A 72,089-nucleotide genomic window follows, 5' to 3' on the forward strand; every position below is an offset into this window, starting at 1 on the left:
GCAAGTTGTATTACTCCACACACCTCTGTTTAGCAGCAGTAAGTAGAAACTCAGTTGTTAGTAGATTGGCGGATCACTTGGTGGGGGTAGTAATCCCTTAAAGATACTAAATAATGATAATTTGGTCACTCAATCCACAACTGTTTATGGGACCCTGCTGTGCGCAATTAGCTGACACATTTCGCCCACAAAATATGCAGTCAATTCACTTTCCAGTAGATTCTGTGAAGCGCTTTGGGATGTCTCAACACCGTGATAAGGCACTACATCAATTCCAAGGATTATTGTTATCATTATTTATCAGATTCCACTACATCCACTGCACTAAGAAGGTGTCTTTTCTAAACAATGAAGCTGAATAACCAACCTCGTGTCAATGACATTAAATGGGCCACAGGGTCTTTCTTAATCTGTACTGCTCTTGTGATCGCTCTCTTGCTCCCAACACTAATCTTCAGCTTTCCTTTCTAGTGCATGATTTCCCAGTACATGCAACTTCCACTGCAGCCTATTCACAATTATCCTGCTGTGTGTCGAAATACAACCAGAAAACCAAGAAAGAGATATACACTCAGACAGCACTGTTATCAGGGCTCTCCACCAATGCTGAAGTTAGTCCCACTCCTAGCACAGTACCTTTTGCTAGGAACCCTGAGAATCACCAAAATAAAATGCCAGACTTTGAGTCTACGTCAAGTACATTGAGGTAGCTCTTTTAAGCCGACTAAATATTCAATATGCAAGTTATTTAACGCTTTTAAAGAAAAGCAGCAGATCAGCTTAAAACCAAGTACATTCAAGTCTCTGTACTTAATCGGCCTTGAATTATAAAAGTCAAATGAACTGCAGCAATGCTTAATAATTCAAATATATTGGTTGAAGCTCAATTCTACGTATTTCAAGAGATCAAATCCTACAGTAGAATGACTGCACCACTGCTACATTTGTTAAGCAATGTTAACTTAGAAAATAAACCTGGAGAATGCTCACTCCCAAATCAAAATTAAATCTCCACCTAGCAGCCTATTCAATTAGCAATAAGTCTCTCTCCTTGGTAGAAATTCAAAGGTTTGTTTTTATGTACAATATACTTGTGAATGTAATAATAAATCACAACCCTGTAACAGGTGAATTGCAATCCTACACACGCCTTCTGTGGATAATTAACATTGCTGGAAGATACGTTACATCTGAAATTCCATCCAGTCTCAGTGCCTTAATATCTAAGATTGTACATAAATGTAGAAAATTCTTCAATTCAGATCAATTTGGAACCCGGATTTCCACCCTACCCATTAGGGCTTTGACTCGCAGGGTTAATGGGAGTTGAGTGGAAAAAATCCCTGCTCCAAGTGACTGGTCTGCCCCTCCAACTCCTGCCAATGAGCCAGGCTGGCTGGGCTTGTCATCAGCAGTGCCCTGGAGTACTCTGGACATGACTACCTCAGGAAATGGATTGCCGAGACCGTCACAGAGGGTGGGCTTGATTCTGGCATTCCGTTGTCAAACGTGTCTCGTTGGAGTCAGTTCAGCTCCAAGAAGATCCAAGTACTGTGAATCTGGAATTATATTCTTTTCAGGTTCTTTTGATATATAAAATTGAATGTATCACCTGGACAACAGAGAGAAGTTTGCACTAGTGCCTGGGATTCACAGCAAAATAAATCGCAACAAGCCACTGGCTGTACGTTTTGTCATCATTAAACTTTAAAAAGGTGACGCTAACTGTTTGTACAAGCCAGGGCCAAAAGATACTCTGGCAACCCAGCATGTGAAGGTCTGCCTTTAAGGCAAAGGTTCAGTGTGAGTGAGCCACTTTAGAACAGCATTGTTTGGCTTTTAAATATGTATTGCATTTGTGCTCCTAAATAATTACTGAAACCCCCCCAAGACTGGGTTATGGAGCAATATTAAGCAAAAGAAAATACTTCACTGAATACAAATTTAGTCCAGCATCGCAACCCTCATCTGTACAAAATCAATTGTTTCTGTCAAGGCTGTCAATTTACCGAGGGCGGGTGAGCGAGCATAAACTTGTTACAACTGAGAAGTGATTCTTATGGGTAGCAGCCAGCCAATAACCAATTCCGCACGGACAACAAATGACTCAATTTCTCTCAAATCAAATAGGAGCAGAGATGTACGATTTGCTTTGTTCAGCAAGACGTCTATTTGAAACCAGTCAGTTTGTGTTAGGACCAAATTCTGCCCCGCAAAACCTGATTTACTCTGGGAATGTTATCTCTTGGATTGCTGCGAAGATTTCAGATCAAAATAAATGCTGAAGAAAGAAAAAAAACAGCCTGTGACAATTCATGGTATAATAAGCACATTATTTTCATTTTTGTTTTGCAGAACAAATCCAAGAAAGGTTTTGATCTCGAACAGATTTATCCGTAAAGTGGAGGATATTGAAGTGCCTTGTGAGATTAAGACTCATGTTTTTTTCCTTATTCAAGAGTTTTCCATTGTTTGACTGTTTATGAACAGCAAAAAATTGTGTTGCTATATTTATCACATAGATTGTAGTCAGATACAACCTTTGAATCTTAGCTTCCTCCTGATATTAATCATTTCAGAGCTATCTCAGAGCAGTTCTGCTCTGCTCTTTTGCACCCCTCACATCTCCAAAACCTTTGCGGACTTGAAAAAGATCCTCTGGCAATCAAAGGTATTCTTAAAATAGCATATTTTTGTTGGGATAAACCACAAAGCGCCATGTATAAACAGTTGACATTAGAAAGCTGCACTGTGGTCCAGAAACAAAGGAAATGATCAAATTGTGGTTACAGCAATAGAAACTCAGAGGTTGACAGCATAAGTCTCCTTGCCAGGAGTTCATCTCTTTTCATGTCACATCATTTTATCACATGATTTCAAGTCACCTTATCTTTCGCAGCAAAACACAGACGCTGTAAATGTCAGCATCGATTTCAGTGCCAGCATTTGCAGTGCCTGTATTTCGCTGAGGAACGTGGGACTTGCTTTCAATCAATATAGTTTTTTAAAAGCTTTTCGACGACTACTGAGTCACGGCTTTCAAAGCGTTATCTGACTGCATGACCAGACATAAAACTGCACTAATTATTGGAGCTGCAACAGTCCGTATTACATTTTCTAAGTAAATAATTCCTGGTTCGAGGGACTTCAAATGTGGTGAAGACTATTCTGAAAGAGAGGAATACAGTCAACACACAACTCTTGAGAGAATGCTGTGTGGCCCTAGGTTTGATGAATTTTAAGCTCACCCAGGTAGGGAAGGTCAAATTGAACATATTCTACTTCTGGGGCAAGTGTTAATAAGATCTACCAGTCATTGCAAGTAACAAGCTGTTTTATACACAGCTCCTTTTCTTCAGACTGAACAACTTGGCGTAGTTTCACCTTCAGCAGCAAATCCCCACTGCAACAGTTCTACACCAACTTTTTCGAAACCAGATATTCTTATCTTTCCGCCTGTCTAAGTGAGTCTATTATAGTAATTTTCGTGTCACAAGGACATCTCAAAGTGCTTCACAGGATATTCTGAAAGATGTAGTGATTGTGTATATTTTCAATGTGAACACAGCAGTCAATATTCCACAGCAATAGCTCCCAAACAGGCATAGAGAGAATGGGCAATTTTATTTGGTGGTGGTCAGGACACTGGGAGAAACTTCCTTCTCTTTCATAAGATCTTTAACATCCATTAGAGAGGTAGATGGGACCTCAATTCAAATGTCTCATCCAAAGGACAGAATCTTTAGAATAAATAATTAATAATCTTTCTATTTTTTATATTGCGCCTTATCATGTCTTTGAGCTGTCTCAAAGCGCTTCACAGAATATACTGTAAAGTGAATTGACTGTATATTTTGTGGGCGAAACGTGGCAGCCAATTGCGTACAGCAGTGTCCCACAAACAGTCATGGATTGAGTGACCAATTTTATTAATTTCTTTTGAAGGAATTATTACCCCTGGAAAAGCGATCCGCTAATCGACTAACCACTGAGTTCCTACATACTGCTGGGTAAACAGAGGCGTGTGGAGTAAGGAGACTTGCTTCATGTTTTGCCCTTCTGTGAATCGAACCCAGATCTCTCCCTCACGAGGCGAGAGCTCCAACCAATGAGCTATTGGACTGCTTTTTTAATGGCAGCCGAAACCATGTGAGTTCAAAGTCGCGACATGGGGCTTGAACTCACAATCTTATGACTCAGAGGCTACAGAGAGTGCTACCAGCTGAGCCAGACTGACAGCTTGTTCCTGCAGGATCCCACATCCCATTTCAATTATCTGGAATATCCACAATTCTCCTAAAAACATCTAAGCCTCTAAATTATAGAGCTCAACTCGAATGATTTCAAAATAGTTAAAAACCTTATATTGCAATAAGTAACATCAGCAATGTGACGGTATACGAAGGAATGAATTAAAGCCTGAAATCAATGCTCTGTGAATGTACAGCATGGCGTATCCAGCACAGACATCACCTATAAATTAATCAATATTGACGCCACGGTGAATTAATCAATTGTTTAGAACTCTGCATTTTACTGATAATACGCAGTGCACTTACACCACTGATCCACCACACCAACGGTTTGTTAATCACATTGCTATTTATAATGTACAAAATCCAGTGGTTTTGCTTAGTTGATTCAATTTGCCTACAAATACAGTTACACCAAATATCCTTATGGACCGTCTAATTGAGACTACTATAAAAAATCTTTGCATTTGATATAGCACCTTTCACGTCACGGTGAAATCTCAAAGTGCTTCACAGGATATTCTGAAAGGTGTATTGACTGTGCTTTTTAATGTGAACACGCCAGTCAATTTGCCCACAGTACTTTTACCTGTGAAGCACTCCCATAGGTTTTATCGTCGTAGGCGCTGTATCAAATATCAAATGCAAGGACAATAATAAAAGATTAGATAAGCATTCTAAAGCTTTTCCTTCAATTTACCTTTGGGAAGGGCAAGGGAAAAAACACTGCAGAATATTTTCTTCTGGGATTGAAGTGTGTGGCACCGTACAATCATAGAAATTCGCAGCACTGAAGAAGCCTAGATAGCCCATCGTGCGGATGCTATCTCTTCTAAAGATCATATCCCTGTAATTTACTCATGTCGAAACCAACAGCCTTGGTCAGGTTGTGTGTTGTGATTATGGAATTAGCTCCAGAACTGCCGGAAGATTCCGAGCTTTCTTAAAAACTGCAAATACATTGTTGGGGTTACAGTAAGATTAGAGTTCAGAATTGATCGCGGTTTTTGCATCAATGAATTGCTGCAGTTATGATAAGCCTAGTAAATAAGAATGCATGCAATTACCTCCCAACGCTCAGCACTGGAGTCTACGGCAGCTAAACTTTGCAAAAGAAAGGGTCACATATGACGTTTTATTGACCTAAAATGTATTTTTCTATAATTGGTTCAGCAGTTAAAAATTCAAAGAGCATACATTTTATTTATCAAAGTGGCAGAACACTAACTAACACTCGTGGCTACAAATTTTTTGTTAGATCCTGTGGGAGCAATAAACATTGGCCAAAATTGATTCAACAACGGCATAATTCAACAATGACACTACTGTATAATAGTAAGATATCTTGTCTAATGCTCGCTTAAGAGATCTCCTAAGTTGGGAGAGTGAAATGCATCTTCTATCAGGTTTATGAGAATGAGTCTCGAGAATGTTGATGGTGATGTTTGAGTGTAATGTTGAGTGAAAAAGATATCTGATCACAACAGTGAAGAGATGGCATTATCTTGAAATCTGTAATGGGCACTCACTCTAAAATGTCAGCATTTATGTCAAGCGCTGTGTTGTTTCTTATTACTCTACTTTTGTTTGCCAAGAAAATTATTCTTCCTCTCTGCTCATCTCCCCAGTCATTTCCTCCAGCTTCTTGAAAGACATACAAAACGGAAAGCAAGGAAGTGCGAGAGATGAGCAGTGAGATGCCACGTTGCACAAGTCACGAAAGGCAAGACCTAGAGCCGTGAAAGAGTGGGCAAATCTGCAGAACAACATGAATGTCTCCAATTGGCAATAATGCTCTCCTGTTACATTGTAAACCATTCACATCCAAGCAACATTAGCAAAGAGCAGCACCTCACAGTTTTGGAACATCTCAATGGGTTTCTTAACTGCTTCTGGTTGCAGGTATTATGCCATTGTAACATTACAGGAGCATTGTCACATTATCACAGTATCAACAAGACTCGGCTGAATTCAGCTGAAAATTGAAGAGCCCGTTTAACCGCTCACACATGACTGAACTATATAACAATGGACGAAGGGCAGCAGTAGAGCAAGCAGACGGCTTGTTTGATTGCAAAATAAGATGGCAAGAGCTTGTCCCTTCATAGGATCTTGCCTATCCTCTGCTCCCCATAACTACACTCCTACATATGTTTTATCACTATTCAATCACGCTCTCATTTTAATGGGATTCGGCAGAATGAGATGAACAAGGTTTCATTTTCTTGCAGAAAGAAGCAAGGCTAGACTGCTTGTACTGGGTTAGGAGTGCCATCTCATGCATGAGGTTGTGCTTAATTTGTCTCCACTATCAGCCCATTACCACTATGTCAATTAGAGTCACAATTCAAACAAACTGTAGTTGAAAAGTGGAGTCAAATAGCCACTTTTATGAATGGTTTACGATTTGATACCCTTGTGATGCAACACCAAATACCCGCGAAATGGAACGCAAAGGCAAGTTTTGCGCTAAATGAAAGATTTTGAAAAAGAATCTGATAGTTCTCAGGAGAACCTGCGCAGGAAGGATGTTCACGGTGAGTCAAAGTGAGGATTAGTTCTACCACAGCACCCAATTTAATGACATCTACAATTCACCATGACACCAAATGCAAAAACAGTGACCTCTTCTTCAGAATTCTGATGCTCTACCAATTCTATAAAAGATAAGCTTGCTTCTTTAGTGCTGGGTAAGTAGATTGAGAACAGTTAAAACCATTTTGCGTTTGCTAAATGTAAATCATTACTAGAATCATAGAATTATGCAGCACAGAAAGAGGCCATTCAGCCCACGTATCTGTGTCGGCTCTTTGAAAAGAGCTACCCAAAAAAAATAATATTCCCATGTGACATTGTAATCCCCATTGCGGTATGTGAGTGCTACTAACATAAAGTTACAGTGCACAAATGTGGAACAGAGGCTGTTCTGTATGCACTGTTTAAAACAGTCAGTAATAAGCAGAGGTCAATGCAAGTACAATAGGCTGTGCAAACTCACCTATTCACAAGGTCTTTAACTTCTTATCTGAGGTTAAATGGGTTTACATCAATTGGTTGATTCATTTCTGTATATGCTACCTGGAATACAGAATGGTCCCCAGTGAATACAGCCTGGAATTTCATCCGTTGACAGGAGGCTATTTAGCTGGAGGCTACTAATGTTCCTGAATGAGAGCCACATGAGTCACACTAAAGCATTAGCTCTCAGAAGGTTAAGCAAGTTACCCCTCTTAGACACATCAAACACGTTGGGATATTGCAAAGAATTATCAACGGTAATTATGTCAGACCCAAAGGAAATCGAGAGGTGTGATAAGCCAACCAAAACGAGAAGACATAAACTTAAATGAGGTCCATTGACATTTTTACAACCAATTTACTGATTGACTACATAAACTCTAATTAGTTTCTTGCTAAGAATATTAAAGAAAGCTATCACAGAATTGACCATAGGAATTGACTTCCTTGTAACCTTTCCCCATTTTGTTTTAATAACAAAGAGGGACTGAACAGGGCACTGCAGTGATCGAACACTCGTTAAAATAATGACTCGTTACTGATAAAGTGGTCGTCAATACGTCCAGCACTGGAAAAAGCTGCACTTACGGTGCCATCTCCAAAAGGATATCTTGGCCCGTGACCTTTCTGAACCAGTAAAACAAGCACAATTCAGACAAACAGTTCAATAATGTTCCATCACAGGTACTGGTTATTCAAGAAGTGAGTCCAGTAAATGGAGAAATTTTTTTTTGGTCAGCCGGGTGTCTGACACATGAGGAAACCCGTCACCAAGCTTAAGAGTATTGAAATCAAGCTGAGATTTCTCAGCAACTGCAATGATGCTAATTTGTGAGCATTTTTGTGTGTGTGTGTGTGTGTGTGTGTGTGTGCATGTGTGTTAGTTGTTGCTTATTCTCTCACAACAGCCCATTCAAAGAAGCAAAGGCAAGAGGGGAATTCTAGTCTTCATCTCTTTAACATGGGACCCTGTCCAGACATGCCTGGTGGATTATATTGCTATAAGTCTGAAGCCAATGCAAATCCAGGGCCAAGTAGATATTTACAAAACTGGGTTCATAACTAGCAACATTTGCACAAAGGGACAAAACTGTATCTTGATTGATGTGGGCTCCAAACATGATACTTCGCTAAGCTGTTCCCTCATGCAAACATGCTATTTATGCATGCTCAAATAATTTGTGTACATTTTGAAACTTTAATTATGCAACCAACATCTTGAAACTCTGCGTGACATTACTTACAAGAGTAATTTGCACATAGTTATAGAACGCTCTGCAGTTCATCTCAGCCTAAAGACGAAGAAAAGCCAATTTCAAATTACTCACAACGTTAATAAAAAAAACATATCGCACCATATGTTGTTGAATGTTTCAAGGAGAAATCTGGTGGCTGTCCTATTATGAGCACACATCAAATCTGCTGCACTTAACAGCAAGTGCCCACCATCCATTTACAAGCAGGAATTTCCAATACTTCTTAATGCATTGCACCACTGGGGGAAAAAAAGCATCAGTATGGGTACATGCAGTTGATTTCCAAGACTCAACCAACTGACCACAAAACCTTCCCCACAAAAATGGATGAAGGTAAAGTTATCTGGTTGCCGAGCTAGAATGCCCTGGAACGATAACTGAAGAGCACAATGACCTGAACTTGGTGACAATGATAGCATCTGTCTCAATTCCCCATGTAAAGTCAGTCAGCCATTCACTGTGTACAAAATGTCTGCTGCATTTGCCTACAAAACAGGCAATGAATCCTGTGAAGCCCTTTGAGATATCGTCCCAACATGAAAGCCGCTATATCAAATGCAAGGATTACTATTTATCTATGGTGCTCTTTAATGTTTATATATTAATACTATTTCTGATTGAACAACAGTATGAACGCTTTCCCTGTTGAACTGAGAAAAGTGAAAAGGGGAGAAGTATACTTAACAAAGGAATTATGTAAAAAGATTTCACATCAATCTTCCTTGCCATGTAGGCCACTTTCCAATTGGCACTTCGATTTCCATACAACGTATGCAAAGACTGAAATTAATCCCATTACCTCTTTCTGGCAGCACGACTTGTCATTACAAACAATGGACACATTATTCCGATTTCAGATCAATACTTCCCGGACCAGCTAAGAATCTCAACTTTATTTTGGAAAAGAGAAGTTGGGCAAAAGTCTAGCGGAACTCTTTTCTCATAACTTCACACTTGAAGCACAGGGAGGAGAGAAATAAATTATCATTGAACTGAGCACCAGCCATCTATCAAATCTTTAGCTATGTTCATGATAAAGTGCTTCCAAAAATGGCTTAAAGAAAGTGATTGCTTCATCCATTCACAAACCACACCAGTCCCCTCCCCAATGGATGATTTTGCTTCAGAACATAGTGGGAATATAAATCTTGTTTGTTTTCTGTCTCCCTCCCCCACCATATTTTCTGCTCCTCTCCTTGTCTCTCCTCATCTTGCCTCTTCTGAAAGTATTTGACTTCCGTTTTTCCTTCTTCTCTGGGGTGATCTTCCATAGGGGCCAGACACTCTTCGACTGCTCGCTCACAGATCACTTGACAGTGAGAGCCAGATGGTGAATTGACCGCAGGTGGCATTGCACCAGAGCTCAATTTTGTCCAAACACATGGACCTCCTGCATGGAACCCCTGGATAATAATCAACAGCAGGAAACCTGGCCGATATTATCCTACCAATCGCTGAGACAAATGCAACAATCCAACTTCTAACCTGGCTGAGATCAGCAAACTCAGCATAGATGTGAAGATTGAACCTTGGACCTCCTATGTGGCTCAGAGACTCACTGAATAAACTCATTGAGATTTTGGCAACCAACAATTGTTTTCTAAAGAATCTCCTTACTTAAATTTATAGAATATATTTCACGTCCTATTAATGCCCACAAAGCATACAGTCAATTCACTTTACAGTATATTCCGTGGAGCACTTTGAGACGTCTAGAAGACGTGATAAGACGCTATATCAAATGCAAGGATTATAATGTGGTGTCTTGTATCCTAGTGGTTAGACCACTTGCTTCATGGAAAGATTACATTAGTTATTTATCCTTTTGTTGCTTGTGAGAAGTTGGTGACACAAATTAATCTTTCCCTACATAACAGTCACTGTACTTCAAAAGTGACTTGTGTGAAGCACTTATAATAATAATAATCTTTGCATTTGATATAGCCTTTTCACATCAGGACCACATCTCAAAGCGGCTCACAGGATTTTGCAGTAAAGTGCAGTGGCTGTGTATTTGTAGGCAAACACATCAGACAAATTGCGTACATGAATCTTTCACAAACAGCCATGAAGTGAATGACCAATTTTTGAAATGACATCTCAGAACAATATTGTTTTATACATAAAAGCGCACTGGTTCTCTATTATCTACAAATAAACCATCCCTGAATAAGTATCAATCAAGATAAAACCACTTAGTTCGAAAACTAAGAACTTTCTTTTAAAATTGAGTTGCTGCAGCTGCCTTATCTAGTACAGTACTGAAGCCTGCTGACATTAGTCATAAGCAGGAACATAGTATTATTGGCCCATTTGCTGTTAAGTGACTTGATTGATGTAAAAATAGAATCATATAAAGTTTACAGCGCAGAATGAGGCCATCAGCAGACAGAGTGAGTCTCTTAATGCTTGATCCCCCAATAGAGTTACATGCTGTAATCCCATTCCCCCGGTCATGGTACAGATTCTACAATGTCTGTTATTCTGTATGTGGGTTGCCATGGTTAACCAGAAGAGAAGAGCACTGGAGCAGTGCGGTCTGCATTTTTCTACTTTGAAGACAAAAAAAAATGAAGACACGACCCCTTGAAATCTCCTACTTTCAAAAAGGTTCCGGCCTCCTTTGTGTTTTTTTTTAAAAAAAGGAAAAAAGACTGAATCTGCTAAAATTGTTCAATCCTCTTTATTAGGTGCGCGTTTCGATAAATCCCGTCAACATCACTCTGTCATGAAAGGAAAGCACTGGCACAGGATAATATCGTGCCAGGGAGAGAAAAATTAGAATGCACAGCAATGAATCTCGCCTCACGTTGCGATGCTCAACTTGCTTCATGAATCATGCACATCTACCCGCCACTGCTCCTGATGGAGTTAGCTGCACTCCCAACAAATGAATAAAAGACGAGCCTGATTTTGAAACAAAGGAACTATAAAAATATATAATTAATGCAATCAGCCTTTCTTTCCTGTCTTAAGACCACCCATTGCTCATCCCATTGAGTTTCTTTCCAGCTTCCTGCGCTATAAAGTAACCTCAATAAGAACACTCACTTCTGCCACTCTTTGGTGTCTCTCATGCTCGATCTCAGATAGATGTCCAGTTAAATTCACCTACCATAGAATTATAGAAGAGTACAGGATAGTACAGGAGAGATGGGTCTTGAAGGAAAGGGAGGGGGTGAGGCGGAGGGACTGTTAGTCCTACCTCACAAAACGCCAGCAGTACATCTGCACAAATGGCTTCTCCTCCCGCTCTCACCCGGTTACCTGCGGATACCCCAAGGATCCATCCTTGGCCCCCTACTCTTTCTGATCTACATGCTCTCTTTTGGGGATGTCATCCACAGACATGGGGTACATTTCCACATGTATGCGGACGACAACCAACTCTATTTTTCCACCTCTCTTTGCGACTCCCAGTCCCCTGATGTTCTCTCAGCTGCCTGTCAGACCTCAGGGGCTGGATGAGCGCAAACTTCCTTCAGCTGAACGTTGACAAGACGGAAGCCATACTCTTTGGCTCTCGTCAAAGTCTAAAATCTCACGGCTCTCACCTCCTCCACTAACCCGACCTCCCTTAAAACTCTCCGAACCCGTACGCAACCTAGGCATCAGGTTCGACCCCCAATTATGCTTCCTCCCCCACATCCGGTCCCTCACCAGCACCGCTTTCTTCCACCTATGACGCATCGCCCGTCTCCGCCAATATCTCTCTCCGAAAGCCATTGAAACCCTGGTCCATGCCTTTGTCACCTCTTGGCTGGACTATTCTAACGCCCTCCTCGCCGGTCTCCCATCCACTACCATCCATAAAATCCATATCATTCAAAACTCTGCTGCCCGCATTCTCACCCGCACCAAACTCCGCTCCCCGATCACCCCAGTCCTTTGCAGACTGCACTGGCTGCCTATCCCAGAGAGGATCGACTTCAAGATCCTCACCCTTATCTTCAAGTCCCTGCACTCCTCTGCACCCCCCTACCTCTCTGACCTCCTTTCTCCTTAAAACAGTACCCGTTGCCTTCGTTGCTCCGGGTCTGGCCTCCTCCTTGTCCCCCGAGTCCTCCACTCCACCCTCGGTGGCCGTGCCTTCAGCCACTATGCTCTGAGGCTCTGGAACTGCCTTCCTCACTCCCTTTGTCTCGCTCCCTCCCTTCCTATTTTCAGATCTCTGCTGAAGACCTTTGTTTTCGACCACACCTTTGGTCATCTTCCTCCCCCTCCCCCTGCCTCGGGCCCGGGATCCGTTACTGTAAAGCACTCTGAGACGCCGTCCAGCCTGGAGGGCGTTATATAAATCCAAGTTGTTGTTGTTGTTAGAGTTAAAGTTAACTTCTTCATATTGTTCCTTTCAAATGATCAGTTTATTTGGTGCATTTTTATCACACCATCAAGTGGTTAACTCTAGGGCCAATACATCGTGGAAGTATAGAATCATAGAATCATAGAATATTACAGCACAGGAAGCCATTCGGCCCATCGTGCTTGTAACAGCTCTTTGGAAGAGTCACCCAATCAATCCCACTCCCCCACTCTTTCCCTATATCCTTGCAATTTGTTTCCTTTTCAAGTACCTATCCAATTCCCTCTTGAAAGTCGTTATTGAATCTGTTTCCACCCGCCTTTCAGGCAATGTATTCCAGACCGTAACAACCTTAAACAAGTATTTTTGCCTTTAAAAGAAAAACAATTTCCTCTCACTCAAATTGCATGGGAAAACGGTTCACTTTCAGTGAAACACTTTGAACTTCTTTTCAGTCACAACTTTTTTTAAAAAAAGTGGTTCAAATGGATTCAGACTTTGAACACCACTCAATGGTCAATTCGGGAAGGTGCAGTTTCAGACAAATGCAAATAAATAATAATAAATTGGTCACTCAATCCACAACTATTGCTGTGCGCAATTGGCTGCCGCCTTTCACCCACAAAATATACAGTCAATTCACTTTACAGTATATTCTGTGAAGCATTTTGAGACGTCTCGAAGACGTGATAAGGCGCTATTTCAAATGCAAGGATTGTTATCATGATTATTATTATATTATTATAAATCGGTCCTGAAGGCATACCTCTTTATACAACATCTGGCTCCACATTTCTGACTGCCTCCTCTTCTAGTTGATCATTTAGTCTAATCCACAAACATTCTATTCATCAAAGGTGCTTCGGAGGAAGGGGAAAAAATGTAGATACATGTTGTAGATTGTGGGATATGAGATATAGAATTCATAAATTAATCAGATTTGAATTTCACCTGATGTACGTTTCAGGTTTTAAATAATATAAAATGCATTACAACAGTTAAATGGAAGCAGTTTGTTCCAGTCAGTAAAGACGGATAAAGAGGATAATTCATGAACAAGTGCATTAGCATGGTATGTCTAACTTTTTACCCTCTGGCACTGCATTAAATTAGTGATGACAAATAATTAGGTTGAATGTGATGTTGTGTCAGTGTTCACTGGGAGAAGAATGGGGATTCTGGCAATAATGGTAGAGAAATTCTATTGCATTTTCTGCCACTAACACTTTCCTTGGTGGTTTTAGCCCTTTGCTGACCCAAAGAACACTTCCCATTAGGAGAATCACAACTAACCAGCTACCTGCAATACAAATTCTATTCTTTTTATCGTGTTTGCTGCCGAGATCATACAGTTCAGCACTGATAGACAACTACTTTGCACTTTTAACCTTTCTGCGTTGAGGAAGGCACAGAGTTCCAGAGAAGGATTTAATCATTTCCAAAGGAGATGATTTCTCCCACAATTCATATTTCGTGTCAGTAAATATCTATTAGGCTGCAGAAGGTAACTAAACTCTTTCCATCCTCCTCGGCCTCCACCCCCAGCTCGCGTGCCCAGCAGCAGTGTTTGCGATGTCCTCCTGATGTGAAACACCTCATACAAATGTAGATTATATTGCTTCCACTGGTATAATAGTGCTAATGGTAGCCTGATCAGAGCCAAGGGGAGTATTTGCTACAGCCGTAGAAAATGTTAGGCTACATAGACGAAATTGGCCGTTTTCAGTCCTGTACACACCATTTGCTAATATCTAATGCATTCATCCAAGTTGCAAACCAAGTAACAACAACAATAATGATCCTTGCATTTGATATAGTACCTTATTATATTGTAAAGTGGATTGACTTTTCAATAAATTGAAAGTAGACAGTAATACAGTGACATACATTTTATAAGATCTTCTTTTTAGAGATGTTACAGAATAAATATTTACATCTCTAAATTGCAAGTTAACTGTTACGGCTCGGGTGTAGTTGAAGGTTCAATAGTCAGGTTGGTGGGTTTTGAAACAAACAATAACTGAACCAATGATTTCACCACCGCCCAAGACATATACAGCAAAATGCAAAATACTGCAGATGCTGGAAATCTGAAACAGAAGTCACTGGGATCTCTCAGCAGGTCAGGCAGCATCTATGGAGAAAGAAAGGCGAGTCAACGTTTTGGGTCCACAACCCTTCGTCAGAACTGGGGCACATTGGGCGGGAGATGCTTTTAAGGGCTAACAGAGAGGAGGGAGGCAGGGCCAGCAAGACAAAGGAGAAAATGGGGTAGAGGACATGGGATGATGGGTTAAAGAGATGTTAATAATGCAAAACAAAGGTGGGGAGGGGGGGAAATTGCAACAAGATAGGCAGACCAGAGAGAGAAAAGGTGTGTCTGGGACCCAGGCGATGTGGTAATGGTCACAGAAGAGGGGGAATGAGTAGGAGAACTGTTATGGTCTGAAAAACATATACAGCAGTGGGTTTGTGCCAATTAAGCGACATCTGTTCAAATCTAAAAACAAATGGGATGCTGGTGAAAAGGTTAATTGAATTGTCAAATGACTGCGGAGGTGGGCAATGCCTGAGGCAAGTTGATTAAAACGAACATTTAATATAAAATTTTGCATTGCAACTGCAGTGCTTTCAGAGGCAAATGGCTCATTCGTGCTCTGGTGAGAGTGAGACATATTGTGAGGAATCTGTGGCATTATCAGAAGAGGGATAGGAAAGTCACGGAAAAAAGAGCAGTTCATGTATAAATCGTTACTTCATTTACCGAATGAGATGGGTTTCCCTAGGAGTGACCCTCAGAAAGCTAATGGGTCAATTTCACTCACATTAGTCAGTGATTGGCATATTTTAAGTCACCAGTGAATCTGTTTCATAAAGGAAATAGAAATCACACAGAGAGCCCTCTGATGAAACTTGAACCAATTCGTTTATAAATTTTTACAGCTGTGGATGATGTATTAACGCAGCTCAGATATGGCAATTATCTGACAAAATGATAAAGCTACAGTCTATACAGGTATAAACGTGAACAATTTTTCTATGTCATCACTTAAAGACAACTACTAAATCACTCTATTCAGGAATCAGTAGCATTTTCAAACTCTACAACCTGGACTATCTATTTGCTCTAAAAGGCAAAGTAAGGTATTAAGTTAGATTTCAATTTTATAAATGTTCAAGCAATCATATAACCTTGAATAATAGCAATAAATAATCCTTAAATTTGATGTGGCGTCTTATCACATGGAGAACATATCAAAGCACTTCACACGATTTTACTGTAAAGAGTAATGACTGTATTTGTAGGCAGGCAAAAGCCAGCAGAAAATTTGTTCACAGCAATGTTCCACATTTTTAATCCGTCAGGATTGGTAGCCAGGACACCTGAGAAACTCACTTTTCTTTTCAAATTGGGTCTTGAGATCTTTAACTCTTAATTGCACCTCCGGCAATGGAATGCTCCCCAAGCCCACACTGGAGTGTCGGTCTAGACTGTGAGCTCAAAGTCCTGAAGTAGGTTTAAGTCCCACAATTTTCTGACTCAGAGGCCGGACTGCATTCACCTACAAAATCTTTGTCATTATTTAGTCGCCAGCGTTATCAGCAATTTGATCATATCGTGATGCAAATTATAAGTTTACTAATACGTCGTGATTTACATATACTGAAATATTTTAACATTTGAGCTGTGCTGGTTTTATTCTGTTGATGATGGTGAGGCAGATCATAGCAGTCACAATATTATTAGCATTCTTTCATCCAACCACATAATATTTATTCAATCCCCCCACCAAAATATTGGGTCGTTCACTTCATTGCTGTTTGTGGGACATTGCTATATGCAAATTGGCTACTGGGTTCACCTACAAAAATACACACTCAAGTCCTGTGAAAGTCCTATATCAAGAGTAAGGACTTTGATTTACAGATGATTTTTTGCTAGCCTCGTGTTGACTTGGAATATCAGTGATGTATCCCAGGCACAACCAGAGCCTTAGCAGACTTCACACATACACGTGATGGTGTTTTGATCCACTACCGTGTCATACGTACTCTTGGCTTTCAAAATGCAATTTGCTCAAAAGGGATATAAAAATCTTTGATTTATCACCATGTGCCAGAAGGCAAATAGCTTCCTTTCCAATCGCTACCATGTTTTTTTTGTTTGCAGATCAGTTATTCTCAAATGATCAAATAATGACACCACCACCCAACTAAAGTATGTTCAATTGACATGCCCAAGCCACCTTTTACTTTCCCCCTTAACACCTTTTTTCTCCTATAGGTAGTGACTTACTTTTGTCGAGCTATTTGCAATGCTCAGTCAGTTGTGAAAAGAGAAAATGCAATTTCTTACTTTAATATTGGCCTTCACCAAAAATATGGTGGAAAGAAAGCAAGATACAGAAATAAAGAGTTTGCTGTTATGTTCACTCCTCCCTTTGCCCCCATCAGATACTTTCTAGGCTCTTGTCAAAGTAATTTCTTCGGAGGTCATATGATGGCCCTAGGTTGTTGAAACAAATTTTTCTTGACTCAAAGCAAGCAACACAAAGGACAAATGTGTTAACAGACTGGAACAGACACCAAAAGGACGTACACTTAGTGAAATACTCTGCGGGGGGCGGGGTAGGAATAAATGTTTATCACTCAAGTTAGGGCAGATCGTAACATAACTGAACTGTAGCCTTGAAATTATTCCAGAGGAGCACTAAATTTTTTCGCACGGTGTACCTCGACTGTGCGTTCTCAATTTATGGTCATTTCAATAGGAATTCACTTAAAATAATGAAGCTGTTTTAAATTCTTATTGCAATAAATTTGACAAACATTTTTACAACATTTCTGTGAATTCTACAATAGGAAATTGATGGCTCTATGTCTAAATGCGGTTTAGATTAATAAAAAGGATACAAATTGAATTCACGCTTTGATGATTTAAATAGTTACCCCAAAAAAACCTTCAAATTATAAATGGCACATTAATTATGATGTTTGGCATGCTCAAGATGTACAATAAATAATAATAATAATCCTTGCATTTTATACAGCACCTTAATACAGGGCTGAAATGTCTCACAGGGCTTAAAATGTAGGAATAGAGACCCCACACGTCAAAGTGGCACCCAAATCCAGTTACAAAGTACCTGGGAGAGAAATAGGAAGCAGCGAGTTTAAATGGTCAAACTTTGATGCTACAGCTCATTGAAGTGCAACATGCTGCACAGTGCAGAGCGATGAGAGAAAGGTTTGATGCTTTGCTCCATTACATTTGTGTTCTCAAATACAGCACAGTGGGGCAGTGCCAGGCAGAGGTACCCAGCCAGAAAACTGAGCAAAATGTCTTTTACTCAACACTCTGAACAATTGAACTTTGATTCAATTCAGTTCTGATGAAAGCTCACACCTGAAAGCTTAACTGGCCATTCTCTTTCAGTTGCTAATAGACCTGCTGTGAATTTCCAGCACCTTTTCTTTTCATCTCGACCTATGGCTGAAATTTGTGAGCCAAGGGCACAGGTTTTTCCCATCACTGATCACCTTATAAAGATGTAATTCCTTATTTTTGATTAGCCAGCATTGGCCAGACTTAATGAGAGTGAGTCTGGAAATTAATGTGTCTTACATTAGAATACATTAGAATATACAGCACAGAAACAGACTATTCGGCCCAACTCGTCTATGCCGGTGTTTATGCTCCACATGAGCCTCCTCCTGCCCTTCCTCAACTAAGCCTTCTAGCATAACTTTCTATACCTTTCTCCCTCATGTACCTATCTAGCTTTCCCTTAAATACATCTGTGCTATTTGCCTCAACAACTCCTTGTGGTAGTATGTTCCACATTCCCACTACTCTCTGTGTGAAAAAAAATCTTCTAACTTCCCTATTTGATCTATTTGTGACTATTTTATATCGATGGCCCCTGGTTTTGGTCTCCCCCACAAGAGGAAACATCTTCCCTATGTCTAACCTATCAAAACCTTTCATCATTTTAAAGATCTCTATCAGGTCACCCCTTACCCTCCTCTTTTCAAGAGAAGAGTCCAAGCATGTTCAGTCTTTCCTGATAGGTATAACCTCTCAGTTCTGGGATCATCTTTGTGCATCTCCTTTACACCCTCTCCAGGGCCTCTACATCCCTTCTGTAATGTGGACATCAGAGCTGCACACAGTATTCTAAGTGTAGTCTAACCAAGGTTCTATAGAAGTAAACCATAACTTCCCTGGTTTTCATTTCTACCCCTCTAGAAGTGAACCCCAATACCTGGTTTGCTTTTTTTATGGCCTTATTTAACCTGTGTTGCTATTTTAGTGAATTGTGTTTATGTACCTCCAGATCCTTTTGCTCCTCTACCCTATTTAGGTTTTTATTTTCCAGGATCTCCTGATAGCCTGTGTTAATCTAATCAAGTGGTAATTATCTGTATTCATGGCTCGTGTGAAGAAATCATTTATCACAGCTGCCTTTTCCCAGTCCCTTCCAATAATTCTACAAAACTGATCTCTTAAAGAGAGATTCTGGCGTCCTGGCCAACAATCCCTCCCTTTCTCCATAGATGCTGCCTGACCTGCTGAACGTTCCAATCCCTCAGATAAAATGGATTATGCATTTCGTGGCTGTTTGTGGGACACTGCTATGCACAAATGGGCTGCAATGTTCACCAACAAGTACCCTGTCACTACAACTCAAAGTAACATCCTTGAATTTGGTCACTCAATCCACGACTGTTTGTGGGACACTGCTGTACGTAATTGGCTGCCACGTTTCGCCTCACAAAATATGTAGTCAATTCACTTTACAGTATGTTCTGTGAAGCGCTTTGAGACGTCTCAATAAGGATTCACTGTAAAGTCTAGTGACAGTTTATTTGTAGGCAATCGTGGCAGTCAATTTGCACCCAGCAGTATTCCGCAGACAGGAAGTGAATGACCATTTTTGTCTGGCGGATTGTTGGTCAAGACAGATGTGTTGTGAATGAAGATGCTGTTAAATGAATCAACAAAATCACCTCACTTGACTGATGCAGGATCTCCTGATAGCCCGTGTTAATCAAATCAAGTGGTAATTATCACTTCCAGGTATTTCAATTTACCAGAAGCCACAGCAAAAGTGCTTACTGGGTTAAACCAATCCATTTTCAGAGTGTACCACAGATAAGTGTTTATCTGGTTACAAAATATAAAATTGACTAAGGTATTAGTGCCTGTGGCTGTGCTGACACACTGTGGTGCCTTGAGAAATGTTTTGTTCACTTCAATTCCTCATTGAAAAAAATTAAAGGCAAATGTATTACATCTCTAGAATGATCTCGCCTTGAAACACCACACTTTACAAAGGGCCTGTGCATCCAAAACACAGCACAAAATGCATGAACTACAGCTACTACAACCCTAATTTCCTCCCTCTATCCTTCCGTTTTACCCCCTCCCCCATCTATCTTTCAATACCATCTAAATATCTACCTATTGGACTCCGCCTTTAGTCATCCCCCCCTTTTCGTCTCCCTTACTTATGGTTTAACCCCATCATTGTGAAGGACTTCAAGACATTATTCAATGTATAGGATGTTGTACAACTGCAAGTTATCATTGTTTGTTGAAATGATCCTTCAGGAAACAAAAGCAGCAAATTGGAAGAGAGAAACAAATACTGTATTAAAATACCCACTCAAATTGGTTTCGATCTGTATGAACAATACATCATTAGGTTTCAAAATGCTGAACATAAGAACTTAACCTCTGATAAATGTTCATATATTACAAAACTAACAGCTTTCTGGGCAGCTGCTTGTACTGACTGATGAAACCCATATTTTATTCTGCTCTCAAATCTCCAGTTTATTCTCAGAGTTATTCATCTTCCTTATGTGTGTAGTGACAGCCAGCCCCAGTGCCTAATGTGAATGCACGTGTGTGTGTGTGTATATATATATATAAATTAATTGCCATGCTTCCGAAACAAATATTATGGAGAGCTTTTCTGTTACATTACAGATCATCGCTAAAACTATGAGACAGATGCATGACCCAAATCTTTTACAGATAATTATCCAGTTAATGAGGTAATGTATGCTTAATATAGCGATACATACATACATTGCTGTGTTTGTTGTACTTTTGGTGTGAATGTTCACTGTTTAATATAATAATAATCCTTGTTTTTGATATAGCGCTTTTCACGTCTTCTAATCGTCTCAAAGCGCTTCACAGAATATACTGTTAATTGAATTGACTGTATATTTGTGGGTGATATGCGGCAACCAATTGCGCACAGCAGTGTCCCTCAAACAGTCATGGTTTGAGTGACAAAATTATTGTTTTTTTTAAAGGATTATTGTCCTCGGAAAAACAATCTGCCAATCGACTAACAACAGGGTTCCTACTTACTGATAGGTAAACAGCGGTGTGTGGAGCAAGGAAACTTGCCCAACAAATTTGTCCCCAAGTTTACAACTTGGTTTCAACTAAACAAGGTTCCAATAACCCAGGCACCTAACAGACTTAATTAAGTCACTTTGTAGTAATTCATTATAAAGGAACTGGAAAATATTAAGCTCAAAATATCTCACAGTTATAATGATGATCAACCTAACTGTTACGAGCGTAGCTTTGAAGCAGAAAGGAACCAAAGGGAGGAGAATTGGAGGGATGGATTTTCTGAGATCAATCAATGCAATAGAAAGCTAGCGGCTAAAGCTACAACAGGATGGATGGATTGTAAGTAGACATGATGGCCCTGAGAACAGGAATCATTCCGATAACTACCAATGCTTCAGTGTACCTGAAGGCATGAAAGTGAAGATGCATGTCACCACGTTGAACACCAGGTTATAGGATTCCTCAAAGTGCTCCAAGATGTGAAGTTAGGTATTGAAAGAATGCATCACACACTCTAGTACCTCAGCCATTGAATCCTAATAGACCGAGGAAATGACATTACAAATGGTCATTTCCAAAAGAAAATAGCTTGCTCCATAAGGCCATGGAAAGGTAAACTACGTCTTGCAAAGAGACTGATACTCTTCTACTCAGACCCTGTCCTTGGAACTGATAGAGCACTCCATCATAGCAAACAGTAAGATATGGTAGAGTACATGCCGTATGCAGCCAAGGTTAGGGTTCAATATATATTGGGATGACAGCATAAGGGCTCATAGCTTGATAGATCTGCAAGGTCCTGGAGATCTGTTAAATTATGTACTTGTGGTAAGAGTCTCAAAGTAACTGGATCCCTTTCGCACTTTAAGGCAGCACTGACGAATAGTTCATCCAGATTTGCCAAAGACAAAGCACATGTGCCACTTACAAAACTAAATAGTAATAAAAATCCTTATATTCGAAATAATGCTTTCCACATTGGGAGGACATCTCAAAGCACTTCACAGGATAAACCATAAAGTGTAGCGACTGTGTGTTTTGCTGACGAACAAGAGCAATCCATTTACAGCTCCTGATTTTATCAGGCACCAAATCCTGTAACTTTTTAACAACAATACTATCTGTTCAAGGGTTTAAAATTAACACTTTTTCCCAGATTCACTCTGAATTCATTGACTGCATCTCTGTGCAGGGAGCAATAGATGGAACAATTTTAATTCAGATCCATTCTTAAAACTGCTTTAAATAATATTACTATTGCAATAATAGTAATTACTTTTTGAGTCACATCAAAAAACCCAGGATATCTTTGTTGTGAACAATGTATTAAAACTACCACTCATTATACCAATGTACAGTTACATCCAGCCATATGTATTTTTTTGGTCAGCCAGGAATCTGACACATGCGAAAAGAGTATCCAAACCAAGCTGTTAATTCCATGAATCCCACCAACACATGGAAATTCCAAAGGTAGATTGTTGGAATGGAATGGGCATGCTCTCCCTGAATGGATACATCCTGCTTACTTAATTCGGGAAAACATTAGGCACAGGTTGGCAAGAGCCTGGGACCCCAGAGTGTGCATTGGGGTACTGCTGGAGTCTTACCAGCTAATGTGTACAAGGCCTATTGCACAGATAACTATCCAGTTCTATCATCATATCTCCAAATATAGCTACAGTGAACAACCTGTCAATATACTGTGGTTACGATATGAAATAGCAGAGTATTGCTGTCTTATTAATAGATACCACCAACGCACTCAATAAATATTGTAACACATCTTATTTTAAGATGTGTTAAACACACACAGGGTAAGAAAGTCATTGCTGCATGTAAAACAATCCTGTGTTGGAATACTTGAATCCAATATCTAACTTCAATTATTCATATTTTATTGAACACATGAGATTTGATGATATACCAATGTAAGATTTTCAATGGGATTGAGGAGCGATCTCGGATCAAGATGTGCGGATACGCCAAGGCAGCAGAATAAGAAGTTCACCATTGTCAAGGGAAATTTAGTGACAGACACCAGGAAGCATTTATTTTCCTTAAGCATGTATGCTCCAATGAACAATTGGAGCAAGTTCCCAGGAAGGTTGGTTGAGGCAAAGATACTGGACGATTTTCTTAAAGTATGAGAAACCTTTTTTTTCCAGTCAGTCAGATGACTGACACATATAGAAACCCAACACCATGCTTAAGAACATCTAAACAGACAGATAAGGCATTATATCAAATACAAGAATTATAATTTTTTTTGTCATTTGTTTGATCCAGCCACAAGAGCAATTTGTTTTTTTTATTGAACATGATAGTTTGAGAAGTCTAAAATGGTTTATATTTATATAATTATTTACATTTGTCAATCAGGAAGAGTGCATCAAATAGCTGGTTATTAGTATTTTGAGAATCACAAATCCTCAAAATCGCAGCCAACATGCACGTTCTACGATACAGCGTTGCCTCAACACTGTATAGAAGTGTCAGCCTGGACTGAATTCAATATCTGTCTTGGGGCTCAAATCCCCCAGTTTGGTAATGGGATGGGATTTCAGCCATTATAGATTAACTGGTAGTTCCCTCTGTGAAAGATTGCCAATTGATCACTCACCTGAACGCAGGTTTATGACAGCCCATGTCAACAGAATGGGATGAAGCCTCTCTCATTTTGCAAACAACTGTTAAAAATCATTGCATCTGCGAGCGAATTGCAGCACATTAACCAAAAGGTCACTGAGATGATCCTAATTAATGCATCTCAAGTTTACAGTAACACTCTGGTATCACATGCACAGAGACGCAACCTGCTGCATTTTTCTGCACTTGCTATTCAGTTCACACTGACTTCACACAGTATTATAGTGCGCCAGGCATTTAATCCTATCTAGTAATCTATCATTTCAACTGAGTAAGAAAGTGTTGTGTCACGTTAATGAATTGCTGCCGTATCCATGTTTGCATTTCTGAAGACATAAAGGAAGTACTATCAATGGGCATGTGGTTTGATTAATTTCCTTAGAAGGAAAATCCTGTCCTGATGATTAAACACTTAGAAATCCTTTTACAAAAATCGAATCCTCCCGGCTTCACAATGTTTCTTTGCAGAAAATAGTGTAGACACAACATCAGTAACAGACTTCCAATTTTAGCTTTGTGAAATTATTATCCTCCTCTCCTTAAAAACGGAATTGTCGGGATTAAATTTGCCAACATGAGTGAAGTGAAACCTATTTATTATTCCAGCCAGATTTGTTCTCAGGCTTCGACTGTATTGTTGTCACAGACCACACACTGATAATTCTTTTTTTTCCTTATACAACAAACAATATAGGCATCATCTTTGCAGCAGATAACAATATGTGTGGCATATTTTGGAAATATATCACCCGTTTGCCGGGAATGTGGATATCAATAAAACTGTGATTCAGCAAAATTTGAAGTCAAACAGCAACCACAGTACACCAGTGATTTTTACATAAGTATCAATCATAAGGAAGATCTCAATCATCCCATGAGAACTTTGAATGCTTACCTGAACAGGCAGATGGGAACGTTGGTTATCATCTCATTCAACGATGCAGCCTTGACTGAATTTAATATCGGGCTTGGGACTTGAATCCACAACTGCTGACTTAGAGGTGAGAGTCTTGGGGCACTCCTCAGTGATACCGGTGCTGAGGTACAAACCGTGATGAACAATTGGTTCAAGAACGCTAAGAAAGTGCTTCAAGAAAGTAGATTTGTCAGTGTAACACAAGATTATATTAAACATCATGCTTTAGGGAGAATTTCCACCTGGGTTGAGACTTGCATAAACTCTCTTTATGTAGTATTTCATGGAGTCCTGTAGCTCAGTGGTTAGAAGCACTCACCTCGAAAGTGAGAGACCTGGGTTCGATTCCGAGCAGGACGAGATGTTGGGCAACTTTCCTTGCTCCACACGTCTTTGTTTGTCTAGCAGTAAGTCGGAACTCAGTTGTTAGTCGATTGGCGGATTGCTTTTCCGGAGATAATAATCCTTCGAAAAAAAACAATAATAATTTGGTCACTCAATCCACGACTGTTTGTGGGACACTGCTGTGCGCAATTGGCTGCCATGTTTCGCCGTGTTAATTATTTCAGAGTAAAGGCTGAGTACAACAATTTGCAGAATTTGGTAAATTGTTGCACTCAGACTTGACTTTGAAATCAGGTTTCTGTTGTTTCTTAACAGAACTCGCAGAAAACCAGATTCACAATTAATTATAAGAATAATAATCTTTGCATTTGGTACAGCGCCTTTCACATTGTCGCGACGTCTCAAAGCGCTTCACAGGCTAGACTGTAAAGTGCATTGACTGTGTTGTGAGTGGACCAAAATTAACCATTTGCCAAATTCTGGTCACTCTAGTGCTGCCAAATGGCCTTTTCAGCCCCATAAATTTCTATGATTACATGAAAAGGGTAAATCTTGAACCAGGAGGAATTTCTCCCCCACTCATTGCTTGCATCACAACTATTTTTTGGTCAGCCAGGTGTCATGCACATGTAGAAATCCATCACCATGCGTCGGAGTATGCAAAACAAAACTGAGAATGCCACGTATCCCAACTACGATTCCCAACAACGGCATTCACACAGCAAAGCTACCTCATTCTCCAAATTTGCATCCTCATTCTTCCGTTTAAAGGCAGCATAACATCACATCAACTTTTTTAAAAATAAAAACGTAGTATTTAATTCTCTGAACAACTGTGCCTTAAAAATGCCTAATGTTTATTATTGAAACAACAAAAAACATTGTCACGCATCAAAGCAGCCCAGTGATGCACCCTTCTAAAAGACAAAATAATTACATGAATATTTCTCAAGACTATCCCACTGCAGAAACTTACATGAACTCAGACGTTTAATTCAACTCAAGTCAGCTCTATTTAACACAATGAAATATTCGGCAACAGAGGATCATCCTTTTTTGTTCTCATTTATTAAAGACCACATTTATCTTTTTTAAAAAAATACGCTCCAGATAAATCTTTCCTAAATTTCCTCCAGCATCAGAAATGGGTACGTGTGTTGCGCTACATGTGGAACCTATCTATTATTTGTTGGGGGAGAAGAAAAGCAAAAATGTGATTCAAAAGCTGGTAATAGAAAAGAAAACGAGATAATGGTTTTCATAATAGCAACAGCCAGTCAAAAAAGCTTCAAATACTATAGCTGTCACTTTGTATCTAGTGCGATTAGATTGCTTTCCAGGGTTCATCTTATAAATTCCCACAGCAACTCCAGATAATAAAATAGCTCAAATACAAGTCTAGCATGTACTTAAAATGTCTTTCATATATCTTAACTAGTCATTAATGTTTGAATTCGTTTGGAATGCATTAACCTTCAAGGTATATTAGATAAATCATGGAGATCGCTCACGGAGTTTTGTCTCTTATTGTTCTCAGTCAATGTCTGTGTGTCAGGTCTCCGGTGTTGAATAATGCAAGCGAGTACAAAGCGATTTCACACATCATCAGAACATGGTGTAATTTTTATTGCAGGACTCTTGATCCTGAATGATTTTTACAGGGGTTGTTATTTTTCATTCTGTACAGCCCATTGCATGCGCGTCTGTGTGTATGTGAATTTTCAAAGTCATTATTTCTAAAGAAATAAAACGATTAAGTTTGTAGCTCTTGTCTCAACCTCTGGCTTTTCATTGGAATTGTTCGAAAGTCGGATCTCTGCCTGGTGTGCGAGGTTCGGCTCTTGCACCGGTGCGTGTGCTGGTTTGCGTGTTACGTTTAACACGTGTTGAAAGTGTGTTATCGACTGGATCAATGGATGTGTGCGTCATAGTCCAGGCTAATGCTCCAGTGTCATGCTGGGGGAGCGCAGCATTGAGAGAGCAGCCGTCCTTGGGCCGAGAAATTAAACCGAGGTCCCACCTTCCTGTTTAGAGGGATTTAAAAGATCGTGCAACACTATTTGAAAAGAGAAGGGAGGTCCTCCAGGTGTCCTGGCCAACAATTCTCCCCAGGTAAGATTGATCTTCACTTCAGTTTGCTGGACATTTCCTATGTTTAAATTGGGTGCCACGTTTGCCTACAAATACAGTCACTACACATCACAGTAAATCCTGCAAAGCGCTTTGAGACATCCTCCTGACTAAAAAAAACCACAATATGAGGTGCAAGCATTGCTCGATTTTAAATACATTGGTAATTCTATCTCAACATTACACTGATCAGTCTCACATTATTAGGAAACTTATTAAGAAGTGATTAGTTTACGCCAAGGTTGGTGTGTTGAAGGCAAAGTGTTAGCTGTTAGCTCCCACATGGGTGTGCTGGATATGCAAGACCATGTGTTATAAGCAACACTTCCAATGTTGGCAAATTTACAAAGCAAAGAAACAGATGCACCAATAGATGCCAACATCAACTGCACTGGGTTCCTGACATAGCCGCGGCAAGGAAAAATCTTTGGCACATGGTTGAAAATAATGTAAAATAATAACCCTCACAGTCAATTCACTTTACAATATATTCTAAGAAACGCTTTGAGACATCTTGAAGTCTTGATAAGGCGCTGTATCAAATACCAGGATTATTATTTTTATTATTATTTCACACAATACCTTGCTCATCAGGAGAACATCTCAAAGCTTCATAGTTTGTAAAGTGACAGTAATTTCCAGATCAAATTAGATTTGTTTTTAAACATTGCATTTATTTTGCCTTTCCGCAAATACGCAAAAGATTAAATTGAAAACAAACCAATGCAACTATGGAATCAGAGAAATTGACAGCGCAGAAGGAAGCCATTTGGTCCATCGAGTCTGGACTGTCTCTCAAAGCAAGGAGTTCATTCAATCCCTGCCCTGCCTTATCCCCATCCTTGACGACAAAACAAGTTATATTATTCACCCAACTCCCGGTGCACAAGATTTCTAAGCAAACAGACCAACACCTCCGAAAAGATATGAACAGCTGTCTCTTAGGAATAAAGTGCATATTTGTTTGATCATCTCAATATTAACCCAGAAGCTTTTTTTTAATGTAAATAACATTTTTAATTATTTTTCAAAATAAAATTGGTCATTCACTCCACAGCTGGTTGTGAAACATTGCTGTATACAAATTGGCTGCCAAGGTTTGGCCTACAAAATCCACAATTGCTCTATCTTATGGAATATCCTGCAAAGTGCTTTGAGACATCCTCCCGATTCATGGGGTAAATTAAAAGAACATCCATCACATTGATTTGATGAACTATTCATAGCCCTTTTTGATAGGAACCAGTAAAATGTGTTTTAATTGCATCATTGAATATTGCAAACATTATAATTGTAATGAACTCTCTCGAAGTCCTGTCAGAAGCATTGGGCAGCAGAGCAAGAAAATGGCTTTGCTGTTTCAAGCAGCGTGAAAACCTTCATACAGCTTCTCATTGCTATTACAGGTGAAATAAGACTATTTCTTTGTTGTTATCACAGATACAGAACTCTTCCTAACACACATTCTGACACTTTCTGCAGCTCAAAACCCTTGAGAACCAATGGCTTTTCCTTTACAGCCCAGATCCAGTTCCTTTCCATGACCTCTCCACATTCGTTACTATGTTATTTGGATTTTAAATTCCAAAGTAGAAAGTTCTGTTACCCAACTATAATTTCTGTCTTTCTCAGGTACCAACAACCACAAGCTTTTCAACACATGAATGCCAGTGTTCGAAAATAAAAGTGCACCGCAAATAGTAATGACATTGTAAAAGGAGTAATGTGATTTGAGAAGTGAATAATATGTTTAATGAGATTCCAAGGTTCAAAAGGTTGATACAGTCCTGTCCACAATGTCTCGCAGAACGTGTACAAGCTCGAAAATTCCTGTTGAGTCAAGTGCCATATCCTGAGAGCTGATTTGACCTTGTAAACATAGTGAGTAGAGTAAAACGCTTGAATTTTTTTTACAAAAATAAGTCTGTTTATTAACAAAACTAATTGTAAGATAGCATTGCACATCTTAGCTGATCATGTTGCTAAAGTATCCTATATCAATATTAATATTTAAAATATCCCTTCAAAAAAATTGAATATATAAAAATAATAATAATTTAGTCACTCAATCCACGATGTTTGTGGGACACTGCTGTGCGTGATTTGCTGCCGCATTTCACCCACAATATATACAGTCAATCCATTTTACAGTCTATTTTGTGAAGCACTTTGAGACATCTCAAAGACATGATAAGACACTATATTGAATGCAAGGATTATTATATTATTGTAATGCAGACTTAATGTTACATTGTACTCTCTGTACTACAATTAGTTAGCAAGTTGACTTACTTTTGTTTTATATTCACCTTGTCAGCACTTATATGTATTATCTTAAGTCTCCCGTTACTAACGGAGAAAATGAGCAGAATTGTCAAGCTGTTGCCTCTATTCATCTTTATTAACCTGCAGACACCAGACCTGCTGAAAGGAATCAGGAGTTGTTAATTAATGGGACGTTAAAGCAAAGCAAATACCATTTACATGTTAAGCATAATCTGCTCAAATCAGTGTGAGAATTATTCGAATCTTCGTGTTGTCGCTTCTTTAAATTGAATGTATTCCGATTCACATTGGCATCAGAATATCACAATTGAGTCAATGCCCTGTGATGGGCTCAGTAGCCCAGGGTCCTTCTGACATGAAAGGTTCTATATAAGTGTAAATTGCATTGTATTGTACCAGCTTATCGACAGAACTTGGAGGGCAGACTGTGCTCCTGCTGTGTAAGGCATCCAAATGTAATAACCAAATGTAAGGATCATCATTTTTCTTCCCACTAAGCTTCTGTTAACCCTGCAAGTCAAAGCCCTAAGGTGGACAATGAGCAGGAAGCTTGCCAGACAGTGCTCCCAATGGCAAGCTCTGCATTTTTAACTGATTAAGCTCCAGCAGTTACCCCAATGAACACTCTGGGGTCCCCAAGACTTGGCTCATGCCAACCTGTGCCTAATGCTCTGAAGTTAGGTGAGCGAGCAGCATGCATTCCTCCAGGAAGGGTGTGCGTATTCCGTTCCAGAAAATTTTCTTGTGTAGGTGGCATACGCGTGCTGGTCTGTTTTGGGTATTCTTAAGCCCAGTGACAGGACAGACACCCGGCTGAGCAAAAAATAAAAGAATGATTCACATTAAAGTGTCATCAGCCAGCAATGGAGAATGCACCAAAGTGCATTTCGTTGTAAATTCAAGGACAAAACTAGATTTCTAATGCACACACACTGACCTTCCCCATTTCTGTGGGTGTAATTTCGCTCGCAATGTTGTGCCTGAGTGATGCATCGACACCCGTCATAACAGGCCCCTCCGAGGATGAAAGTCAGTGAAGCACTCAAATGATTGAAGGGAAAAGTCAAGTTCCATATTTTGAAAGAAATTACTTTGGTAATAGTCAATAGCAAATGGGCAAAACTGAGCTGTGGACTTATGCCGACTGTCGTTTGCATGGCCACACTCCACCAACTGTCATTGACAAAGATTGACTGGGAATCCTACTCTTCAGCTAAATACTTGGACACTAAGGGAGTTCTGCTTTGCTTCGTTCTATGTGCGCCCGGCAGTAAATTTGCTGATATTTCCTCCAGTCACAAAATGACACCCCCTTTCGCTCTCTCACACTCTCAACAACAACATTACATTTGTATAGCGTCCTTCACATCAGGAGGACCTCCCAAGGTGCTGGACATTCAGTGTTTCGGACCCGAGCTGGGAGTTGGGATCGGGGAGGGTGGAGGCAGGAGAGGAGGGTGATCGAAACATGTTCTAAGAGGAAGGTCTTGAGTTGGGTCTTGAAGGAAGCAAGGGAGGGGGTGAGGCAGAGGCCTGTGGAATGGAGTTCAAGAGGGAGGAGCAGAGTGGCTGAAGGTCCGCCTGCCAATGGCGGCGGACGTAAAGCAGCCCGGCACCCGCTGAGTGGAGGGAGCGGGCAGGATGGTAGGTGGTTAGGAGGTCGCAGAGGTAAGGGGGAGCGAGGCCATGGAGGACTTTGAAGGTGAGGACTGGGATCTTGAACTGTATCCTCTGCATGATGGGAAGCCAGTGGAGTTGGGTGAGGATGGAGGTGACAGGGTCACAGAGCCTGGTGGGGGAGAGGACGCGGGCTGTTCTGGATGATCTGCAGCCTGTGGAGCGAGGAGTTGGGGAGGTCACTTTGACCACTCTCACACACACACACACACACACAGTTTGGCTTTCATATTGCAGTACACCATTATGCTGGGTCCTAATGTAATGCAAGTGCATGGATACAACAGAAACTGGTGTAAAATGTGTTAATATTGGGTAATATTGCTCCAGGTTTTTAAAATTGATTGAGGCTTTTATTTATTTTTGCAGGCTAAAAGGTGGGATTTTTACCAAGGGACGCAAATAGCCGGTAACCAGCGATGCCCCACTAGGGCCTGTTAGATCTGCCCTCTGACATGATCCACCTCCTGTGCCTGGACAGGAGTTACAGGCAAGAATCAACACGAATGACTCCTTTTGGCTGCGAAAATATAAAACGAGCAACTTAGTCTCCTTACTCTAAGAACAATGTCAAATAATAAATAAATTTTAAAACAATAATAATAATTTGGTCACTCGATCCACGACTTGCTTGTGGGACGCTGCTGTGCACAATTTGCTGCCGCGTTTCGCCCACAAAATATCCCGTCAATTCACTTTACAGCATATTCTGTGAAGCGCTTTGAGACGTCTCGAAGATGTGACAAGGCGTTGTATCAAGCGCAAGGATTATTATTGTTATTAATGTGATGGAGTTACTTCCCTCTTTCAGATTGGACAAATTCTTTCATTTCTCCGAGAGAGAGAGAATTTCTCACTCAAATGCGCTATGGCATTAAACATGCCCCACGATGATTCACCCTCTGCCTGGGTTGCGTCAATCTACACGTACATCAGTGCGATGTGCCGCAACTTGAAATGACATCTGGGCGAGCTTTTTCCTGGTGTAAATTGGGCAGAGTCAGAATGACTAACAGAAGCAATGAGATCGGATTTTAAACAAGCAGCCCAGGTTTTCCTCGGAGACTGTGCATGAAGCGTTCCTGACAGATAGGGTTTAAAAGGCTTTCACTCAGGGAAACAGGCTAAGAGGATTGTTTTCAAGGTGCATTGTTATGCTGCTTGCAACCAGGTATCAATAGACCTACTTTGTTTGAATTCCTGGAGATTTCATGTGGGTGGGCCAGCTCACAGGATGTGATGGTACTCCTAAAGTAAATGTGTCCTTGAGCCAACCCTCTCTGTGGTTTTAATGCACAAGGTTAAGATTCGAGGATCAGAAACTCCCTTTTCTTTTTTGAAAGTAGCATGGGATGTTTTAGCGTCCATCTGAATAGGGACCTAAGTTTAATGTCCTTGGTGTCCACAGTTGCTCTGGATTCAGTCAAAGAGTGCCATAGGCACCTCCCCAACCCCCTCCCTCCTGACCTTTGATCCAATCCTGCAAGGAAGTCCTTAAGAAGCGATATTGAAACCCTTTGCCTGTTGCCGGTGAACAGCTTTTACACAATTACTGCAATTTACATCAAGCAAAGGCTGAGACACTGTACAAAGGCAGCAAGGTTATCTTTTTTCATAGATCTGCTTCCCCTACCTACTTTCCTTGAATACCGCACCGTATCCATGGAGACCACATTCTCCCCACTGGTTCAGTAACTTGCAATTCTGTACCATTTGCAACATCTTGCATTACCGAGGAACAAGACAAATTCCAGAGATCACGCTGCTGAAAAGAGATGAAATATGGTAAATTTGGCCGATCCCTGCCTTGACAGGCAATAATTGTCAGCAAACTGTGATCTTATAAATTAGACTTTTAATAATGGCAGGAGATAATAACTACCATTACTTGCTACAGAATCAGCACAGGAACCATCTACTTATGACCTTGTAATGCTTCTGACAAGTGAGATTGTGCTCAGATGGAAACCAGCTCTCCTCTCAATTTCCAAATTGCTTTCAACAGCAGAGACGCTTTCTTTATCAGGCTTCAGGAAGAAGTTGAAATTATACTTATATTTAGTATAGTGCTTTTCATATCAGGAGGAGTCCCAAAGTTCTTCACACGATTTACTGTAAAGTATATCAACTATTCTGTAGGCGTACTTGGCAGCTAATTTGCCCACAGCAGCATCCCATGAACAGCACGAAGTGAGTGACCAATTTTATCTGGGGGATTGTTGGCCAGTAAACCAGGAGAAATTCTTTTCTTTTTTCGAAAAGTGCCTTGGGACCTTTAATATCCACCTGAACAAGTAGATAGGACCCCAGTTAAAGTCTCATTCAAAGGATGTCACCTCCAACAGTGAGCCACACCCATGATTGTATTGGAGTGGCAGCCTTGACTATATGTGTTCAAAGTTCTGATATTGGGCTTGGAACTCACAACCTTCTGACTCAGTCGTTGCGAGAGCGCTACCAGCTGAGCCAGGTTAAATTGGAAATACTAACAGAACAAAATGCCAGCAGCTTTGAAATCACATCAATTCATGTCGTTTAAGCTGAACAGCCTCCGCGTGTTCCTATATTCTTACATGTATCGGTTTGATTCATTATGATGTATAGAAGCTGCAAATTCATATCCCTAACTTCTTGGCATCAACAAATATGATGAACTATTTCAATTCCTCTTTAATTCTGCGGAAATCGCAAATAACATGTGCACATCTGGTCAGTTTCCTAATCCCTGGTTGACGAGCTTAATTTGTATTCCTATTTATAAGATGACCTGAGCAACATCAACATACTGACATGTTCACTTGGAATATAAAAATTCCTGACCAACAATTCGCCTGATGGCTGTTTGTGGGACATCAGTGTGCGCATATTGGCTGCCTCGTTCTCCTACAAAGTGGACAGTCGTTGCACTTTACGGCCTGTGAAGCTCTTTGAAATGTCCATATGATAATGCGCTGTACCAAATGCAAGGATTAATATATTTCATCATGGCTTTTTGATGTGTGAATGCTACAACTGCAACCACTAATCCCTACAAAGACTCAGTCTTTCCCTGCGTCAATAAAAAGTTATTCTAATTTCTAACCGAATATTTATTCTATTTCCTTTCACCTGGCTCTCTGATCATCCTTTAATTAGCTTAGTAATACTCTTGAATATTTTATTAACTTTATCTTCATGTTCTTGACCTCATTGCAAATCCTTCTTTTTAAAAAAATGAAAAAGTTAGCCTTTATCAAAATTAAAACTTACACTTTGAGATTGAGGGTGCATCAGGGGCAATTCTGATAAAATGATGGAGATAATTGACTTGTCATTTTCATTCCTGTTTCATTCCCGCGTACAGTTTGCATTTAGACGTTGAGAAAATAAGACACATATACAGCCGCAAATCTGAAAATCATTGCAGTTAAATTGTCTGAAACTGAAGAATAAAATAAATAATCCTTGTGTTTGATACAGCGCCTTTCACATCAAGAGGATGTCTCAAAGCGCTTCACGGGATTCCCTTTAAAGTGTAGGGAATTTTTTTTGTCGGTGAATGCTTACAAAAAGAAAATCTCTATGCTTATTGTGACCAGTTGTGGGCAAAATATTTATTATATTTGTCATTTATCCAGATTTGGTAAGACAGCTTGCATTCTGTTGCATAAAGGCTTCATCGAGAATACAAAGAAAATAAGATCTCCGACAGCGATATTCACTGCATTGGTTCACAGGTTTGGAGGAGAGGGATGCATTTCTAAGATGCAATCCACGCTTAGGAGTTTCCATTATTACTACACGGAAACTAGGTGACCTTTATTCTTAGATATAGAATGTAAGAGTGCTCTGCAATATTAGCTCATCAGATATCGGGTCACTGGAAAGCAACAGTGGGCCAGCATTTCACCACATTCATTTTCTTTAGGTTTTTGGGTTAAGACACTTTCAGCCCATTCCGATTGTAGCAGCACAATGTTATACTGGCAAAGTCTATCAAGCAGCACTTTTATTCCTATTTCAACGATGACTTATCTCACCAAGTGAGCCACGGTCTTTTCAAAGTGACACATATACAATAGCATGAAGCCAGCTGTCTAAAGCACATTATATGAAATAGTTTGGGTCACTAACGTCTGCTTATTTCCTTCTGATATAACAGATGCCCTAGCTATTGTATTGATCTCCTTGGTGCATTCTTAATCATATCTATGTGTGTGTAAGTGCTGTGGGACACTGCCCTGTGTGAGGGGCGCTGTATAAATGCAAGTTGTGTACCTATCTGTGTTATGGGTGTGCGTTTAAGTGTGAGCCTGGCAGGGAGGAGGGAAAGTTATGGAAAAATTAAACAGTGGACATTTCGGATGGATGAATGCTCTGGATGCCTTGTTTATTACACTTGGGGAATCAGGAAATATTTATGCAGAAATTTCAATCAGGAGCTTGAGTGGGTTGGACTCCACAATGGGCTAATGTGTGCAGATATGGAGGAAGCAGTCTTAATGGTCTTTTTAAATTCCACAATGTCATATCTACACAATCAGCTTCCAAAAGCAAGTGGGTTGAATTGAATGGCTCATATCCACATGGCAAAATACCCATCAACAAGAGCTAAACAGCTGACTTATCATTTTAGAGAATTGTTGTTTTTCCCCTGGTCGAAATGCAGCTTCTTCTACTCTTATATTGCCTTGTAACCAGTCAAGTAATCTTCCCTGATAGTTAGAAAGGCTACCTAATATGGTTTAATGTTACTTGCAATTCACAAAACTTTTAACTATCCCTCAAGTCGTCGAGATGTTTCAAAGCACTTCACAGGATAATAATAAGCCTTGCATTTGATATAGATCCTCATCATGTCATTGAGACATCTCAAAGCACTTCACAGAATATACTGTAAAGTTGATTGACTGTGCATTTTGTGGCCGAAATGTGGCAGGAACTGCACACAGCATTGTCATTCCATCATGGGCGTGGAATGAGTGACCCATTCTATTTGGGGGATTGATGGCCAGGACACTGGGAGAAACTCCCTTTTCTTTTGGAATAGTGCCATGGGAGCTTTAATACCTACCTGAAAAGGCAGACTGGATCGTGGCTTAACATCTCATCTAACAACGCAGCACACCCCAGGCACTTCACTGGAGTATCAGCTGAAACTAGTGAGGCTTGAACCCACAAGCTTCTGACTCAGAGACAAGATTGCTACCGTTGAGCCAGGCGGATCCATTCCCCTTCCTTCTGCAGGGGTGACTGCCACTTAAGTTATCTCATCTGTCTTATCTCCTGCTCTTTGATGATGTTATGAACTGGGGACCTTGGTATCTCTCCTGGGTGTCTATTATGAATATTTACAGTAGGTCTGATCTTTTATCTCTGTTAGCAGCCTGCTGCCAGCAGTGTTAATATTTGGGAGGAGGAGGAGTGTGATTGACCAACAGTGTAAAACAAAACTTGCTCAATGCTGCAGTCTGGCCTTGTTCTCAGTTACCATGTGTGAAAAATACAGTGTGCTGTGGTACAATAGTTTAAAGTATGTTTCCAAACAGATCCAGAATGTCAGATTTCCGTACAAGTTTTTCTATTTTAGTCGCATTCCCAACCCAGGCACTAAATCCCGCCACAGCTGCTCCCATGAGCTGGGAAGGATGCCTGGAGGCACATACCTCACACTTTTGCTTGTAAGGTTAATTATAATGATTAATTTATCTAATTCAGAAAGGCACAAGCTTCTTTTAGATTTCTGAGAAAGGGCATTCAAGAATGAGCCACGCCGTGTACCTCCGACAATGGAAAAGGCTCTGTTTAATACCATTATATAATTATATGTGGTCCAAAAGGCATGATCAATATTTAAGCACCATTAAGGCCAGACACACAAAGTAATTGCACTCATACCACTTCAACCTCCAAGTAAACTTTTCAAAACAACCTGGCTTTATATATTGTATGGTTATACCCAAGTTCCTTTAATCTTACACTTGAGAAAACTGCATTATATAAAAGCTTATGCCCGAGCAGTAAATACAATTGGAAAAATAAGTTAAACAGTACTAATTGACCTCTGAAAACTTGATTTAAATCCTGTAGAAAAGTTTACAAACCTTTTTCCCCGAAATAAAATGGAAATTTAAAAAGGTTCCGTCAGTTGGGGAGAGCATAACAACTTTGACATTTCATAATTAGCGCATGAAAGATAAAGGGACATTATTCTTCTGGTTTGTCACAAATCTTCTCCGTTAAATGTCCGTTATCCCACAACAGGGACAATCTATTTTTGTTGTAGCAAATTGTCAAAACTTTCATTTCTGCATTTCCATCAGTTTCATCAAATATTTTGTAGGCCAGTCACAGCACAGAAACAGCTTTGGTCAAAGTGACAAATGACATTTGTCGATTTCCTGAATGGTGGAGATGTAATTCTAGCTTGTGGACACAACTATGTTAGCACAATACCGGCTCCTTTAAATTTTTGATTTGGTAAAACGCTATAGTGCCCTCTTCATAGCCAATGGCTAATGAGGACACTGCCAGAGGAAGATTTGGGGTGTGGGGGTGAGGAAAAAAGAAAATATCACAAAATTCCATCAACTGTATTGCAAAATTCACCCCAGTGGCTGCAGCTCAAAATCTTGCAAGAACATGTCACCACTTTTAACTTTCTCTGCAGCCTGAGTCTGTTTCAATTGGTAGCTCACTTGCTTCTGGGTCCGAAGGCATTTGGGTTCAAACAACACTTGAAGACTTTGAGGTTACTGTCTCGACTGACACTCCAATGGAGGAGTTCAGATGGATGTTAAAGATCCCAGGACGGTATTCAAAAAGAGATGGTCTCTTGGCCGAACACTCCGAAAGATAAAATTGATGACCCCCTTCATATCTGTTTGTGGGTGAATTGGCTGCCGAGTTTGCCTACAAATCCTAACTTGAAAGCAATCTCCTGTGAAGCACTGAGATGTTTTGACATTGTGGACACTATATCAAATGCAAGAATTATTATCCCAAGGAAATATAAATCAAGGAGCCTGTCCAACTGCGTATTTCGGGGAGAAGGGAATGAATTAAAACAAGAAAAGCCTTTTTGATGCTTGTGCGTGGGAAAAACATGTTTGATACTTTCCAGGTTTTGCTTTCGCATTGATGCCATTCAGGTATCTCATTTTCGCCTTTGATGCCAAAATCAGCATAATAAGGCAGCAATTTCATTCCCACTGCTGCAGAAGCATCATTGCGATCTGCTATGTGCGCTCAGTCAGCCGACTGGCCAGAGGCAAAACTATTTGACAGACGCAGAAAAGGCAAAGCTAAATCAAAAATTTTACTAAATAAAAACAATCTGTCACTGGAAAACAGAGACAAGAGAGAAAAAAAATTAAATACGTTTCTGTTAACTATTGCATTCGTTCACTTGCATTAGCTGAGAAAACAATAGGATACATCTGGAAAGGAGCAAGTAACCAGGGCAGATATTTCACTAAATAAACCTTGGTAATTGGCGAGAACACAGGCAGATCTGCAGAATTTGTTTCGAGAGGCAAGCTTGAAGCCTTCCGAAAGCGTAATACATGTTTCAACAAGCCTAATTGAACAAGTGGTATGTAACCCACTGTTTGAGCTGCTGAATGCAAAACAAAGCAAATTAGGAATGCAACAGATACAAGACAGAGGCGCATACTTTGGGGAAGCAACCAAGGGAAATAGGAGCGATAGATGCGATGAGAAAGCCAATTGGAAACGATGCTCATATTGTCCATTGGGTTGTTAAAAAAAAATCAATTATAAACACAACAATAAAAAGCGGCTCGTCAACATCTACATTTTAATAGTCTTTTCATTGTGACAGCATCGGGCAGAGTTATCTGTTGAAAGCAACCGTAGCACGTTTCATGTTTAGTTGTTGGGGAATTGTCAACTTTAGCATAAAACGCTTTTTCATCTTCAATTGTTAAGACTTTTCTGCGGAAACACACAATGTTTTATTGATGACCTTAAATCCCACCTCCAAATATTATTGAAAAGCAGAGTGTAAATCACCTGTGGCGACACGAGATAGACTTGGATGAGGCCCTTTGATCGGATACTTCAAGATGATTCAAACTGCTGCCATCCCGATACGACGTCGCAACTGCTAACAGTTTCATATTCTACCTGCAAACACCTACTGCGCTAGTCATTAATTACCCTCTGAATACTTCCTGGCATTTGCCCTAAAAATTGCACCTTCAGAGCCAGGAAACCTGAGACCTTGTGTTCTGTGGCTTCAGTGCATCTGAAAGTATTATTCTAAAGCTTGCTTTAGAAATTTGAAAAAAATAGATATTTAAATTTTGTCTAAACTGCTACAATTATGTTGAATAACAATCCCCGAAGACAGCATTTGTAATAATAATCCTTGCATTTGAGACAGCGCCTTAACATGTCATTGAGATGTCTCAAAGCGCTTCATGGAATAGACTGTAAAGTGAATTTACTGTATATTTGTGGGCAAAATGGGGCAGCCAATTGCACACAGCATAGTCCCACAAATAGTCACGGATTAGGTGACCAAATTTTTTTTTTTTTTAAGGGATTATCGGCCAATCAACTAACAACCAGGTTCCTACTTACTATTACTGCCTCGGAATCGAACCTGTGTCCTCTTGCTTGCGAGGCGAGCGCTCGAACCAATACACTACAGTACTCTACAAAAGGAGACCGGCTCACAATAAAATCACATCAGGTTAATATCCACTCAGAATTATTTCTCTAACTTTATCGTCACATCAAGCTATATAATCAACCAACCATGAGAATGTATGTGGAGCATTAAATAAAAGGTTCAGATGAATAAGGTTCGTCAGACTCATTGGAATTCACTGGTGCCAGAATATCCACCCTCCGCTCCTCCCATCAAAGCATCCAGCATCCTGGCAATACCCACCTCTCCTGATACCTGTGGAATCCTGTAGCTCAGTGGTTAGAACATTTGGCTCGCAAGCGAGAGACCTGGGTTTTATTCCCAGCAAGGTGAAATGTTGGGCAAGTTTTGTTACTCCACATGCCTCTGTTTACCTTGCAGGAAGTAGGAATCCGGTTGTTAGTCAAATGGTGGATCGCTTATCCGAGGATAATAATCCTTAAAAAAAAATCTGGTCACTCAATCTATCACTGTTTGTGGGACACTGCTGTGCACAAGTGGCTGCTGTGTTTCACGCACAAAATATACAGTTAATTCACTTTACAGTATATTCTTAGAAGCGTTTTTTGAAGTCTAGAAGACATGAAAAGCACTATATCAAATGCGAGGATTATTATTGTCTATTCTAGTCGTTAATTACCCTCTGGGTAAAGAAACCAGTGCCCTTTTCTTCTACTGTCTAAGTGCATCCAAGAATATTGATCTCAATCCCATTTAAAATCTTGTCCTCTCTACGAACTGCTCTGAAACCTGGCTTTTCATGACAAAGAGTCTTAGCTTGTCTAATCATTGCTCACAGCTCATTCCTCTTACGTTGGGGATTATTCTCACTGCTCTGTTCTGCCTTTGGAGTCTATCTGGACAGCTCCCTGATGTCATAGTGCCCAGAACTATCCACAATACTCTATCATTATTATTATTATGGTGCCACCAGACTCGAGCATTGTACATTGCAAATATGGCTTCCGGAGAATTGAACTCAAAATGAGAATATAAAGCAATTGATTCTAATTATATTGTATGAAATTGGTAAATTAATGTGAGATTTCCAATACATTCATAATAATCCTTGCGCTTGGAATATCATCTTTCATGTCAGGAGGATGTCCCAAAGCACTTCACAGAATTTACTGGAGTGACTGTGTGTTTGTAGGCGAACGCAGCAGCCCAATTGTGCATAGTAATGTCCCACAAACAGCAATGAAAAGAATGACCAATTTTATTCAGAGAAACCCCTTTCTTTTCGAGTTGTGCCGTGGGATCTTTAACACCCATATCAACAGCCAAACGGGACCTCGGTTTTAGCATCTCGTCCAAAGGACTCTCCAACAATACAACACACTTTCAGCACTGGAGTGTCAGCTTCGACTATGTCTAGGGGCTTAAACCCACAACTTCTGACTCAGAGGCAAGAGTGAGTCAGGTTAACACATACTTTGGAAGAAACAAATCAAGTTTTATCAATTCAATGAGTCTTGTGCTCTATTGCATCACCATGATTCACACCACTTTATATTAAGATGGGCGGGAGGGGGGGGCGGAAGAAAGATGATAAACTAGATACAAAACCTCAGAAGCAGCTGCTGAAAACACACACCAGGAGCTTATATATTACTATCTGTAACTGTTGCAGTTACACTTGCAAAGGAACCAATATGGAATGTAGCTTGACACACAGACAGACACACAGACAGACATTTCAGTTTTATCTATACTCATCTGGGAGGACACCTGTGGGACAACTCTTTTTGGGAGAACTCAGTGGGAGAACTCGGGGCTTGAAAAATTTAATTTTGTTGTTGTTGCCGCGACTTAGCTTCGTCTGTGATGCAAGATGCCACAGCATCACGGTCAGCCGGCACGGCCACCAGGTGCAACTGCAGTGCGTGCGTCTGTAGGTGCTCTGTGACGCATGATGCCACAGCACCAGTTTGGCTCGGCAGCCACCAGGTGTAACTGCAGCGAAAAACGCAAAACTGAAAATAACTCATGAACAATAGGAGATACCCGAAAACAAATATGCCCATGTCACTCCCAGTGCAAGATTTTTCTGATGAGAATAAATCATGTCTTTACATCAATGGGTTATTGAGATCCTTCTTGAAGCGCAGACAGCCATTGTTGTTTTATTAGGATATATAGACGAAGATTACACATAACATGAACAAACCACCTGGAGGAGGTACTTAAAAGCAGATGAGCAGATTTGATCCTGCGGTTTACTGAACAGTCATTGCACTTTATCATAGTTTTGCTCCACTTACTTATATAAAACACATTTGTAATTCAACCTGTCCAAACAAAAGTGTAACTGACCAGAGTGAACATCACAATAATACTGAGGACTGGTTGCGTCGCTGATGAGGGTTTGTTTCCAAATTCTTTGAGACTTAGTCCCTAAAAAACGTAAATCTACCAAGATCAATTTATTCTGAAGATGTTGGCAATTCATCTGGTTCTCTTGCTTCAAAATACGCAGGTTCACGATCCAACAGTCTTACAGTATTTCATTCTGAAGTGATGCATTTTTAATAAGAGCTCCCAGTCAACCTTTCTATAGAAAAGCAAACACACAGCACTTAGTTTGCAAAGGATTATTTTTATTCCAGGCTATTGAAACTATTAAGATATCCATCCTCCCTGCAGAAACACCAGGATATGGAGGGTTATGGAAAAGCCCCTTTTAAGCAGCTGCTTCCTAAAAATCTGTTGAAAATCACATTATTTTTATTAACATATATAAGGTCAAGTGGAACCAATTGGACTTCATGACATATGGTTTCAATATAAAATAAGTATTGTATTTATGGGAAAGAACAACTTCAAGGTTTTCACCTTTAGCACACAATATCCAGGATTTGTTGTGCTAATTATAAACAGTTCTATTTATTCAGCGATAGGTTTATAAACCTCTTCTAATTGCTTCAATTTCAGCTCATGAATTATTAGCTCGTCTCAAAATTCATTGTGCCATATTCCATCAGGCTTATTTTGGAATGATTTTTTTAATATGATGGGCAGATTGACACGCACTGACTAATTTTATCATCTTCAGACTTCAAAGTGCTTAATGGAGCTTAGAGCCAATACTCATTGCTGAGACAGCTTTGAATTTTCTCACGTCAGTAAAATTCTTCACCCCTTCCTTTTGCCTTACTGCAGCAAATGAAGGATGCAGAGCGCACTGGGAGCATTTATTTTTTCCAGCATCCTATGTACCTATGTAGAGTCAGGGGTGATCCCACAGGTAGGCAGGAGTTGCTATCTGCAGTAATAGAACACAGTTTCTATTAGCCAGATTCCACTTCATTGCAAAAAAAAATCAATTCCAGTCACAGCATGCTCGCTTACTTGTTTTGCATCCAACATCCCCGAATGTATAAAGTTAACTTTACTTTGTGTGTGGGTGTGAAAAAAAAATCATGACGGGTTTTGACAAGGTGAATGGAGAGAAGCTGGTAGGGTAGGGCTGGTAAGGCTGTCAGCAACAGATAGAAGATAGTCACGAGAAGAGTGAGAGGTGACCTTAGCACTACGTGTTTCCCACACAGAGTTGCTGGGATGAGGCTGCCCTACCAAGTAGGCTGTTAGAGACATTGTGGGTTTCAAGTGGGAGTTAGCCAGGTACAAATAAGGTTCCATATAAAGAGGTTACACACTGGATCGATCCATCAATAGTTCCACTTTGCCTCAGATATCCCAATTAGATGATCACAAATAGTGTGAATCATGTTATTAAAACTGAGGGTCAATTGCCAATATAAAGAGGCTTCCTTTCAACTGAAACTAGTTACCTTCAAAACTCAAAGAAAATTTGCAATTCCACAATGTGCAGAAGGCAACAAAAAAATAAAAGCGAAACTTAAGAATGCAACGTGATTTTAATTTGCCTTTGTCTAATTTGTTTGATTTGAAGCCAAAATGGCTGGAATGAAGGCACAGTTGCATTTGTATTATTAAGTGGAGCTTCCGCACACACCACACATTAGTGCATTAGTTTTCTTTACAAAGCAAAGCTTAATGTTTTTGGCGTTTGCTTTGTTATTTCTCTATAAACCACAGTTTCAAACAGCTTTCTATGGTGGCATTTTGGTTGGATTCTCTAGGAAATTGTCAAATAAATATTATAATAATCCTTGCAAAAAATGAAACTTTTGAAGCGGTTTATTGTGCATTAATTTGTTTTTTTGGTGGTATAATCAACAAAATTGATTTATGTTGCATTGTTGGAGGAGCTGACTTTTGGATGAGATGTTAAACTGAGGACCCATCTACTGATTCAGAAGACATTAAAATCCCATTATTTGAAATGAAAATGTAGTTTCTCCTGGTATCCTTGCCAACAATCTCCCAGATAAAATTGATCATAGATTTCATGGCTGTTTGTTGGATACTCCTGTGTAAAATTTGGCAACAAAATACATTCACGATGCTTTCCAAGTAAAATCTGTTTGATGTCGTCCTGACACAAAAGACATTATAACAAATTCAAGGATAATTAAAACTATTATTAATTATCCTTGAATAATAATGAATAATTCTATTATGAGCAGAATGATAAATTTACTAATAATGAATAATACTATAATTATTATTAGGAAATTTAATCATTCTGCTCATTTTGTTGATATCACATCTCAGAGCTCCCCTCCTGGAGCTGTTGTTCAGTGCATTAAGGGCGTTCAACACTTCATTTCTACCAAGATACAACCTAACCTCACTTAACAGGCAGCACATATTCAGACAGAGATCTCATTTTAACTTTGTAACTGACTTGCAGGAACACACAAGTCAGGCCTTAGCGAATTGCTTCTTTAATTATAAGAAGCATTTTTGAAATGTTCATTCTTGTACGCAGAAATCTCTGTTAAAAATATAAACCAACTTGCACAGCTTTTAAGCGAAAAGTTCAATAATTGCCTCTATTGACTTGAACTTTAAGCCTCAGATCATTCCAAGTATACAGTATGTTATGTATAATTGTATGTTGCTGGGTGTTTACATTTATTATTGGGGTGGCAGAAGAGCAAAGCCTCATTTCTCATCATCTTGCATAAATGACGAAGAAAAGTTATAGCATTTTAAAAACTCTAGAAACTAAATTATAAATCTAGCAACGCTCACCTACAAATCACATACACACAGTTTTACAGTACATCTTGTGAAGCGCTTCAAGTCATCCTCCTGACGATATGAAAACATAAGGATTAATTTAGGGCCTCTGTTGTAGCCTGTGCCAAATGTGCAATATGGGCATCATTAATTTGTGATGCTGAGAGCACTGAATAATAATAATAATAATCCTAGCATTTGATATAGCGCTTTTCACGTCTTCCAGACATCCCAAAGCGCTTCACAGAAGTAACAGGAATACAATGGAATTTTGGGGGGAGAAAAAGTAAGCGATCGAAAAGAATCACATTTCCATGCTGAGCAGGCATTTCAAGACTACCATTACCATCCAGAGTTCTTAATGAAGCCATAATAATAATAATTCTTGCATTTGATATAGCGCCTTATCATGTCTTCAAGACATCTCATAGCGCTGCACTGAATATACCGTAAAGGGAATTGACTGCATATTTCCATGGAGAAGAAGGCTCTGAAGATTGTGGGGTTTCTATTGGTAAACTGGAGGGAAATGAAACTTCTGCACCTCAGCATTTCTCTCACCATTTCTTATGAAGTTTGGGTTTTAGTGGGACAATGAACTGGAGCATAGCTCTCTTTCCACAGAGGGCTAATGACAAATGTTGCTGTGGTAAAAACACACTTTTCTATTGATCTCGGTTATTTCCTCCCGACTGCCATCGAGATTTCTACTGGAGAGCAAGCAGCAGAGCAATTTGAGAGCTGGTCCTTTTCTCACTTAACAGGACGACACTGGAAGGATTGTGAACAGCATGAAATACGACGTAATCCTTTTAGCCTGTAGTTTATAAACTAGAAGTTTCCGATTAACCCATGTAGTTAGTTTCATAAGAGACTGACTGCCCACAACATTAATTAGCCTTTTGTGGGTGGGGCAAAATACACTGCTGGTTTATTATTAATTTAACAGTGAAAAAAATTAATTGTATGAGAAGTGCAAGTGTTCACAGCATTAGCTGCATCCCCCCACCCTCCTCTCCTCCATAGGCAGCTGGAAGTGAAATGAGCTGTTGAGCAGTGGCCTCATTGACGTGAAGTGGATGCCTTCAACATTCAAGAGTGGAAGATATCAAGGAGCCTCAGGATATTACCATTCAGGTTAATACATGTGTAAATGGACTGAAATCATTGTGACTTGAGCTGTATCATTCCTGTTAGCAAGGATGAATTGGCTTCAGCAGCTGCTTATAGATGATAGATGAAGAGCAACTAATCAGGCTTAGTACATCCTTGTGTAAAACACAAAAGTCTGAAGACCTGACTACCTTATTAATAAACTTTTCATTAATCTCTCCTTACTCTCAGAGCTAGCTCCAGTCTTAATTGCTTTCTCCCCAAAGTACATAATAATTGCTGGAAATCAACCATTGCCTTTCCCCCCTCACCACTACATATATTCTGCTCATTAGAAACACGATTATTGAAATTATCAGTATTTAAACAGCTGTAACCTTCACAGACCAGCTTTTGACCCTGCAAATGTATTGCCTAATTTCTACCTGGAATTTTATTTTTGGGGATGGGGAATACATTATTTTAATGTTTTATTTCCAATATTATTAAATCAAGCCAGTTGAACCGTGCCAGCAGAACCTCTTAGTATCTCAACTGTCCAACTCAATTTGAAAATGGAGCGTGAAGAAGATTAACACTTTAGTCCGCAGCACAGTGTTGCTTTCTTCGAATATCTTGCGATGTTGGAGGTGAAGATCGTTGAATATTGTAATAGCACAATTTTGGAAATGTCAAGTTGCCAAGTGACACTCGCTAAAATTCTTGTTGGCAATACCTGTCACTTTAGGTCTTAAAAACTCTGACCTAGGCTAGGAACAGGACTGATCTAATCTAAATCTAGCACTTAGACCAAACCTATGGTTACCTCCCCAGCATTCAGTGTCTAACTCTTGTGTAGTGTTCCAAGAGCCTATCCTGCATGAAGGACGTCACATAAAAATTTATAAATGGCTGCTCACGAATAGTCTGGCATATTTTGGGTTAAATATAAAATAACAATGTTTGCATTCGATAGAATGCAATACCACATTGAGAGGCCTTAAAGTGCTTCGCGTGAATTATTGCACAGAGCAGTGCACTTGTGCGTGAATTCGGCAACCAATTTGCATACGCCAACTTGCCACAAACAACTGAAGTAAATGACCAATTTTTAATCTGGGAGGATTGTTGATCAGGGTGCTGGGAGAAACTCCCTTCTCTTTTCGAATAATGCCAAGTGAACAGTATCACATTCCATCAAGCAGCTCGGTTTGTAGCAGAAGCTGTTAAAATAGTCAAATGGAATTTGGGGTCAACTTTGTGGGATTTCTTAATGAAGAAAGAAATTCAGAAATTCAAGTTAGAACCAGTTCCTGGAAGTACAGCAAACCCGTCAGTCTAATTGGAGCCATTTCTGCTCTGACACCAGATCAAGATAAGTCACCGTCACAATTGCCAAATTCTTAAGTTAAGAAATCTGATGAAAAATACCACAATAAACACATATACCTATTATACAGGCAGCTGCTAGCAGACCAGATATGTCCAATGTGACATCTTACCGAAAGGATCTCTCGATCAATACCTGACCACTTTGATAGAAAACGGCCAACATCTGAATTACAATTGCCTAAGTACGGTTACACACTGCAACGGCAGATGTAGTTCCTAGTTTGGAAGGCACAAACAGCTGCGAGTGGTGAGGTGTGTTGTATGCAAATTTAATTGAGAGCCTCTTGTGTAGCACCTGCACAAGACAGACTGATCTGAATAGCACCAAAGTGCAGCTCCAAGCTTGAAGTTGTTGACATCCGTATGGTGAGTTGCTGTTAAGTAGGCTGAGAATTCGAAGCAGATGGTTCATTGTAATCAGCAGCAGGATGTCCATATGGGTTTGGCTCGACCACCTCGCATTCCCTTTAGCGAATTCTGCAGATAGACGTACGAGATACAGAGAACAATGGGTGGGAACTGACAAACCACACTCACACAATACTGAGCATCTTGTGTGTGTCCCAGTGTTGATTCCCAATACCTGTGTTGTGCGAGTAGTCTAGCAGAGGAGGTGGCAATTTAGGTGTCAGTCTGGTTCGGTTGGAAGCACTTTCCTCCTTTCGAATCAGAAGGTTGTGGGTTCGAAGCCCCATGTGCGACCTTGAACTCGTACAGTCTAGGCTAACACTCCACTGCAATCCTGGGAGCGTGGTGTATTGCTGGAGGTAGCATCTTTTGGATGAGACGTTGAAACAGATTCCGGTCGGCCTTTTGGGGTAGATGTTAATGTTCCCACACACTACTCAAAAAGAGAAAGGAGCTGGTCTCCTGGCCAACAATCCCCCAAATAAAATTAGTAATTTCCTTCAACTCATGGCTGTTTGTGGGACATTGCTGTGCACAAATTGGCTGCAGCATTTGCCTACCAAATACATTTGAAGTGCATACACTTTACAGCAAGTCCTGTGAAGCGCTTTGAGTCATCATCCTAATGTGAAAGGCACCACATTGAATGCAAGGATTATTATTAATATCAGAGTGCATTGTGCGTCGTGCACTTTGAAGTGCATACTCTCCTGCCTTTGTTTTGTGCTTAGAAACTGCAAGTAGAATGGTGTCATCTCTTTTTGAGAATGGAGATCATTCTTGTTGTGTCAGAGAAGGAAGCCCTGCCTTCCCTTCATAAACGAAGGCTCCCTTTTGTTTAAAATTTCAGAAAGTCAAAATGCAATTAAAGGTCAATACCACTGTCAGTCCATCAATAACATCCAAAAATGGGGGTCATTATTTTTTATTTAATTAAGCCCCAGAGAGATCACTTCAAGCAACAGAAAACAAAAGGTCACTCGTCTCCGCACCAGGAGGTAAAAGCAAGAAGCAATTAAAGAGAAGCGATAATGAGGTAGACTATCATAGCAGTAGCATTTCCTACAGGAACCGTATAACCCTGAACATGGAAATCCTTTACAGAATTAACCCAAGATTTCATATTAAAGCAAAATGAATGGATAGACGAAAGGATTCTGTACCCAGAAATTAGAAATATTTCATCATTTTCATTCATGGGACAATATAATAAACCTTTAACCCTCAAGCACAGTCTAGGCTGACACTCCAATGCATTGTTGGAGGTGCTGCCCTTTGGATGAGATGTTAAACTGAGCTCCCTTCTGCCTCTTCAGTTAATAGCAATATTCAAAAAGAGAAAGGAGTTTCTCCCGGTGTCCTGGCTACCACAGATGAAATTAATGTCCATTTGTGGAATATCTCCTTAAATAGCCACTATGCTTCACAGTCAGACACTAAATCAAATTAAAGGATTATAATATCTGTGCAGAAGTAACCATTGTATTGTACTAGTCAATCGATAAAATACTCCATGAATCTATCAAACTTGGGTAGTTGCATTGTGTCTGTCCAAACGCATAAGTGACAAAACTTTGTACAACAGATTGCATTTATAAAGTGCCATTTATGTAAGAGAACATCACAAGGCCTTTACACCACTTCTCCCTTCTAACTCACCTCAAGACCTACCTTTGTCACCTTTCCCCTTGCTAGCTCAGGCTCACAATTTGCTATGTGAAGCTCTATGAGATGGCATTCCGACGTGAAAGAGTCTACATTAATGTAAAATTATTATTAGCCTTCAGCGATCATGCCCCTAACCTCCACCTCCCCATCTCACTCCTCTCGCTCTGTGTGTGTCTTTAAATCCCGCCTTAAAATCTACGTCTTTGACCATGCCTACAACTTCCCTTCTACCCTTTGCTCAGCATCCAACCCATCACCTTAAAGCACTCCAAAAGGTTATCCTACAAGAAAGGCACTATCTAAATGCACATTGTTGCAACCTAATAACAGACTTTCCCACAATCTGCATTCTCAAAAATAGTCACCTGTTAGTTGGAATGAAACTCGTGCAGTCCTGACTGCTCAAAGCATGAATCTTCCACCTTATAAATGTAACCCACTCTCCAGTTGAGATTTGTAATATCAAACTATTTTACTGAAACTGACGCACCGATAAAAAAAATTGTGTCCACTATTTGAAAATTAAATAGTTTGAAGCTTTCCTGTTTGGGGAAAAAAAGCTTTTGAAATAGGTTTTGTTTCGAAAACAAAACTCAAATATGTTGACCTTTCACTAACTTGGAAATAATACAGAACCTGGCTGAGCTGTCAGTGAGTTCTGCCAATTCTGTGGAGGTCCAATTCTTTCAAAGGAGGCTGTGGTTTACACCCAGTACTGTCGTTTCCACTGATCTGTATGCACTGAATTGATGTTGGACTGTTTGTTCATCTCTGAGGTCAAGGGGGGGAATAATCTCAGGGGAAGTTGTTCTGAAGTCCTCGCAATGCCCTCCTGGCTACGCAAATGCCTCAGTGACGCATGATCAATGAAGCGATTTACAACTGAGCTAAATCACAAGCAGCAGCTCCAATTTACTGTTCCCACTGCAATCTGTCTGAAGGAAAGTCACGAGACGATCAGAAAATAAGGTTACAATACAGTTAAAGAAGTCTGTGTGCGTGTCCTGTTAGTTGGACATTCAAATATCAGATTGTGAGACAAACATCTGAGTCAAGGTAGGCACTGAGGGAATAGGATCCTTTCCTGTTCAGGTTTCAGCCTATGGCCCAATGGGGCTCTGCTGTACATACTCTCTCCATCACTCTTGGGGAATCCGACACAGCACAAAGCTATTGCATTTGGCTTTCTGGATCCCTGTGGAAGGGGGGCGGGGGGGGAAAACTAGCGCTCTGCAGCAAAGGAAGTTTGTGCTCATAGCGATTTCCATCTATGTCCCCAGGTGGAGACTGACGCATGGAATGGAGTCCTGGTGGGGTTTTCACAAAATGTCACATAAGCTCATGAGAGACCATTTGCCTCTATTGACTGAGTCCCTCAGTGAGGTCCATACTGGCCAATAGACAGGCCATGAAGATGCTCTCTCCAGAAGATGCACTTTCCTCCGGAACCCCCTTCGACTGTAGCCACTCGCTTCCCATTTCTTCTTCCTCTCCAACAAGTAGCTAAAAGTGTCCGCCATCTCCAACAAATTGTCTAAGTAAAGTGATCTGAAACCAAGTTGTGAGAATACTGTGATTTATGCTGCAGGTGTTTCTTTGTTCTGTTTCTGTAGATCGCTCCATTGTTACTCTGCATAAAGGATGCTATGTTTACCACACACCGTTGGTTCTCCCCGCGCTTCAATTCCAGCCACGGACTCCCCTTCCCTCCTTACCCCATGGAGTCCTGTAGCTCAGTGGTTAGAGCACTCGCCTTGCTAGCGAGAGACCTGGGTTTGATTCCTGGCAGGGCGAAATGCTGGACAAGTTTTGTTACTCCACACACACGCCTCTGTTTACCAAGCAGTAAGTAAGGAACCCAGTTGTTAGTTGATTAGCGGATTGCTTTTCCGAGAGATAATAATCCTCAAAATTTTTTTAAAAAATTAGTCACTCAATCCACAACTGTTTGTGGGGACATTGCTGTGCGCAATTGGCTGCTGAGTTTCGTCCACAAAATATAGTCAATTCACTTTACAGTGTATCCTGTGAAGCGCTTTGAGATGTCTAGAAAATGTGATAAGGTGCTATATCAAGTGCAAGGATTATTAATTTATATCTATATATAAATTCAAGTTGTTACTGACTTTATATCTTCACCGTTGAAAATGCAATTATATTACACATTTTTGGAACCAAAATGCTAACTGTTAAATATGCACTATTACACAAAAAAACATTGTGAAGCACTTAAATATTTGACTGTATAGGCACTGGACAAAATGCAAGAATTACTATAACTTGGCATTGCAAATTGAACTGATGTCTCTCCCTCTCTTACATTCCAGTAATGGATTAAAAATAAGTTTTTAATGTGTAAGCAGCAAGCTTAGAATCTTTCATTATATCCCACAGTTGTCATTCTACTTCAGAGGCACTCTCCTCAAGTCCGCAGAATTGCAAAGAAAATAACTTCAAAAAAGCATCAATAAAGCAAGCCATAATTAAAAGGAAATGTTGATCCAGGTCGAAGAAAGGACAACTTTAACACTTGGCTGCATCGTGTGCCAAAACCTTTGAAACATATGCAACTGTTGAGTTCTTTATTATCTGAATACCTTGCCATAGGCTTTAAAATCAGTTTCTACTCTGTTTTAAGAGCTTCGTTTTGAAATATGCATGTTTATACAGTACTCATTAATTTGTCAAAGAGACATTTGCTATCTTCCTCTCTAGGCACACAAGGACACGAATACTTAGCGAGCTAAATAATAAATTTTCATAGGGTGCCATTTGATCTGAAGAATCTTTGTATTCAGGATTTGTGGCTGGGAGAAACAAATCATAGAATCATAGAATCGTACAGCACAAAAAGAGGCCATTCGTCCCATCGAGTTTGTGCCGGCTCTTTGAATAGAGCAAATAGAACAAAGTTGATTTAAATTAAAAAAAAACATTTCCACAGCAAAGCAGTCTCCAGACATTTGTTGTATAACATGCCCTGATCTGTTTGTTAATGGCCCAGTCTTACTATCTGTTTAGCAACAGTGAGGAAAGGTGTATCAGGGTTGGGGGTGGTCGATATTTGGAAACAGCACAAAAATCTTAGTGGGAAATATTGATTTAGAAATTGAGAATTTATTTATGCAAAGCCTGAAAAGTTGAAACTAATGGCAAACAACATTATCCGTTTGTAACTGGCAGCTTCACGATAGGCATTTTCCAATTAAAACAGGTTCTGGAATAAAAATCAATGAATATAATTAACAACAAGGGGACATTTGCAGTTGTTGACCGTATTGAATCTGGACAATACAAACTTGCACCCAGTTTTACAAGTCGTCTTATAACCATCATTCCCCCATAACTCAGGAATATTAACATAGCAATGGGCTTCAAGAATCCTTTCAATGTCTTATAAACTGCTATCATATGACACCTAGTGGGAGGACCATATTGGAGCATGTATTCCAACTTAGGTGTTCAGTGTACACAGCGTTTACTAAATCAAGTCCACATCAGATTAATTAATCAGTATAAGCCTTTGCAGCGTTAATGTATAACAAATTAGGTTTTAAATCTTTTCCCACGTCTGCAAGAACCATCCAGTCCTGCATTAAAAAATGAATATTAAGATAAAATCATTCTCAATTTGAAAGCCAGTTCATTTTAAGAGCAGCGGAGTGTGGGGTGGGAGGTGGGGGGTGAAGAGAATCAGCTTACAAAGCACGACCAAGTTTAAGAATGCTGTGACAAGGTGAAAACATGACCTGGCAGCTCCATTTTAATAGATAACGAGTTTACAGACTGGGTTTGCTGGTTCTTATCCAGTCTGTGCTTAGTTTCCTGGTCTCAGTTACTGCTGTATGGAGAGGTCAAATCGACCTTCCCAGGTGGAGGAAAAGAAAACCACATTGACCTCCTATTCCCTCTAGAGCACCTTCTGCTGATAGTGCTCTTATGTAGCAGCCAAGGTCAGCCTCTGCTGTGATGCCCTCTACAGTCGAGGGCTGACACTCACATGAACTTGGGCAGAGGAATGGAGTGCAATTAGCTCAGCTCTGAAACGACACCTCGCCAATGAGTAGGCTGGGGACCAGCAGGAGAAGTGTGTGGCAGCACGAAGATGAGGGAACTGGAATAAAGAGACACTTGATCAAATTCAAGATCTTCGTTCTTACTTTTTAGATCCCACCGTGGCCATACCAACCTGGCCGCTCCCTTCACTCAACAAACACTGACCTGCTTCACGTCCACCCACCCTCACCAACCCACAGTGGGCAAGCTTTCAGCCAACCATTCTGCACCTGCGCTCCGAACTCCTCTCAGAGTCACTCCTACTCACTCCATCCCTCCTCACGTCAGTTCATTCCTCAGAATGTACTTCATAGACTGATTTTGGGCATCTTTCACCCCCCTCCACCCCTTTGGCTCTCATCCTTGGGTGCCCAGGCAGTAATGTGAAGCACTTGGGAGACTTCATCCTGTCGTGGAAGCCACTATTTAAGTGTAAAGATTAGATTGTACTGACACTCAAGCGCGGTGATGGGCTCCCACGTGTGTCAGCCAACTGGGTGTCCAACAAAAATTAATATTCCTGTTAAGTCTTCTATGTGGAGTCCTGTAGCTCAGTGGTTAGAGCACTCGCCTTGCAAGCGAGACACCTGGGTTCAACTCCTGGCAGGGCGAAATCTTGGGCAAGTTTCCTTACTCCACACGCCTAATAATAATCCCTCCAAAAAAAACAAAAAAACTAATAAATTGGTCATTTTCAATCCGCGACTGTTTGTGGGACACTGCTGTGCGCAATTGGCTGCCGCATTTCGGCCACAAATATACGGTCAATTCACTTTACAGTCTATTCTGTGAAGCGCTTTGAGACGTCGAAAAGATGTGAAAAGCGCTATATCAAATGTAAGGATTATTATTATTATTATGGACTATTACAACCTACAGTAGTTTAGATTAAAAAACTGACAAATTAGGTTCCTGCCTTTCAATTTATAATCTCTATTTGTCTAATAAATAACCAAAAGGCTGGAGAGTTTCCAGCAGACTGGGGTTATATACTTTAACGAGCTAAAAAAGGCAAAAAGTCCATATGCAATATGTTTATGGATCATTTAAGAACAAATGATGCTTTGCACAACCATCTTCTTTTCCTATTCTCGTTCAATTTTAAGGTCCATTTACAATTAAATTGTTTTGCGATTATTATTTGGAACGAAATCTAACTGTATAAAAATCTGTGCTAAATTAACCCTTCCAATGCAGAATGGCTTGAAATCACAAGGTAAATGCTTTACGAAATGAAAACTAAAGAATTTTGCCACAAGTAACTGGTAGCAAAAGACAAATGGTCCCATGAACTAAATATTAATATTTACATTTCATATAACACCTTACTATGCCAGGATGACACATCAAGACAAAGCACAAGATATGCTGAAAATTGCAGTGATTGTGTATTTTGCAGGTGATTTTCAATGGGACAACAAATACATCTTCAGAATACATTATTGCACGATGAATTCATTTTAAAGGTGTAGAATCATTAAGGTTTGTCATTCAGAGAACATGTCATTTTATCACTCTCTCTCCCCGGAGTATTTCAGTTTTAAAAACAAAAGCTAAAAGACTTGCATTGTCTGCGTATAAATAAACTTCATCGAGGAGATTCCACTGGAGGTTCAGCACCTTTTAACTCATTTAATTTAAAAATTTCCCAATATTCCAGAACGCTGAAATCAACTCGACAGTAACAACTGACAATCTTCAACACCACTGTGATCCACAGGCACAAGTTGCCATTCCAGTCTTATGTTATTTCCACTTTTTCCAAAAAGTCACTGAGCAGCAGTCTGACATTCCCACATTTCTTATTCAAGTTATGTATGAAGAATGAATTTGTACAAGCCTGATAATTGAAAAATTCATTTTACAAGGTTCCCGAGCACTTAGAACTTGATAGTTATTAAACTGTACTTTACAGCTATCCCTACAAGATGAAAGCATGCATATCCGTTATTGTGAAAGAGTAACAAAACCTATCGGACTTGAGAAAAATGTACAATATACCGGACCAGCTTATCCTAGGAACTATAAAAAGTCTGAACAAGTAACACCTTAAATGTCAGAAGCCTTGCAACACAAGCTGGTGAATTTCCGATGCTTTTAAGCTGTAAAAAATGCTTCATTTAAAGGATGTAGCCTTTCGTGGTGCCTTGCAAAATATTTTCCAAGGTGAGAGAAGATGGATTAGCTTCCTCCCCCACCACAAAATATTTACAGCACAGTTTGAAAAACATCAGCCCATTGTGCCTCTGCTCACAAGATTAGTTTCAGCCCATTTGACGTCATCCCTCCAGAATACCCACCCTACATTCCTCAGCCAACAGACTCTCCAATCTGGATCATTAGCAGGACTTGAAGGGACAAACTGGGCAAGGGATGCAAGGATTCCTCCCACTCAATGGCAATCTCTGAGGTTTTAGTTGGTGAGACCCTAGCAGTAATCTCCAAAACACACCCTGGGGTCCCCAATGCTTGTATCTTGCCAACCTGTGCTTAATACTCTCCAGAATTAGGTAAGCAGTGTGCATCCCTCCAGGAAAGATAGTGCAGATTCCTTTCTAGACATGGTAACTTCCACGTGTAGGAGACATGCAGGGAACTCCCAATCTGGTTTGGATACTCTCAAGCACGGTGATGGGTTTCTGGTGTGTCAGACACCCAGCTGACCAAAATGCAAAGGTTCTAACCTTCCCTCCTTCTCTCTTCTGGTGATAAACCAATGTTTTACAGTAGCTGGAGCACTTGCTACAATGGACATTTACAGCAATAAGCAACATTGTGAAATGAAATGTATTAAGCCAGTTATTCTTGGCTGTAAACACATCTTGGAAACCCCTATAAAAAACATACACACCATGCCCAAACCAGTGACATTACTTTGGTACAAATAGCTTGTTGACTATAATTGAGATGGCAGGAGATCGAGAACCGGATATTCATAATCGTTCCATGAACTGCTTTAGAGGCAGCTGTGAATTATGTACAGCCTAATGCAGGCTACCTTTAAAACAGCTCCATTTAAGTTAATTGTTAGCAGCCGACCCTGCCAAGAAATTGCTAAGTGGCTCAGATCACATCACGAGGCAGGCAAGACTAGCAGAAGTAGCTGAATCCGCAGGTCTTGTCTGTATCTGCATAAAACCAGAGACAACATTCCTTCACGGTGGTAGAAATTGTTGGCGGGTGGGGTTGAGGTTGGGGAATGAAAAAGGCACTGTTGTGATAACCATCACGGATAATAATCACCACATTATAAGGCTTGCCACTCCTGCAGGTGTCCCAGTCCAGTGGACACTTTGCTGATTTTGTTCGAATGTGCCCAGAAGCTGCTCGAGAATGCCAGTGGTGCATTTGAACCCTTCACCATGCAGATACCGGTATTTCAGTGCCAATTTGGGCATGCTAGTTAAATCAGCCTGCACATCTGTATCATATTATGGACTCCACCTTTAATCTCTTACAAGGAAATAAGTTTATCCCTGCTCCTCCAAATTTAAACAAAATATCAGAAAGACTCTCAAGTATCTAACTTTACAATCTGTATTATTCATCAGTTATCATTTGCCTTTCTTGGCTCCAGTTCAATTTTGCTACCCCAATATAGACCCAATACATTGGAAAGAGTATCTGATCACTTCTGTGCATTTGTATATTTATCTCCATAAACTTCAAAACTGGTTTCTACTCTTTCGCCCACAAAACACAGTCACTGCACTTTCCAATATATTCCTCAAAGCGCATCAAGACGTCTCAACGACTTGATAAAGCGCTATACCAAATGCTTTATTATTTCTATTATTACTATTTTTATCCAGCTCTTTGATTAAAGCTATCTGTCAAAGGATCAGCTAGTTTTGCAAATAGCCTGTTCCACTTATCCATGATCACTTACCCATGATCAACTCCTTATACAGTGAATATTTCTCAGCAGCAACAGGAGACGACGACAGAAAAGCAAGAGGAAATGTAATTTCACCTCCTGGTGGCCAGTTGAAGTGAAGCGACAGAGACCTTGGAGCTGGTGTCTGGACAAAGTTCTCGGGTGGGAGATTGGGTAAAGTTCGCTCATTTCATAGCACGTTAACACACATGACAATTAACACATTATAAAGCATAGAGGTTCGTGGCATCTGCCTTAATGCTGAAAAGCTGGTGGCCTTAACACATGTTTCAAGCTGGAGCTTGTCAAACTACCTGCTCAAGCATTCTGAAAGGATGAGATCAGATGGGCTTCTTCATGCAAACCAATCTTGTGACCTAGATCAGCACTTGAGAACGTATGACAATTTGGAGGACCGCAAGCAATAAAGACTCAGTGTCTTAACAGGAAATTAATGAATTTAAAGCCTTAAAAATGGAGATCAATAAAAAAAGTAAGCAATGAAAACCGGTTCCTCCATTGATCATATCTACAATCTCTTATTTTAATCGGAATGGCACGATGACGATGTAACCACCAGAATAAAGATAAATTACTACAGGAGATAACTGAAATGGATAAATAAACTCACAGGAAATCATGTTTTGATGGGGAGTAGATTAGGGTTGGACAGTGGGTTTACAATCCGGGAAAATGCAAGGTTTTTTTTAAAAACTTTGTTTTTTAAAAAAAAACACGGAAAGTACATGAAGCCATTTAAGCAATTAGATGCGGTGGAGCTGTTTAAACCTGACTGTGGTGTATCCCATTGCCACTAGATGGCACGCATGTCAAGGTAGTTTGTTAGTTCACGCATGTGCAATAAATCTTAGCTTGATATTACATTTGGAGTCATTCCTGTTGCTGTGATGCTGCTGTACTGGTGTCAGGGTCTTCTGATGTCAATTGAGACACTAAAAGTTAGCTCACAGTACACGTATTGCCAGCATCTCAGACTCTGCCGGCCATTGGAATCAGATGTCAAAAATTCGGAAAGGGTGTGGCAAAAAGAGTATTAATAGGGAAGTTCTGTAAACAATTCCATCATCATTTGATAGATGAAGACTGTGACAATGTTATTTTGTCACACCTGCCTGTGTAAATGGTACCACACAGTTCAGAGTCAAATCGTATTCAGGGTTCATATTTTGGACTTTGCTCTGACAGTACTCTTTTTTTTTATAAAGAAAAATCAATAAATGATCCTTGCATTTGATCCAGCACCTTTCGTGTCAGGAGGATGTCTCAAAGCACTTCACATGGGGTACTTCAAGGTGTAGTGACTGTATTTTGTGAGTGAACGCAGACTCGTGAATTTTCAAAACATCTCACAAATTGAGTCAGAGGTCAGTCTGCACACCATTCATAATTGTATCCAGCTTCCTGGCTGTGGTGCTTACTTTTGGGTTACGGAACCTCAGATACTTCTCATAAATAGTGCATAGACTTGGGCACAAGCTAAGCCTCAGTGCCAAATGCCAACCATATCTATGTTAAAGGTTTATAGAGTGATGGAGAATGGGGTCATTATGAACAGACTGAAGAGCTAGATACAGTCGCAGCTCCTGGCTTGTTGGCATCTCCCTTTATAGCATAACCTACAAACCCCTTTCTGAAAGATGCCATATTTTAGATGTAATGATATGCAGTACAATACACAGCTTGCTTCTCTTAAGCTGTACAATAATCTATTCCCTTTAAAAAAAAGGCTGAAAACATATCTTTAATGCCCTGAAGTGTTACCCATTGTGTAGCTTTGTGCATTTGGTTACATTATTCTTGAGCTGGGGTGTGTAGATTTGGCACAGGAATGAGGAATAGGGCTTTCACCTTGAGAAAAACACTGAATACACAATAGAGAACAAATGGCTTTTTTTTCAAAAAAAAAGCATATCGTTAAGCTTCTAGGCACAAGACAAAATTCCACTCTCCAATACCTCGCTTATTTGACAAGGAGCCAGGGAAACTGGCCAACACGTATGTGATGACACTACAGATATCCGCTACTACAAGGATATTCACCAAATGGTGACCACATCACCTCAAACATATAGGTGGATTCTTATGAGACTCAGTCATTTCATTGCTTCCTGTCCAACCAGAAGGAAAAGGAACAAAAGGTTAATGGATAAACCCTCAGGAGAAAAATACACAAATCACTTATTTTGCACTTTTAAATGTTGCTTCTGCCTTTCTTACCTATTCTAACCATCCCCTCCACCACCCCGCCCCCCAGCTTTGTCAAACTTTAAAGTCCAATTTCTAGCTAGCATTGTAGATTTTTTTTAAAAAAATGACCCTCTCTTGGCTCAGAAAATCATCTCAACAGAGCAACCACTGGAGAATTGTAAAGTATTATTCAGGGCAACACAACTTACTTGTATCTCAAATGTCTCCAACCAGTTATTTCAAGGGGGGGTGGGGAGAGAAACAGAAAGATATATATGCCTGGTAACAACTTGCCAGCCTGTACGCCTGTTCAGAGCTGATGCCCGCCAAGTGTGGAAGCCCTGTGTCTCACGGAAGAAATCATTTTGAAAAAAAAAGGAAGGGAGCAGTACTGCAATTAGATTTAAAGAGAGTAAAAGAAAATGGAGAATAAGTGCAAGGCTTAATAGCTTAGGTCTAGGCTAACACTTCAGTGAGGTGTTGGGGGATGTGTTGCATTGTTGGAGGTGCCGTCTTCCGGATGAGATGTTAAACCAAATCCCGCCTACCTGTACAGGTTAACGCTAAAGATCCCATGGCAGTATTCAAGAAAGAGAAGCAAGTTTTTCCCTGTGTCCATTTCACAGTAAATCCTGTGAAGCACTTGATATTATATTTTATAAATATTATAGCAATAACAGTGCTCATATTTTCTCCCAAACTCAAGAGGTAAATGTTTCGCAATTTTAGAAGTCTTACAACACAAGCAATGATATGCAACACTGCATTACACAGTACTCCATTTCAATTAAATTGCAAAACCTATTTTGCAGCATAAAGACGGTATTCAGCCTCAACACATTGCTAGTCCAAGTCCAATGCATGAATCCTTCATGTTCAAAACTATCTGAAAGCCTCACCAGTCATTCATCAGCTTCAAAGGAGTCAGATCACGGCTTTGGACAAAGTGAGCGATGGCAGTACTTGCAGCCACGAACAAACCAGTTGAAATCACTTTTGAAACTAAACATTTCATTCACACATAGGTGAGCAACAGCCCATCACCAAATGAATCCCAGGTGTGACATATTTTTCCATTGCCCTCACCAGACATATTAATTAGCTCTTTATTCAGTTAATGGAGTAATTGCATTCCCCACATTAACTGGTCCCGTTTCTTTCACCAAACTTAGGTGCAGCAGCCTGATTTGAAACCAGTAGTTACTTCCCTTCACACTTTGCACATTTGACATACAAGGTCACTGTGCTTTGCAGTATATCCTGTAAAGTGCTTTGAGACGTCCTCCCAATGTGAAAGGCGCTATATCAGATGTATTATTATTATTATTTGTGTGTCAGACCCAATTTAACACAATAGATACGTGCAACCATTGAGTGGGTACAATTAATCCATACACATTTAATATACATGAAGAAATGCAAGCACATTAATAACTTAAATGCATAAAGGACAGTCTAACAAAGTGAAACAAAGATATAACTAAGGGTTCTCAATGTAACGAGGTCGAGACTAGTAATGATTGCCAACTGTGTGAAAGCTGCTCTGCAGTTGAAAATTAAGCAAAACAGAACTTGTGACTTGTGATAAGCTCAGAAAAGAAACCGAAAACTCCAAACAGCGAGATCAAGTGTAATACGAAACTGCAAACTGTAGTAGGAACAAGTTTTCTATCAGCTCCAGTAAACCCTTTTGATCTAAGGTGACCTTGCACCAGATTGTCCTGCACCTTGCCTCATTAATCACCCATTTTTTATTTATTGATCAATAAACTTTGGAATCACTCAGCTGAACACGTTCGGCTGGTACTGGTTCGAGGGGGGAGTGAATTTGCAGCCCCGAAGGATGACAAGGAGACACCAGAATCAGAGTGCTTGTGTTTGCAGTCATCCAGAGTAGAATGCAAAGTTAGAAAAACGATTGCTCACTTTTAAGTGTAGCCATTCTTCAAAAAATAGATCATATATAATAATAATAATCCTTGCATTTGATATAGCGCTTTTCACGTCAGGAGGACGTCCCAAAGCGCTTCACAGAACACACTGAAAAGTGAATTGACTGTATATTTGTGGGCGAACGCGGCAGCCAATTGCGCACAGCAATGTCCCACAAAGTCGTAGATTGAAAATGACCAATTTAATTATTGTTTTGGGTTTTTTGGAGGGATTATTATTAGGCTCTGTGTGGAGTAAGGAAACTTGCCCAAGGCCTCACCCTCTGCCTGGAATTGAACTCAGGTCTCTCACTTGCAAAGCGAGTGCTCTAACCACTGAGCTACAGGACATCATAGGTCACCTGTCTAACCAGACAAATATACTGTTTACTTATCTAAGGATATGGCAACTTTCATGTCAGGAGGACATGAAGGATGTCTCAAAAGTGCTTCACGGGTTATACCGTAAACTTAATAGTGACTGTGTATATTGTAGGAACGCATTAACTAAATGGCGCAGAGTAATGTCCCACAAACAGCCATGAAGTGAATGACCAACTTTATTTGGGGGATTGTTGGCCAGGACAGGGGGAGAAATTCCCTTGATCGCTATTAGTATAGTAAATAAATATTAATCCTTGCATCTGGTATAGCAGCGCCTTTCACGTCAGGATGTCTCACAGTGCTCCACAGGATTTACTGTGAAGTGCAGTGACTGGGTATTTTATAAGTAAATATAATAATATAATAATCAAATATAATAGTATTAGGCACAGGTTGGCAAGAGCCAAGACTCGGGGACACCAGAGTGAGCGTTGGGAGACTGCTATGTAAGTGTGACTGGTGACAACAACACGAGAGGAGAAACTAAGGTTAACTAAAATGCAACACTATAGAGATCACACAATTCTATGTCAAAAGTCTATTAAAGGTGCAACACTGTACTATTTTATGACTAAGTCATGTAACCATGAAATATAGAATGCAAGAATGTAGCAAATGAATAAATTAACATTATACATTTTCACATCAAATACCCCTTCAGGATTATTAAGATCTTATTTTTGATACACAATTTATTCCTTTTTTTTAAATACTAGTTTCTTTTGAATGAAGTTCTTGTGAAGAGAGTCATTAGCTGTGTCTTATTTTCGGCAAATGAGTGTTTTAGTGCAATTTCATGTCATCTTTTACTTCTGTGTGTTAACGTTTGAATTAAGCTCTAATGTTGCACTGGAAAGAAGGAATCCTGAGGAGAATGATTTCGGTCTCCAAGTGTCGAACAAGAATCTATCTCTATGCTCCTGATAGGAATCAACTGTATCCGAAATGTTGTCTCAAGCCCATTATTAACTATGTGTGCAGTCTCAGTGAGATTTATTGTGCAGAAATTCTGTTAAGCATAGCATGTGATAAAAGCCTACAGTACTACACAACAAATAAGGCAGTATCGTTATTGGTCTCTCAGTCACTATGCCACCATGACCTTGTGTATTATATGTTATACATGTGGTTACTGGCCAATTTAATTGCCTTGAACAGATTTAATATATTAAATAAAATCCTTCCCAGCATAACAAGATCAAGGTCATTCTAGATTCACGTTTCCTTAGAACTCATTTTCATTCTAATAAATTTAACATATTTTGACATTTTATTTGGCTTTATCTGCATGACTATTAAAAATTAAATGTCAACTAGCTTGCATTCAATATGTATTTGCTCTAGTGTTTTCTTTTTATCTGATAAGTTAATGAAATGCAGATAAAAATCATTAAGTCTCTGATGTGCATGGTTGCTTTCTTTCATCAGACAGGGTTGGTTAGCTTTCTGCAGTAAGATCTATATTTATTATAGATTAGCCTTTTCATGGGCTTGCAAAATCAAACTTTAATAACTTTGCAAATGCTCTTTAAGATATGCATCAATCAGCTTTGTTGTTCTAAATTTGCCAGAAGGGTAAATGGCAATCGATATAATGATTCTGTAACACTAGAAAACAATTCAGCCTTACAACAAATAAGAAAGAATGTAGGCAATAACTTCGGTGGTTGTGTCTGCAATCGAGTTTTCAGGCTTGAAATTCTCTGGAGGCTTCAAGGATTTATGCTACCACTTCAAATGTTGTAATTCGGATGTCCCACAGACTTGCCAACTGTTTCAAACTGCAGTGAATGGATTGGTGTGATTAGGAAACAAAGAGTCCTGTAATGAGGTCAAATACACATCTCAAACTTGAACCTCGTCATTACCTATGAACTGCGGCATTTGAAATATAAAGGTAGTTGGTAATATCAAATGATCCTGGTTGTGAAGTAAGCAGAAGTCGGGAAGTCCTAAACATGACCCAAACAGGTACTTTTTCCTGTGTCACTGCTGCACCAGCATCTTTCACACTTAGCAAATGTCATCTTTATAATGAACAGCACCACAGTAGTAATCTGGACTCGATAAGCAAATCTAGGGCCAGATTAAATAGTGCCGCTATACTTATACAACTGTTTTGTGGCTATGCGCCATAATTTTGATTTATTTGAAAAACGCATTATGTGTCAGTGAGAATTTAACATCGAGTGTTCAGGGTAACATATATACTGGCTACATACACCCTGACTTCTTGATGCTGAGAGTGAACAGAAAAAAAATGGTTGCGGTCTTCAATTCTATAAGTGTTTGGACCATTCATTCTCCAAACTGATTCTTGAAGGAAAATAAGACCTTGAAGGGAAATACGGCCCACAGAAGGTTCATTTGAAACCAGGGCCAATTCAAAGCATGGAATTTGCCAAATCACAACTGGCAGATGGAGTTCACTTTATAGTAATTTTCAGATTAAATCGATTTGGAGCACAACACAATACAGATCTATTGGTTTCTCAGTTCCAAGGCAAACTACACTTTTCATAAAAGAACAGATTTCACTGGTCCCATACTTTCGCACTAAGTAATCCTTCTCAATTTTAAAAAAATTGAAACTTTCTATCTAAAACTCACATCAAACGTACAGTTGTTAGCAACTAGTAATAATTTGAACAGTAAACATCACAATAAACATGCAACACACTAAGATATGGAAACAGCAGTTTGTGTTATGTCTTGTCCACATAAGTATGAATTATGCTATTGTTATATTGAACCTTAGCATAATGCTGTAAAAGTAAACAAATCTTTATTTGGCAAGATTAATTATGTCAGTAATTGCTTTGAGGCATTTTGAGACGATGGCATACATTGTAAGAGTGAAGCTTTAATGGTTTATAATTTTCTACTGAATCCTGACATCACTGCCCTGTATTCATTAATTTTGTAACATAAATTGGAGGTCACCAGGGTGTTTTTTTGCCATTGTGGGTCTGTTTGTGCCATCACATGACATCTCGATGGGCAGACAACTAAGAAACTCCGTGCACTGTTAAGATCCACATTGAGAAATTTTAAAAAACAGTGCAAATGTATTAATTCATAATTTTAGAGGCAAAAGTCAATATATATGTGTGCATCTGCGTGTATACATATGCATATATGTACTTATAGACACCCACACACCTTCCCTCCCCCTACCATTACTTCTAATTTATACTTGTATCGCACATTTATTTATATGGTTTTCTATGTTGAGATATTGTAGACATTATACATCTGTGATTGTCAAAATTGTAATAAGCATTGAATCATTATAATGTTATTCCACATAAAATTGGGTCACACATATACTGGTAATTTTTTTGCAAACCAAACCTCAGCAACGTCTCCCAGATCTTTTCAATCACCGCCACCACCGTATTATGAATAATGCCGTTAAAAAAGAAACAATTAAGTCCTAATTTTTGTCCAACATCCTACTCACATTTGAACCCAAGCCTCTGCTTGGTGTGCAGTTCCAATGGATTTCCTTTATCCTGATTTTTACATCTTGTTAGTTAATTTTGGGGCATGACACATTCCAATCTTTCTTTCTGGACTGCTTCCCGCGCCCCCTCCTCTCACACACACACACGTACGTATGTCCACAGTAAGTCACTACCATAACAATGCTTTAAATGAAATAGGAATTTCTCAAATAGCATAATGGCAGCTCGTTTAACCTTGAGGAATTTCAGAAGACCTGAGAGGCATCATTATCTATGGGAATAGTAAGCGATTAGTGAAGCTCATCTGCTCAGAGAATTTCAATAAGGTAAACCTGAAGCTTGTTAGCAACTTTCATGTCCCTATAACAGGGTATAACCTGCACCTTAATACCGAGTCATCATTTCAATATTTAAGCAGTATTTATTGCAATGTTAAAGAGTTTGTGATTTGTGATCATCTCACAAACACAGCAACACCTTTGAATACAGAGGTTAATAACTTTCTCCGTTCGAGCAAGATGCATTGCAGATTAGCAAACTGATTCACACTTCCATTGCTCAAGGCTTGAGAACTGTCCGGTCAATCGTAAGTTTGTTTCACATGATAAAAGTTGAACTTTTCTCTTGATCTTGCAGGTCAAAATAGTTTACCTCCAATTTCAAATTGCTCCACAGTTAGGCCTCATCCCAACAACTGTTGTTATCATGCTTAAAGATTCATTCAAGCAGCACTGACATTGAATGATTCAAATCTGAATCGAGCATTTTAAGACCACTTCCAATTTGGAATGACAGCAAATTATTCCAAGTGTCCCAAGAATGTGGAAGATGATTTCATCTGTAATGAGCGAGATTACACTCAAGTGCTGCTATCTTCTCATACACACTCTACTGCTCACACCCTCCTCTCGGCAAACTCAGATTCCTGCACGCTCTTTGAACCTACAGCAAAGCTATGCCCCAAACTCTGTCCCTCTCTCTTGCCCACTCCATCCATCTTTAAATCCTACGCAAAATCTATCTATTCAACTGGACCTATGCGTCACCTCTCCCTCTGCATCCGCCAGTTTTAGCAAAGCGCTCCAAGACCCTTTCCTATGTGAAGGATGCTAAATAAATGCAAGTTGTTGTAAGCACACAAGTGATGTTAATTGCTGACCTTACTTTCTAATCCCAGACAATGCAGCATTTTCCAAAAGGTATCTTAATCTGGAATATCTATTTGCAGTGAGGTATCAGATTTATTTATTGAATAAAAATCATACAGATTTGATCTATAAAACAAATACTTCAGGACATGAAGTCCAGAACTAATTTGAAGAAACTTTAAAAGATTTAAAAGGAAAGGCTCAGATGTGATGGTTGGAATATTGTAAAAGTTTAATTACTTATATGGTGAAACTGGATGATGCAAGCGGATTCTGTCTCTTAATGTTACAGTTACCTCATTCCATACAATTAATTATTATTAATATGTTAAAGATATTTGCTTGAATGCTTTTGTTGCTGGAAATCTAGAATGTATTACAATTGATATATTATGGATAATCAACTGCTGTATATAAGGAAGCCCTGTAACAAAATAAATAATTGAGTGCATACACGTACAAAAAGTTTTTCCATCAAATAAATGGAGCTGCAGGACAGAAATCTTAAAGATTGTCCCATAATAATGAACAAAATGACTGATTTTTCATTGCCATTTCCTAAAGCAAAACTGCAATAGCTGTCCAACCTGGGAACTTAATCATTCAACTGAATGAGATGTGACTGGTAAGAATAAACAGCTCAGTTGTCATCTGCTTCAAGGTTAATGTTGTTTCCAAATTTTGCATAGAGCTGAACTTTAAGATCGGATAACACCTGCTGAATGGCTTCCACACGGGACTGCAAAGATTGAATCTCGTCTTGAAGACATTGCTGAAAAATAAAGTTTTAAATACATCAGGCTCGACATAGTCACAAAACTAAAATGTTCATCACTGATTTGAAGCCTTTTATGTTCATTTACTTAAGACATAAAATAAGCCTCAGGGTCAATTTTAATGCATTAAACAGAGCATGGGGCCAAGATCAAGTGAATTGAGTCGCATTTTCATTGAAGATGACACATTGAAAGTCATCGAGAAATAATACATTTCATTATTTGAAAGAAAGAGAAAAGGCAATGTAGGTCGCCTCACTTGAAAGCTTTTGGAGTTTTCCTAATGGTCTTTGTAATTATCCAACTTTCTGTTAAGTTTCTTTGAAAATGTCGGATTTCTCATTTGTATTCCTTTATAAGTTGGCAAAGTTTTAAAAAAAATTAAAAGCAGAGTTGCAGTATTATTTATTATTATTATTTATTATTTAACACAATTTCGGTACCACGCAAAATAGAAGAAAAGGCCAGTCAATGTAACATGTCCATTTTTGCCAGGTAACATATAGATAATTATCAGACTCTATAAAACCAAATAATCGTCAACTTAGATAAACTTTGGAGCTCCAAGGAAAATGAAGGAAAACCTTATCATATACTATTCATTGTCACAATTTGCCTTTCAGACATATCTCTGCTTTGATCCTAGCTGCTATAATTTCAATCTGCACTTGCCCCTTAATTCCAACCCCATTCTTAAACAGATATTGATCTATCTTTTTCAACTAAAGGGCAGTTTCCCCAAAGACATAACATTTGCTGGACATCTATTCCACATATTTGCTACTCCACATGGGCGGGGACGATCCTTGAATCCTAAGAGTCTTGTTAATTTACTTCCGATTCAATTCTGCAGTCATAACTAAGTTAAGTAATCTTCTTGCAATTTTTTTCAGTTTAAAAACTCAATCACATCCGCTTCACATGACAAATATTTGAATTGTATTCCAACGTTATAGCTTTAGACATGTAAATTTAAGAGTTTATATGTCCCAACAGAATGACTGCATTTGACACGTTAGTTCAGAGCTGAGTGCAGTGAACAAAGCTCAGAAGCAAACTGCAGGCACCCAAGGCATTAAAGAAAGAGTACCTTTGCAGCTTCGAGCATCTCTTGCGTTTCATCTTGGGAATGGCTAATAAAGACCTCTCCGATTTGATAAGGCACCAGCAGACTGTCTTCATCAAGCATCAAGATATCATCAGATGCATCTTCTAGATTCTGTAACTGTTTCTAATTTGAGAAAAAGTGAATCAAGATCAGTGCCATTTTAAAGAATCTGCAATAATAGTGTGAAAAAAATAGTGTGACAAAGCTAAAGGAAACTAAAGGTTTCCATAACTTTTCAGGCACAGTGTTTTGGCTCAGAATGAGAGTCCCTTTCTCCTTGCTCCATGATGATCCATGGTTGGAAGGTTTGTTAGTGTATTTGAGTATAGAAAGGAATCTGTTTTTTTTCAAAGGAATGGAAGCCAGGTATAGAATGTGTTAAAATTGATCAGTTAAAGACATTGGCTCTACATATAAAAGGAAATTAATATTTTTCCCACATGCATCCCAACTTTGCAGTGCAGAAAAACACAAAAACATAAAATGCTGTCCAGTCAGGCACATTTAGACTAATCCGTACTCCTACTTGAAACAGTGAAACTATAGAAAAGAATAATTATGCAGACTTTGAATCACATCCCCCTCCCACACACACACATAGTTTGCTCCAGGAACCAATTGGAAGGGCTCCACACTCCTATTCAAATTCCTATTGCTAGTTTGAGGAACAAAAGACCAAACATCTGTCCCTTCTGTGATGCCAGTGGTTTATCTGGTGTATATTCAAGTTTCAACAAGACCGGAACAAAATGCAGTGAGTGGAAAAGTCAAATTATTCCACAAGTGTTCAATTCAGTGTTCAATTTTTGAAACGTTATTCTGAAATACCACTTGGAAATGCCCAAATGGCAAAACAACATCACCACTTGTCAGTCACATGGATAACAATTTAAGACAACTTTAGCTATTATGCATGAGAAATAATTCTAGATAACTGAGGTCAATATATATCTACTGGGCTATACCTCAAGAGGTTTTAGCACACACCAGTCTAATGAATGATTGAATAACTTCAAACCACATTAGAGTACATTGCTCTGCATTTACCTTTTTCACTTCAATTTCTTCTTTCAATTCTATAAGCCTATTGTTATTTCTTGCAAACTTGTTAATTTTCTGTTGATCTTCAAAGGTAACATTCACATCTTCTACTGCCTGCAAGAAAGGATTTAATTTTATTGTTAATGTACACATGCACACACACCAGGTAATTTATATCCAACACAGGCTCCAATTGAACACTAAATATTGTGAAGAGCACTGCACCCAAGACACACATGTCAGTAGTTATGCCCTCTTCCCAGATGTCAAATGCATTAACTGAAATTCAACATGACAATGTCTGCACTGTGGGTCCTTGAAACTGACTGGATAAAATGTCTGCAGTAAATTGAAAGACAACCCACAATAATTTTATAGAACAATTCCATGATCTAAAGGTTACAGTCATTCCAGACCTACGAATACTACCTTGGCATGAATTGCAACTTATTGAGAAGTGAGAGAAGAATTCCTCAATGCATTCACTCGAATTCTATACTGGTAGTTGATGAGTACAATTATTCTGGTGAGTTGATGAATACAATTATATTTTAGAATATAACTAGAGTGAGTACCTATGAGTTTACCTTAAAAGTTACCCCATCCCAAATATAAACACTTGGACGATCCAAGATGTTGGATAATGCAACTTGAAAGCATTCAATTGCAGGCAGACATGAATAATATATCACTGCAGTATCTGTTTCTAAACTAACAATCTTACAAAAGCAGACACGTCAATACTTTTGGGCCAGTAACTGAGTGATAAGGTTCTGTGCTACGAGTCAGAACCAAGGGCTTTTACTGTATTGATCGGTGACCTCAAAATGAAAAATGGCATCCTGATTTTAAAGACAGCAGTCTCATAAAATTATCCATACGGTGTCTGGAAGCATACTTCACTAATTGCATCATTGCCACTTCTGTATATTGTTTTTTTTTGCCAGGTTGTAAATCTGATAAACTACGGTCCCCTTAATTTGACTTGACAGGCGAGCCTTCACACCCTGCAAGAATGCACAGCCCTCTGCGTGCATGCTGTTAGAATCCACTTATACCTCTGACACATATATACAGTAATGCACTCTTACAACAAAGTGCCACCTGCTTTCAAGGTTACTAAAACAAACAATGGTGCTCTTTTACAGGCCTGCTTACAGATTTAGAGCTGCTGGTTGATGTGATTTATGCGATATATTATGCCAAATGTGGTATAAATCGCACTAGTAGCGCAAAAAACAATTTCTAACTGCTAAACATTGGGATGTTACCTAATTTTGAGGGATGTATTGTGTACATTTCAATTTTAGAAATAAAATAATACTCTTGTTCATCTCTTCGGTAAAGCTACAGTTATGGTAAACACAATGATTTTGGAGTGCTTGCTCAAGGAAGCTATGTGGACAAATGCATCCCCCATCATCACCATAAAAGAAAAGGTCCCTGAAGCTGAAAGGTCTTTGCAAGTGAGAGACCTGAGTTCAATTCCAGGCACAGGGCGAAACCTTGGGCAAGTTTCCTTACTCCACACAGAGCCTAATAATAATCCCTCCAAAACCAAAAACAATAATAAATTGGTCATTTTCAATCTACGACTGTTTGTGGGACATTGCTGTGCGCAATTGGCTGCCGCGTTCGCCCACAAATATACAGTCAATTCACTTTACAGTGTGTTCTGTGAAGTGCTTTGGGATGTCCTCCCGATGTGAAAAGCGCTATATCAAATGCAAGGATTATTATTATTATTACCATAATAAATATGTAAATACTTAACATGGAAAGAATTTTTATCTGTGGTACCGTAAGAGAAATGGAAATGCAGCCATAGGTTTAAGTGATTTTTTTTGTATCTAATGGGGCAGAAAGACTTTATCAGATTTACCGAGATATACAGATACACTTCCATCTGCAGGACTGATATTCCTCATTTTCCTCAATTAATCACCAAAATAGATACATTTCAGCAATTAAATGTATTGTTTCATGAAATTCAATACGCTTTTTGACCCCCAATACTGTAACACCAGCCATGTGGTATATCCTGTATGACTTGGGAGTAGTTTTACTTTCAACCATCTGCCCCCCCACCACCATTCTGACTGAATGTACTTCAGTCAGAATGCCAATAAATGCGTGTGATCGACATTAAGTGGTCAGATATAGACAGACGTTCTACACAAATGTCACTATAGCCAAGAAGGATTATCTGAATCATATACTGCACGGTAAGATTATTGGCAAAACAATTTACGTTTCACTTAAAAAAATTCATAATCATCAGGAGCAATTTTCAGAATTAGAGAAATGCAGTATATTTCTTGCGCATTACTAAATGTATTTACAAAGGAGTAAATACACTACAATACAAGCATATAAAATTGCACCATGCTATTATAAATAACTTAAAACTAGCTTTATATAAATTGAGATCATATAGCCTTGTTGAGCATGTATTTCAATAAATCTTGAAAAGTTTTTTTTAAAAAAAAGGGTTTAGAAATGCATCCTCAACCTAATTGATTCAGTCCAATCAGTTACTGTGTGAGCACAGA

General features: G+C 39.5%; 1 protein-coding gene and 1 non-coding gene across 2 annotated transcripts in view; one reads left to right on the forward strand and one right to left on the reverse strand.

The window, feature by feature from the left end:
* Positions 1 to 25,062: 25,062 nt before the first annotated feature.
* On the forward strand, positions 25,063 to 25,135 carry trnas-cga. The gene has a single exon. It is a non-coding gene; the product is annotated as a tRNA-Ser (tRNA).
* A 41,693-nt stretch (positions 25,136 to 66,828) lies between these two features.
* pfdn4 (prefoldin subunit 4) overlaps positions 66,829 to 72,089 on the reverse strand; it is a 7,789-nt gene continuing 2,528 nt past the window's right edge. The window contains 3 exon segments of the mRNA NM_001292287.1: positions 66,829 to 67,384; positions 68,479 to 68,619; positions 69,544 to 69,651. Coding sequence (NP_001279216.1) covers positions 67,253 to 67,384; positions 68,479 to 68,619; positions 69,544 to 69,651 — 381 coding nt within the window. The 3' untranslated portion in view covers positions 66,829 to 67,252.

The sequence above is a fragment of the Callorhinchus milii genome, unplaced genomic scaffold, assembly GCF_018977255.1.
Source record: "Callorhinchus milii isolate IMCB2004 unplaced genomic scaffold, IMCB_Cmil_1.0 Scaffold18, whole genome shotgun sequence".
In the NCBI taxonomy this organism is placed as follows: Eukaryota; Metazoa; Chordata; class Chondrichthyes; order Chimaeriformes; family Callorhinchidae; genus Callorhinchus; species Callorhinchus milii.